This window comes from Suillus bovinus, assembly GCF_016758785.1.
Source record: "Suillus bovinus strain UH-Sbo-P2 chromosome Unknown EDB93scaffold_68, whole genome shotgun sequence".
NCBI classification, from domain to species: domain Eukaryota; kingdom Fungi; phylum Basidiomycota; class Agaricomycetes; order Boletales; family Suillaceae; genus Suillus; species Suillus bovinus.
The window spans coordinates 1-66,162 of record NW_024542124.1 but is presented as its reverse complement, the minus strand read 5'-3'; the positions used below and the strand labels follow the sequence as shown (position 1 = coordinate 66,162).

General features: G+C 47.1%; 18 protein-coding genes across 18 annotated transcripts; 9 read left to right on the top strand and 9 right to left on the bottom strand.

Moving 5' to 3' along the window:
• Positions 1–1,246: 1,246 nt before the first annotated feature.
• Positions 1,247–2,837, bottom strand: EDB93DRAFT_1254064 (uncharacterized protein; the record flags this gene model as incomplete). Its single annotated transcript, XM_041453558.1, has 5 exons — positions 1,247–2,015; positions 2,072–2,223; positions 2,283–2,431; positions 2,494–2,666; positions 2,716–2,837. The coding sequence occupies 5 exons, from the start codon at positions 2,835–2,837 to the stop codon at positions 1,247–1,249; spliced, it is 1,365 nt and encodes a 454-aa protein (XP_041303909.1).
• Positions 2,838–3,227: 390 nt separating this feature from the next.
• On the top strand, positions 3,228–6,067 carry EDB93DRAFT_1169873 (uncharacterized protein). Its single transcript, XM_041450305.1, has one exon. The coding sequence runs from the start codon at positions 3,356–3,358 to the stop codon at positions 5,945–5,947; it is 2,592 nt and encodes an 863-aa protein (XP_041303908.1). The 5' UTR covers positions 3,228–3,355; the 3' UTR covers positions 5,948–6,067.
• Positions 6,068–6,333: 266 nt separating this feature from the next.
• Positions 6,334–8,187, top strand: EDB93DRAFT_790708 (uncharacterized protein). Its single transcript, XM_041457482.1, has 3 exons — positions 6,334–7,381; positions 7,450–7,658; positions 7,713–8,187. Exons 1-3 carry the CDS (start codon positions 6,504–6,506, stop codon positions 7,982–7,984), a joined length of 1,359 nt encoding a protein of 452 aa, XP_041303907.1. The 5' UTR covers positions 6,334–6,503; the 3' UTR covers positions 7,985–8,187.
• A 202-nt stretch (positions 8,188–8,389) lies between these two features.
• EDB93DRAFT_1254061 (uncharacterized protein) lies at positions 8,390–9,768 on the bottom strand (the record flags this gene model as incomplete). The annotated part of the gene is made up of 4 exons (XM_041453557.1): positions 8,390–9,098; positions 9,150–9,221; positions 9,277–9,307; positions 9,399–9,768. The coding sequence occupies 4 exons, from the start codon at positions 9,766–9,768 to the stop codon at positions 8,390–8,392; spliced, it is 1,182 nt and encodes a 393-aa protein (XP_041303906.1).
• A 4,931-nt stretch (positions 9,769–14,699) lies between these two features.
• EDB93DRAFT_1169815 (Thiolase, N-terminal domain-containing protein) lies at positions 14,700–16,230 on the bottom strand (the record flags this gene model as incomplete). Its single annotated transcript, XM_041450304.1, has 5 exons — positions 14,700–14,922; positions 14,979–15,305; positions 15,357–15,743; positions 15,793–16,081; positions 16,138–16,230. 5 exons carry the CDS (start codon positions 16,225–16,227, stop codon positions 14,798–14,800), a joined length of 1,218 nt encoding a protein of 405 aa, XP_041303905.1. The 3' UTR covers positions 14,700–14,797.
• Positions 16,231–20,213: 3,983 nt separating this feature from the next.
• Positions 20,214–20,894, top strand: EDB93DRAFT_1106948 (uncharacterized protein; the record flags this gene model as incomplete). The annotated part of the gene is made up of 4 exons (XM_041447668.1): positions 20,214–20,460; positions 20,509–20,581; positions 20,760–20,812; positions 20,863–20,894. 4 exons carry the CDS (start codon positions 20,214–20,216, stop codon positions 20,892–20,894), a joined length of 405 nt encoding a protein of 134 aa, XP_041303904.1.
• A 3,126-nt stretch (positions 20,895–24,020) lies between these two features.
• Positions 24,021–24,329, top strand: EDB93DRAFT_1091910 (uncharacterized protein; the record flags this gene model as incomplete). The annotated part of the gene is made up of 1 exon (XM_041446396.1): positions 24,021–24,329. One exon carries the CDS (start codon positions 24,021–24,023, stop codon positions 24,327–24,329), a length of 309 nt encoding a protein of 102 aa, XP_041303903.1.
• A 4,829-nt stretch (positions 24,330–29,158) lies between these two features.
• EDB93DRAFT_1169804 (Thiolase, N-terminal domain-containing protein) lies at positions 29,159–30,817 on the bottom strand. The gene is given in 7 exon segments (XM_041450303.1): positions 29,159–29,182; positions 29,202–29,204; positions 29,220–29,369; positions 29,423–29,752; positions 29,805–30,191; positions 30,241–30,529; positions 30,581–30,817. The coding sequence occupies 5 exon segments, from the start codon at positions 30,668–30,670 to the stop codon at positions 29,245–29,247; spliced, it is 1,221 nt and encodes a 406-aa protein (XP_041303902.1). The 5' UTR covers positions 30,671–30,817; the 3' UTR covers positions 29,159–29,182; positions 29,202–29,204; positions 29,220–29,244.
• A 3,784-nt stretch (positions 30,818–34,601) lies between these two features.
• Positions 34,602–36,607, top strand: EDB93DRAFT_1106945 (monooxygenase; the record flags this gene model as incomplete). The annotated part of the gene is made up of 11 exons (XM_041447667.1): positions 34,602–34,761; positions 34,814–34,818; positions 34,871–34,929; positions 34,978–35,296; positions 35,348–35,483; positions 35,534–35,603; positions 35,656–35,871; positions 35,928–36,044; positions 36,104–36,330; positions 36,381–36,415; positions 36,548–36,607. 11 exons carry the CDS (start codon positions 34,602–34,604, stop codon positions 36,605–36,607), a joined length of 1,404 nt encoding a protein of 467 aa, XP_041303901.1.
• Positions 36,608–37,442: 835 nt separating this feature from the next.
• EDB93DRAFT_1091897 (uncharacterized protein) lies at positions 37,443–38,553 on the bottom strand (the record flags this gene model as incomplete). The annotated part of the gene is made up of 3 exons (XM_041446393.1): positions 37,443–37,841; positions 37,898–38,459; positions 38,516–38,553. 3 exons carry the CDS (start codon positions 38,551–38,553, stop codon positions 37,443–37,445), a joined length of 999 nt encoding a protein of 332 aa, XP_041303900.1.
• A 3,151-nt stretch (positions 38,554–41,704) lies between these two features.
• Positions 41,705–44,043, top strand: EDB93DRAFT_1242425 (amidase signature domain-containing protein; the record flags this gene model as incomplete). Its single annotated transcript, XM_041452010.1, has 14 exons — positions 41,705–41,798; positions 41,850–41,941; positions 41,995–42,116; positions 42,168–42,235; positions 42,282–42,604; positions 42,660–42,774; positions 42,826–43,085; positions 43,140–43,228; positions 43,282–43,333; positions 43,388–43,407; positions 43,465–43,556; positions 43,606–43,789; positions 43,847–43,928; positions 43,999–44,043. 14 exons carry the CDS (start codon positions 41,705–41,707, stop codon positions 44,041–44,043), a joined length of 1,638 nt encoding a protein of 545 aa, XP_041303899.1.
• A 1,412-nt stretch (positions 44,044–45,455) lies between these two features.
• EDB93DRAFT_1211335 (arginine biosynthesis bifunctional protein ARG7) lies at positions 45,456–47,744 on the bottom strand. The gene is made up of 4 exons (XM_041451048.1): positions 46,339–47,744; positions 46,197–46,288; positions 45,892–46,138; positions 45,456–45,841 (listed from the first exon to the last, which is right to left on the bottom strand). The coding sequence occupies exons 1-4, from the start codon at positions 47,356–47,358 to the stop codon at positions 45,806–45,808; spliced, it is 1,395 nt and encodes a 464-aa protein (XP_041303898.1). The 5' UTR covers positions 47,359–47,744; the 3' UTR covers positions 45,456–45,805.
• A 279-nt stretch (positions 47,745–48,023) lies between these two features.
• Positions 48,024–48,564, top strand: EDB93DRAFT_1091873 (ribosomal protein L35Ae-domain-containing protein; the record flags this gene model as incomplete). The annotated part of the gene is made up of 4 exons (XM_041446391.1): positions 48,024–48,209; positions 48,265–48,329; positions 48,393–48,486; positions 48,541–48,564. 4 exons carry the CDS (start codon positions 48,024–48,026, stop codon positions 48,562–48,564), a joined length of 369 nt encoding a protein of 122 aa, XP_041303897.1.
• Positions 48,565–51,138: 2,574 nt separating this feature from the next.
• Positions 51,139–51,872, bottom strand: EDB93DRAFT_789740 (uncharacterized protein). The gene is made up of 3 exons (XM_041457481.1): positions 51,741–51,872; positions 51,363–51,683; positions 51,139–51,296 (listed from the first exon to the last, which is right to left on the bottom strand). The coding sequence occupies exons 2-3, from the start codon at positions 51,614–51,616 to the stop codon at positions 51,242–51,244; spliced, it is 309 nt and encodes a 102-aa protein (XP_041303896.1). The 5' UTR covers positions 51,617–51,683; positions 51,741–51,872; the 3' UTR covers positions 51,139–51,241.
• A 912-nt stretch (positions 51,873–52,784) lies between these two features.
• EDB93DRAFT_1091860 (uncharacterized protein) lies at positions 52,785–56,896 on the bottom strand (the record flags this gene model as incomplete). The annotated part of the gene is made up of 19 exons (XM_041446390.1): positions 52,785–53,131; positions 53,195–53,378; positions 53,433–53,514; positions 53,565–53,595; positions 53,647–53,809; positions 53,922–53,962; positions 54,016–54,149; positions 54,203–54,264; positions 54,321–54,354; positions 54,404–55,125; positions 55,181–55,216; positions 55,273–55,402; positions 55,454–55,685; positions 55,736–55,843; positions 55,892–55,925; positions 55,976–56,359; positions 56,461–56,540; positions 56,592–56,633; positions 56,683–56,896. The coding sequence occupies 19 exons, from the start codon at positions 56,894–56,896 to the stop codon at positions 52,785–52,787; spliced, it is 3,060 nt and encodes a 1,019-aa protein (XP_041303895.1).
• Positions 56,897–57,917: 1,021 nt separating this feature from the next.
• On the top strand, positions 57,918–60,413 carry EDB93DRAFT_1169725 (Endonuclease/exonuclease/phosphatase). Its single transcript, XM_041450302.1, has 6 exons — positions 57,918–58,063; positions 58,127–58,158; positions 58,209–58,276; positions 58,337–58,972; positions 59,026–59,968; positions 60,022–60,413. The coding sequence occupies exons 1-6, from the start codon at positions 58,040–58,042 to the stop codon at positions 60,155–60,157; spliced, it is 1,839 nt and encodes a 612-aa protein (XP_041303894.1). The 5' UTR covers positions 57,918–58,039; the 3' UTR covers positions 60,158–60,413.
• A 66-nt stretch (positions 60,414–60,479) lies between these two features.
• EDB93DRAFT_1169724 (kinesin-domain-containing protein) lies at positions 60,480–63,104 on the bottom strand. The gene is made up of 7 exons (XM_041450301.1): positions 61,825–63,104; positions 61,629–61,772; positions 61,462–61,575; positions 60,954–61,409; positions 60,849–60,896; positions 60,724–60,795; positions 60,480–60,676 (listed from the first exon to the last, which is right to left on the bottom strand). The coding sequence occupies exons 1-7, from the start codon at positions 63,073–63,075 to the stop codon at positions 60,623–60,625; spliced, it is 2,139 nt and encodes a 712-aa protein (XP_041303893.1). The 5' UTR covers positions 63,076–63,104; the 3' UTR covers positions 60,480–60,622.
• Positions 63,105–63,253: 149 nt separating this feature from the next.
• EDB93DRAFT_1169719 (mitochondrial ribosomal death-associated protein 3-domain-containing protein) lies at positions 63,254–65,384 on the top strand. The gene is made up of 10 exons (XM_041450300.1): positions 63,254–63,371; positions 63,429–63,502; positions 63,554–63,643; positions 63,695–63,796; positions 63,849–63,960; positions 64,009–64,101; positions 64,155–64,434; positions 64,495–64,639; positions 64,695–64,935; positions 64,988–65,384. Exons 2-10 carry the CDS (start codon positions 63,470–63,472, stop codon positions 65,083–65,085), a joined length of 1,194 nt encoding a protein of 397 aa, XP_041303892.1. The 5' UTR covers positions 63,254–63,371; positions 63,429–63,469; the 3' UTR covers positions 65,086–65,384.
• The last annotated feature ends 778 nt before the right edge of the window (positions 65,385–66,162 follow it).

Genomic DNA, 66,162 nt, shown 5'->3' with positions numbered 1-66,162 from the left:
ACAATATAGACATGAGAGGCTCTGATTCCTGTGACGCGAGAGCCCCAAGAGCATATAGAGATCACCCTGCTCGAGGCAAGCGAGGATCGCTGGAGGTGTGCAATAATGAAAGGAGGGTAGTTTCAGGCAGCACGAGCACCATGCAAGCCACGCCAGGAGGTGCTGGATGAAATGAACGAGGCATGTTATTAATAGAACGGTGGGAGGGCGCACCTCAGAGGTAAGTTTCCCACAACATAAAAACCCTACCTCAAAGGTCTATATTGATACCGAGAAATAATGCCTGAGGTGCATTGTTCCTGATGTCTGTAGCTTGATGCTTCATGAAGCATCAAGCTACAGACATGAAGCATCAAGTTACAGACATCAAGGAACTAGACACATTGTGCATCAAGGTGTGTGTCTTATCACATACCTTTAAGCTTCAATCTGACAGTATAGCCTGCAACGGCGGAAGATTAGAATGCGACCCACCAAGACTATGGGGGTCGACAGACTTATTAGCACCATGTCACCACCCCATGGCCGTGTGCCTGTTAATAACATGTTATTAACAACCGACTTTTCGTCGGTACCCTAGTGAGCACGCTCGTCTTGAATGCACATGATTGCATGTATTCCTCATGAACTCGAAGACATGCAGATATGAAAAGTACCCTCTCTAATTGCCTCCAATTACATCCGTCTGCATCATTGTCGAGGGGTCAGCTTGGGACTCGATTACTGGTATGTAGCTTCGACATGGTCGCAACACCGATGTACACTTCAAAATGGTAGTCTTAGAAGTCATGGTTGCACGATCCGCGGAGCATTATCAATCCGAAAAACTGCGGCGGCACAATTAGGCCCTCGGGGTAGCTCTGAGGTACATATGACGACAGGAGCATTCTGTGAACATCACGGCGTCCAGGGCGTCTATTAATATTGTGAAGCAGATGTTAACGGCGAGTACAACACTTTTGCAGCTTATCGTGACAGAAAATACCCTAACTTCCAGGATGGCATAATATGCAGCGCGACCCGTGGTTCCAATCACACTTTGAGTATTCGGATTCAGGGGGGAAAGCTTTTCACCTAGGTTGCTGCTACACGGAGAATCAGAGGATTTGCTCAAAAAATCCTCAACGTTCACTTTCTTCACTCGATACCCCAGATTGGACGGTCAAGTATACACTGACATAGTGAAACGCAAGTATAATTAAATAAAAAGTACATAAAAATGATCTCCCAATCAGAATCCTTAACCCTAACTCTTTGAAACAGCCTTGATCATCTCTGAACCAATTGCGCTCGCCTCCTCAAACCTGCTCTCGAAGAACGACGCTGTTTCCGAGAAGCGGCGTTTATACAACTCCATGTTCCCAAAGGACACACACTGACTCCAGCCACGTGCGGCGATGACGAATTCCAGATCGTCTGAGCGATGGGTGACATCGTACACGGCTGAATGAATAGCAGAGTCCAGCCGAGTGGTAGAACGAAAGAGGTATTCTGCGACACCGATCCATAACCTAAATATGGGGGTCGCTGCGAGGTCGAGATGGTCGAAAGACTGAATGTGGAGGTGGGCCCAGCTGTCGACCATGGCAAGGAGTGAGAGGTGGGAGTTTGATGGGGGTGCGGATGAGGGTGTTGGACTGCCGTTAAGTCTTGGACTACCGTTGAGCTTTGGATTACCGCCGATGGTGAACTGATCGAGGACATCTTCAGTTAGGAATATTGGTGCGCGCTCTGCGTTGACTGTGCCGAATACTTGTTCGCGTGCATTGTAGATACGGGTGCGGAGGCCTTGTTCATCACCTGCGAGCATGAGCTTGAAGATGTCTGACGCAGAGGAAGCGTATTGTTCGATCTGAATGCGGGCGGAGGGGTTGAGAATGGCGAGGCCTGCATAAACGTGCCACTTGTTCGCGTAAATGCGGAGCATGATGTTTACTTTGACAGTTTCAATTCCTCCGACGTATTGGCCCTGTTCCCAGGGATATGCGCGCTGGCTGGCCCAGGCTGTGCCCATGCTGTGGTGTGAGTTAGAAGTGAAGTGATAGAAGATTAGCGGAATGATCACTCGTACGTGAGGAAGGCAGCGTGTGTGACCGCCTGTACATTGGCGGTAACGAGGTCGTGGTCTTCGTATGTGAGATATACGAAGCGTGAACCGAAGCAGCGGAATATGTTTTCGACTAGGTGAAGAGAGGAGTCTGGAGCGCGGTGCTGTATGAGAACCTGTCAAAGATAAGATGATGAGGAGTCATTGACGATAAGGTAAGCGGAAGAGAAATTACCAGGGGTTGTCCTTCTGGGGAAACAGAAGGGCCGTGGAGAGAATGAAGGGACACGATATGGACGTCTGGAGGGAGATACTTTTCAAATGCATCTTTCTCGGGCGTTTTGACAGAGGTTTGGCCAGAGACGATTGCTCCGACTTTAGTTGCTATGTATGAGTTCCCACGAGGTTAGGAGGAGGATATAATTTAGGTGTATGGGAAGACGTACAAGGGCCATACTGTGAGACGACACGGTCGATGTACTCGGCCTCCACGGAGTACATTATGAAGTCTGAGATTCTAGAAACCGCGTGTCCATCCCGATGTACTGTTATGCCAGGAACGTCTGCGTATTGAAGTTTCAAGGATTCGAATTTATCGGGAATGTCACAGACGCTGATTCTATAGATATCGATGAGATGGAGAAATGATGACAAGTAAATGAAAGGACTTTTTCCAGCCTGCTTTTGAGAGATGTTTCGCGTACATAGCGCCCATAGCGCCCATTCCGATCAAACCGATTGTGGGTTGTTCCTCTGCAGGGTCATTGGGGGAGACGTCGATACGAACCATGATGATGAAGGGGGAGTGTAAGGAGATGAAACGAATAATTGAGATTATAAGCAATGGCGATGCAATTGGACTTGGATACGAAGCTAGGGCACAAATATACTAGTGAATGCGCAGTGTTACTAGTACTGTTTCATCATGGTCTGAGCGTGGGAGAGCGTGAGCCATGGTACGATCTGAAGATAAATCCATGAGGGTCGATGGAAGATTTGATGAGGCTGATTGAAGCTGGCTATACCTTGGATCATAATAACGTTGAACGCAAGTATAGCACTGACCTTTTGCTTTTCCCACATTCTTAAATCACACTCCTTGTTTCTCCTGGGCCTACGGATCGCTCTCCCGTGACCTAATTCTAGCTTCGCGTACTTTCATTCAGGCGTCTAACTGCTCACTCTCTTCCCATATCATCATGTGCGTATTCCTTTGGACTTCCAGCCGCCGCTTTTGATCTTTATATATATGTCTAGGTTTGTCTAGTAACAGATCTTGATCGCTTTACTCCATTTTACGCATCTATCATGCTCCCTATCAACTCACCTCCACGAAAGCGCGCAGTTTCTCACTCTTCCTATCAACTCGGCCACCCGCACGTCCACGATCCTCTCCCGGCACCCATCTCATCCTCCACCCAACCAAGTACTCCTCCACACTCTTTGCGCAGGTCAGGCTCACGACACCCTTACGTCTCTCACAATACCCCAGATCGCATCGTTTCCTCCTTTGCATCTTTCCACAATCCTAGTCCCCACTCTAGTCCAGTCACGTCCCCGTCCTCCGCACATGCCAGCAGCAGCCGCTTTACAGACTCACGATCATCATTCACATCCGAATCTGCCAGCGCTACCGTTGATCCTCGCTCAGTATTCCAAGATAGCAGGGTGCCTGCAACGTCACATTCACGTTTCGGTATCCCTTCATCCCAGGCTCTAAGCGGTCGCTCTAGATCCAATACTGAGTCTGATCTTCTCCCTATACACGGTGGCACTCACAAACGTGCGTCTAAATATCCATCTTCTCCCCGTCCTCGTACCGTGCCCAATTCACCAAGTCTCGCTACCCTGGAGACCCCCGAATCCCCTGTTGCTATGGGCATCAAGTTCCTCCTCAGCAAACCTGCACTCCCGTCCCCTACCCGTCCATCGCCACAGTCAGACTCAGGCCTCTCCTCACCTACACGACTCCCAACCCCTCCCAAGTCCAGACCTCATCACCCTGAACTCGATGGCTCACTATTCCCTGGATGCTCGCATCCGGAGCATCCTGCGAGCGCAATCAATTCCTCTTTCACCGGCCCACCATCCATAAGCCAAGGCTCCCATTCCTTGTCTACCAATTCCATGCCTACACAGGGGAAGGTCCATAAGCAGCGGAATGTTCTTCGTAGGAAGCCGTCTGCAAAGGCCAAAGAAAGAATGCAACGAGACCTGGAAATAAAACAGAAATTGACATCTGCTTCCCCCTCACATTCTGTCCATGGTTCTGTGTCCCAAGAACCCTCGTTGACACCTGCAAATCCTGTTGCTCAGCCACACAAGCAACGACACGACAGATCATCTGTGCATCACATCGAAGGACCTTCTGAAGTTGACCTTCGATCGCCTTCTCCAGTCCCATACTATACTGTCTATGGCACGCAGTCCGAATTCAGGATCACTGCCGGAGGGCCGGAGGATAACAGGAATTGGTCGTTGCACGCTCATCTCCTTGCCGAACAGACGCCCCAAACGCACCACTCTGAGCCGAGTAGAAGTCTTACGAGGAAGGGAAGTCTCTCGAGAAGAATGTCGAGTAAATGGAAGAAAACAACGGGAGGAGGCGTTAAGGCTGACGAGTCTCCCTCGCGTGACCCTTTAAATAGCCGATCAAGTTTACAAGACAGCCGCTCTTTCTACTGTCTTAAAGACCGCGGACAGTTTAAAAATGAAGGAGAGCCTGCTAAGGGGCACGTCCGCTCATCGACCGACCTCCAGGGCAAGTCGGAGGGTTCTAAGATTTGGAAGCTCATGAAGCGGATCAGCACGGGCGGGCTTCGCGAGCGCTTCCATGTTGATACGGCAGCACCACCTGTTCCTGCCATTCCAAAAGAACTACTCGACACTCCTCCCCGGTCCCAGACCGTGCAAAGAGACGCGCAGGCTATGTCACAAAAATCTTACAGCGCATCTATGCCAAGGAGTATTGTTGGCTCAGGCCCACGGCCGAGTATGGCAACTTCCTCGTCTTCTCCTAATTCATCCGAAATGGCTTCGGCAAGTTTCTTTCATATGTCACACTCGAGGGGATCGTCTGTGTCCTCATATGGAGAAGAGACTATGCCGGGTTTTTCCAGCATGGGGGATCGTCATATTGTCTCCCCACGGGAGCTCCACCACATTTTGGATGATTACACAGAAGTGCAGGGCTCGATGTCGCATTCTGGCAGGCCCAGCAATTCTAGCGATGGAAGCCATTCTAGCGTTCGAAGCCCTTCTGGGCGAGCCACGCCGACTGCAGAAGGCAAGGCTGACGATCAGCACCAGGAAACCTGGTCACGTATCCATACATCCCCGATCACGAACTCCATTCATTCATTAACGTCTCTCAGAACTCGCAGGCTTGGCGAGAAGCCGTCTACACCCGCACACGCTCATTTACTTCCCGATGGAAATACCTCACTTTCTCCACCACCACGACTTGCTCGAGACGCGGCGCGCTCAAGCAGGTCCTCAGGGAGCGAACATTCTCATTCCCGATCCACATTTACTACTGCTACTACTGAAGGATCAAACTCACGAATATCTCTGCGGGCGCCTAGTGCCCTCAGCGACGCATCTACTACTAAGATGCGGACACGGTCAAGGTCATCGACTTCCACGTCCAAAGACTCATCGTCCTCGCAGCTCCGGTCTGCCGTTAACTACCGCGAACTCAATACTCCCCGCCGTCCGCCTCTCACAGAGTGCGAGAAGGCTAAGATTTGGGATGATCTCCTCGAGCGCAGTGCGCAAGCGGGAGGAACGCTCCACCTCGGTGGTGGTGCTGAACTTGAGTCAGATAATTTACGTTTTTCAGGCTACTCTGAGCTTTCACGATGCACCGATATGATACCCAACGACACATCTGCTATGTAATAGTTCTAATTTAATTGAGCTAATTATAATAGGTCTGGAGGTCGTTCAACGTTCCTTGTTTCGTAGTAGCAATACCCTGTTGTCTGTATATTTGTTCAATTTAAACGATGTTGATTGTCATCAATGACCCTCAATCTCTCTCGCGCCTATGACCAAGAATGCAACAGCGACGCTAGGCACATCGTTCACACCCACAGACAATCTCTAGAATCAGAAAACAATATGATGAATTGCTCCCACAGATAATGCCAAACAATCAAGGGGTTTCTGCGTACGACAGTGACACCACTGGAGCCCTGTAACCGCCATTAATTTCATAACTGTCACAGTGAGTTTCGAAAAAAAAAAAACGATTCAATTGCATAGTGTCCCCCGCTATTGTATCGATTTCCTTTTCAGACAATGGGCGCGCTGATTTCGCGAGCGCATGACAACGCGTTGTTGACAGCTATTGACGCGGACGCGACGTACGTCAATGTCACATGGCCTCTAGCTCACTCTCAAGCGGGCATCCAATTGTTGCATTCGTTCTTCTCGACGCCCTACTCTTTTAACTATGGGTTCGACGCTCAGCCATACATCGCTCCAATGGGCCATCATAGCTGGCATCGCAGGAGCTGCAACGTATCGCTACCTCACACACTCCAACCCTGGCGCGCCTAGTACTAGTACTACCTCTGAACGCCCAACCGCTAGTAAAAAAGGCACGAAAAGCAAGAAGAAGAAACAAACACCGAAACATGCCGGCGTCTCAAACCCGTCTGAGAAGTCCGTCAGCAACACTGTGACCTCCACCGCCACCACCGCCACTAGTAACCCCACCGCCACCGCAACGCCTGCGCATGGCAATCCTGTGCCTGAACCTACTGTCGTTCCATTTCCGCATGTTATTCCCGGCGAATTTGATGCCGTACTCTCGAGCTCGGACGACCAAACTGTACAGGTGAAAAGGAACAAGAAGACGAAAGCGAAGACGAAGACGAAGAAGGAGAAGCAGAAGCAGAAAGTAGTGGGGACAGCTGAAATTGCACATGAACGACTGTCATCTTCCTTGGCAGCGCAGTCAGACGGTGATGTTCCCAAAGCATCCATTGACATGCCTAGCAAAGTCTCTTCTCCCAAACAGGACCAGGAACTGCGCACGTCTCAAATACGGTCTTCTTCTCCGTCATTTGATACTGATTCTTCATGGATGCGGATAGACACCCGTCAGACAGCACGAGGCGCTAAGACCGCTAGATCAGACAATCAAATACTTGCGATAACAACGGATATGACCAGCAGTGACGTGGGTCCATCAACCGGCCATTCTGGAATTGCCGAATGTACGGATGAGGATGAATCTGCTAGTCTAGACGCAGGTACTCCTGGAGATAAGCCCCGGACGCTAGCTGAAAGGCTTTTGCCTAAACCTAGGAAAACAGCCGTCGATGAGTAAGTCAGACGTTGGTTCTTTCATCACCATGTGCTGATTGGTCCACCTCGTGATGTTATTCGTGAAGCATGCTTGAGCGCCCGAGTTATCCTAATTTAGCGCGTGTGATGCGTGTCCAGCCCCGGGCCGATGAAATGCCGGCGCCTGGATTTTCTTGGAAGGATTACGAGGATGTGGATATAGATGAGGATGTGCATGCCAGCAGTGGCACGGTAAATAACGCAGACGCGGAGGACGATAACCAATGGGGCACGGTCAAGGGCAAGGGTCGCTCAAGTAATTTATTCCTGCTTTTTTTTAACTTCATTATGAACCTAACACTGGCTGTAGAAGTGTCACGACCCTCGACCACGCCTTTGCAAGTTGTACAGCAAGCTCCAGGGGCGTTAACCAAGAAACAACGACAGAATGCGAAAAGAAATCAGATGCTGAAAGAGGCGAAAGCCGACGCAGAGGTAGAGCGACAGGCGAAACTCGCCGAACGTAAGCGTGCTTTAGAGCGTCAGCAGATCATCAATCAATCACGCCACGGAGGGGGCAAGCAAACTAGCGGTGGCATGCAAGCTACCGTGGATAGCCGGGGAAAGTTAGTTTGGGATTAAGATAATCGCGCCCTGCACCAGTTTCGAAAATACTATATGCAATCACCGTGATCTGCGCTAGAAAGATTTACTGACATGTTTATGATAGGCTTAGTAGACTCGTGGTATTACTAGAATACAAGATCTCGTAATTGTGTCGTGAAAGATGCTCAGAAAAAACGAGGCTGGTGGGGTATGCGATCGCCAAATTAAAGCGAAAAAGTCATGTCCGGCGTACCGGGAATGGAATCTGCGGAAGGTATTTCTCATACAAGGTTGACGCGTGGTGTGGAGTGTGAGCAAAATGAATAGAACTGAATGCCACCAATGATGATCAGAATTAACCTATGAGCCGACGAAATGCCGGAAGAGTCTATCGCTCTACAGGACCTTGCCTTCGGTCTCTGTTATCCCCCCCTTCCCGCCCTATGGAAGGATCACCATAACGTCTCGATGACGATAGATGGTGCGACCCTGGTGACATCGACGGGCCTTCCATTGTAACGCCTGCTGAGCCGGGCATCGCAGCATGTTCCATCGCTTGAGGATGGCGCAAAGAAGTTCCACTGGGCCTTTCCAACTTTTTAGAACCGGGCGCAGACGCTCGCCCAGTATTCTGAACGTCTGCGCGTGGAAGTTTTTTGGCTGAGTGTCAGCATTGTAAGGAGATGTGATGGAAGCTAAAGAAAGCGGAGACTGTCTGACAATAGTGGGTGATTTGGCATCCGAGGGATGGCGGAGATGAGATGGGCCTGCACTTTGTGAGACTGTGTTCGAGGGGGATGAAATGGAAGGTCCGTGACCAATTCCAGACCCCGCAATATGAGGTGAGGAAGAGCCGGCGTAAGATTGTGATTTTGTCGGGTCTTGAGTGAAAGAAGATGACGAAGGAACGTATAATGGTTGTCCCGCGGACGAATGGGTTGAGTGGTATGAAGTTACGTTGTCCGTTGACGACGCCCCTGAAATATCAGCAGGGATTGAATACATGGGCACGTTGGCAGGGCCGCCGGGTGGGGGGAAAAGACGCGCGACCACGGATTCAAGGTGATCAAGTCTAGCCTTCAATTCGTCGTATTCGGCCTTGGACCTGGTTTTGAGTTCATCAAAATCAGTGCGAAGGACGTATTTGTCCCTGAGACATTTATAAGGGGAGGAGTTTGTGAAGAGGCAAGATGGAGCTTACACCGGCTCTAAAGTTCGCCATTGACATTTTGACTGTTCGCCACGTCTAGTACATGGTCCACAGGGCTGAGCTCTGTAAATGTGAAGTCAAACGAGCACGGGGACATGGGGACATTACGAAGGCGAACCTGTCGCATTTAATCTTTCTTCGTTTGCATTCTTTAGAGATCGCGTGATGTGGATAAAAAGAGTAAGATGGATCGATAACGATGAGCAATATAATTTTTAAATGAAAATAAATAAAGCTTACCATTACAGCTCAGAGCTTGTCTTCGCCTTTTCTTTTTAGCAGGACCTTGTTGCTCTACCTCACCTTCGGGCTCAGAGTCCAAGATTTCGGCACGACCGTACAGGGCATGTTGTGAGGGAGGTTGAAGAATTTCGGAGGAGCCAGCCGGGGCTGAATAAGAGGTTGGGAGTGGATAAGTGTAAGTAGTCGGGTCGGTAGGGGGCAAATGTTGTTGAGCCATGCCGGAAGGAGGAAGATAGGGGTGGAGTTGACGAATAGAAGGTAGGGATTGTTGCTGGTATGGAGCGATAGGACGGGATTGTGGGGAATTGGAGGAGGCCATTAAACGTGGAGGGGGGGGTGGTTCTGGTAGTTGCCTATTGGTGTCCATGATTTTTAGGACAGAATGAGTGGGGGAGATCGACAGGGCATTTAATACGAACCGGAAAGAAGAGGGAGAATGATTTTAAAGCTTGACTAAAAGTGGCTGTTCTGTTATATAATCTTGGGTGTTTGAAGACTTGCGCCAAACGATCGGTGTGTAGCCTGTGATCGCTGAGCTGCTCAGGTTCGTAACCAACAAACTCCAACAAACCTTGTCCGCTAGTCTCCGATATCCTCGGCTGTTAACCGGTCCACTGACCTTGGCTTAGTCCCGGAACCTTTGAAGATAACGACTAACTACAAGGCACAAATTCACTTCCGGTGATTTGCTACTGACAGTGTGGAATTAAGCTTTAGTGCATTTTGATTTCGGTTCTTCCCGCGTGTCCGCCTATGTCCGGACTACACCTCTTTCATGTCCGTTCTCACTTGCCCTCGTCCACCGGATCACCCCCCCACCCATCTCTTATCAATCCGACAATCATATCTTCGTCCGCTGACTGCCTCGCGGTTACCCACATGATACCTCATATTTGGCAACAGGTGCGTCATACACGAGGCTAGAGGTTCAAACCTCTCATCCTTGGGCCATCATTTTGCGCCCATAACTTACATTTGGTAACAATCGCTCCTCTTGCATAATATCCGAATGAACGCTTACCATCGTGTGTATCGTAAGTTGGACACCATCGATACCGCAACCTATAGTTCCTAACACTTTTCCCTCGCGTTTCAAAAAAGACCCATGTCTTCGAATGCGTGGCTTATTGACCGAATCGCGTACTACTTGCTAATAGCTATTTACAGTTGACGTGTGGTCATTCTCATGGTAACTAGTACTTCGTCGTGTTTAGAATGTCTCAGTGAGATTCCTGCCACAGTGATATTATTATCCTCCCTCGCATCATCTCATTTTCCGCCAAAGCCTATCAATTTAACAGGAAGCCAACAGGAAGCCGACCGGACAATTTCAACCCGCTAACTCCAGAGCGCCTCTTCCGTAATCTCCGTCATCATACTCCCGACGCTAGTAGGTTTCCATCAGGATATTCTATTCTCGTTACAGAAAACAATTGCTGCGGTGTCGTGGGGCAAAACTTTCCCCACAGACGTTAACGACGTAAATACGAACAAGCAAACACCTAACGCCGCTTTTGCCTTGACTGCAGATCGTCCCGTCCCTATTGACATCATATTGCTGACAGCATGTGTACGACTTCGCTTAAGGAGATACTCCAATGAGAAGCCTCCCATCCACCTTTTCTATTCGCTCGTCAAACCAGGTTCACTGGCTGCATGTGCCTTAACGCCGCAAATGTAGCAATCAACCCTCCCTTGTAAAACTGCACGTGTTCCACAGCCCCTGGGCCCAATTAGCCTCGATGAAAGTGGTTGAGTCTGTGCCAATTCCATGTCAGTGTGGATGGTAATTTCACCTCGTGTAAAGCGCGCAGAAACAGCATGGGCCATCAAACAGAACTCGCAGAGTTGCCTCGCTACTTTATCTCCTTCACGACCAGCGCAGCTGATTTGCATTCAGTTAATTCTCCGATCGGCCCGGATGTATTCAATTGTTCATGCACTATAGTAACTTGCTGTACGGTGATAAACCGAATACACACGTTCATCATACCATATCGTCAATCTGACGACATTCCGTCGCGTTATGCGAGTTTCTTCGCTTGACCCAACTGGGGATCAGCTAATGAAAGACAAAGTTCAAGTTTTCACGTCATTCATAGGTAAACAACACCCTGATCAAAATGAAAACACATTATCACCTAATCGCAGCAAGCAAGCTATCGACGCCACTCCTCGCGTTGTCATTTGGATAAAGTAGTCGTCATTAAGACATATGATGTCTCCAAGCATGCGTAACGAGTCGTCCAGTTCATGAATCCTGTCGCCGGCGATCAACCGCTGCGGACTGCCTTCATCACACAGTTCATCCTCCAACCACCCCATATCCGCAACATGAGTTCGTTTCTTTAAAGTTGCGAACCACAGTCCCTGCAGAAAAATAGCTCCATCATGAAGAAAATATGAAGGGTTTATGCGGCATTCAAATAACCGGATGCCCATGCGAAAAAAAATAGAGTTAAGATTTATATCACCGACCCTGCCAGTTGATAGTGCCTCCGTTAATCGAAGTCTGAGCTAGTCCATGGAATGCCTTTCAAATCACTGTTCGGTTATTGAAAGGACAGAAAGCGACTTTACTGACGACCGTCGGCTGAGGAATCATCTCCATCCGAGGTAGGCCATTCCGCGGCGGCCACATAGGCTTCGCGGCGTTCTTGCTCATAACGCCACAGCCAGGGTAGGCATAAACCCGTATACCGCCTCAAGCGATAAAGCTTGGCGTGCCACGCCCCACTCTGCCGAGCCAGCCACCATTCGCTTTTCGTCATTACCAGCCTGCATTCAATAAACGTTCAGAGAACCTGCTAAAGTCGGTGCTCGGATTGTCTCTGCTGCCGATAAGAGGACGGTCTGGATAAGCCTTTGTGAGATAGGCATTTACCGTGAAGCCATGCTCCGAGAGCATCCGAGTAATAGAACAACCTCATTCGTGACGTCCAAATCAATGGCGACAAGCAGAATCATCGCCGCAGATGAGGAAATAAATATGTTTCCATTTCCGTTATGCAATTGCACGATATGACCGCGCAAGTGTAAGCCGCAATGTTCGGACCAACGGAGTCCGACGGTGATGTCGGTCAACTTGAAACTGGGGAGCCTATCGATTAAATAATTATTCTCGCAAGCGTGTCAAAAAAAGCTGCGGGAATTACCTGACAAGCGAGGAGCTCCGGGTGGGCGATCTGTATTTGATCCGGAAAGTGCGCATGAAGGAGTGCATGAAATTCCCCTCCATATCACTCAGGCTGAAGACGGGAATAGTGCGTGCTGAGTGATAGAGGACCATTCCTGGAAGGCGCACCCACGGACATGTTTAGGTCCTCTCGATCAATCCGACAGCTTGGTATACGAATTTGCTCGACATCACCTGTCCTGCCCTGGAAGGAACTACCCAAAGCATTTGTACCCTGAATGCTTGGTATAGTAAAGTGAGCGAATACATTGCCAATGTCTTCCTGAATGCGGACCCATGATCACCCATAAAGGTAATACCAAAAAAATGGAACCCACTTATCGCAAGAGAGGGCAAATTAATCTAACCTCTCAGAATCTCTTCGAGGTCCACGCCCACCCATGACCGCCGAGATTTGGGCGTACGACAAACCAGGGTATTTGGTTATTGTCGTGACCAGCTGACAAGTTAGATAACCAGAATCCAGGCCTGAACACGTAGCCCGTGCGCCACGATCTACTCGTGGAGGTTTTTCGCAAAAGAATCCAAGGCGTTTGAGCGGTAGTAATGTTTGAACGCATACACACAACCCATTCGGTTACATCCAGGTCGTTCTGGAAAAAGGGGAGATTTCCGAGTGACAAAATGACAGGACGTCACTTGATCATGGCCAAAAATGCACACGTAGTACCTTAGCATTCCTGCATAATTAAAATGGAACGATTGTCTTCCATACATATGGCCTGATTACGGGAGAATAGCATTGCCGTCAGCCAAACTACAAAGTGCGCAGTATCAGCAGCAATGACGCGCGCTGATGATGAAGAACAACTTGAAACACCGCATAGATTTACTGCCGCAGCAAAAACTAAAAGATGATGGAGACAAACCTGTCGTAGTACCCAACATCCAACGGCAAGTCTTGTGCTCAAATTGCAATCAAGTGCCATGGTAAAGCCAAACCCTGCATGGGTCGCGTGAACGTGACGAGACCAGAAAATTAATCTCTCAAATCTTACTGTGAAAAAAATAAATGTATGACTTACTACACGCCGCCCACAATCGAACAGGGATATTGAGCCTTCTCGATGACCACAGTGTGATAACTATTCACTTCTTGCACAGTTCTTGGACATGACTAAAATGTACGCAACGTTTTGTCACCTTGCGAGTGGAATCCGAAAAAACTTGAGGCCAGTGCCGCAGGATCAACGTGGATTACCTCCATAATAAGCCACGGAACAAAGCTCGTAATAGAAGTTGGAAGCCTTTGTTGGCGTCAAATCGAGTAGGTGGAGTCCAGTAAGAGTTGGACTGTGATGAAGAAGTAGGTCATCGAATATCCGAGCGGCGAGCGATGAATTGAACAGTTTTAGTGGGTCCCAGCCTCACGGGTGTAGCCTTGACCACGCGAAGGTGTAGGCGCTGTTACTCTGTGACATGATCGAGCAAACGTCGAAGTTAGGTTGTATTGAAGATCATCTTGTAGGTTTTTGTAGAATGAGTAAAAAGGTGAAGCATGGTCCTTGTCCATGATCGGCTTAATTCGATTATACAGGCGGCCAGCCAGTGTACACAAGTATGTAACACAAGTAAAAATAAATTTGTGAAGTATGTGCCAGGCGCTGATTGACCGTCCAATCAGTGACAATAAACAAGTGATAAACGGCATGCCCAGCTCCTGCATCCACCCTTCTGCTCGACAGTGAGTAGTAACGAAGTGGTACGTCCATCATCCGAACTGTAAGACGCCATCTTCAACTTCGAGGTGACTGTGAAGAAAAAAAACAACAACAAATTTGCAATATATAAGCATCTGGGCAGTATGGTCCGTGCGCGGGAACACGAGAGGTATTTAATGTGAGCCTCACCTAGACACTTTTCTCCATCGAAAGTTCACCTGGCGGGTTGATATTTGGGTTTCTCCTTGGTTTTAGAACTATTCTTACTGGAGAATCTTGAACCTATACAGCTCAGGGAGAAAGAATCCTTTCACCAAGTTCGTCCTGACGTTTCAGAGGTTAGTGGCGACCCGTATGGAAGGGAAATCTGTACATAGGTAGCGCCGGCTAGCACTAGTAATTATCTTTGTATCCAAATTGCAGAAGACGTACATCCAAATGGCTACTGTCTGTCTACTGAGGAAAGCGACTTTCAAGTCGGATAAACGGTCTCATGAGAGATCGAAAGGCAATATGTAATACTACGTATTATAACAGTTTCAGTGTTCGCTGACGAGCACACCTGCCATGCCTATTCCTGAGCCAGAACACATGCTGGTGACGAACACTCGCTCATTACGTTGTTTCGCGATGTTGAGACCAGTAGCAATTTGACGTGCTCCCGCTGTGACGAAGATACATCAAGACATAATGGATACGCAAAAGTTACGAGACACGTACTACATCCGAGAGGGTGTCCGATCCCGATCGCACCCCCATTGACATTCACTTTGTCAAGTGACAAGCCAAGCTTCTGGATGTTGTACACAGCCTGTGATGCGAAAGCTTCGTTGATTTCGTAGAAGTCGACATCGTCCTTGGAGAGTCCCGTTCTCTCCAGTAGTTTAGGGATGGCATATGCTGGACCAACGCCCATAACACGCGGTGGCACGCCCACGACTGCTGAAGTGACGTATTTGCCGACAATGGGAAGACCCAACCGCTTGGCAACGGAGCGTCGAGCAAGGACTACAGCAGCTGCACCATCGCATACTTGCGAGGCATTTCCTGTATCACATTTAAATGGCAAAATCCAAAGGGATATCACAAAGAACCCACCAGCGTGTGTTGCACCATTCTCCACGAATATGGGTTGAAGTTTTGACAAAGTCTCTGCGGTGACACCATCCCGAATACCTTCGTCCACGTCAACGATAATTTCAGAAACCTTTTCAGTTTTCGGATCGGTTATCTTGACCTTCAGAGGGACGATCTCATCCTTAAACTTTCCGGCTTTGTGGGCGGCGGCAGCCTTTTGATAAGATATAGCTGCATACTTGTCCTGTACCTCGCGAGAAATGTTGAACTCAGAGGCAAGGTTCTCAGCGGTCATACCCATGGGAAGCAAACATTCCTCTGCTTCTGGGTTGGTGAGAACCTCAGCTGACCAGCCATCGGCTAACCATCCACCGCCATATGCAAACGTCATGGATTCAACTCCAGAACCTAGAGGACTCCTCAGTAAGAATTGATAAGATACAGGATCGTTGCTTACCAATACCGATGTCGATTTGTCCAGAGATGATTTCATTTGCAATCTGATCGACAGCTGTAAGACCAGACGAACATTGACGATTCACAGTGTTGATTGGAGTTGTGTTTGGAATTCCTGCATGAAGGGCAGCCATGCGAGCAACATTGGCGCCACCGCCGGGAGGTAGGACGTTTCCGACAGCAATGTCCCCAATAAGGGCGGGATCGACCATGGCTCTAGTATAGGCGGCTCTCAAAACGCCGGACAGCATCTCCTCTGGGCGAGTATCTTTGAAGCCACCTTTCCTGGCCTATGAGCAGTCAGTCGTACCTCATGTCTGGGTCTCGATCGTAACAGTAATGATACCTTGGCGAGAGCAGACCGCACAGCGGCTACAATAACAATGTCGTTATCATTCTTAGCAAGTAGCCTTGCTCTAGCGCTAGATGAAACCATTGTGGAGTCGAGATTCATGTTGATACTTGATGTGGAAGAAGCCTGGAGTTGACCTGGAGGGTAACTTGGTCCCCGACTCCTAGTTGGGTTTTATCAGACGCAAACATGTCCTCGTTTCTGCCAAAGGACGTTTCGTGGGCATATCTTGACGTACTTCATCTGAAGCGCTGACATGAGACAAATGTCTCATGTCCTTGTCAACGTATCTTGATGAGCGCGGTGTGTGCAGAAAAGGAGTGCGTATTGAAGGCGGCAGTGATCCCATTGCCATAGATGTTGCAGAAATGAGCTGATTGGACGACCCCACGCGACTTAAACACGCGTTGGGAGAAGATCTGGTACCACTCAGTCGCTCAAATAACGAATGATCGTTTACAGGTGTGTTGCAAATGACTTTAGAGTCTCATCAAACTTTGTATTGACGTGTGACTTTTGTCACGCTTGATTCAATCATTCTGTTTCATGTGACCGAGAGCTCTGGCGCATCTGGCTGTTACAAGTTATTTACAAACAGCGAGCTCGCAAAAAATTCTCGTACATCGCTAAAGTCATTTACACTTACCCACACCCATGGCTCGAGAGCATGCTTGAGTATGAAGGGTAAAAAACCTACGGCGGGTAACCCGTGACTCGCATATTCATATAAGGTTAGGCGTCATGCGGAATTCTCGAACATCACGTGATGTGACAGCAGTGTGACAATCTCATAATCAGTTTGCCAGAGTGGCAAGAGCATTCGGAGCTACAATCATCATAGAATTTGGGGTGTATTGTTGGATATTAAACCCTTCGCTATGGCCACTCAGTACTGTTCACTTATCTAAGCACCTACAGTGTTATGGTTGACTATGTGTATCAGGATTCATTTTCCTAATGCGAATTTTTTCTTGTTGTATTACATTGTTTGTATTATTATTTTTCCCACACCCCGCTACATCTCTTTGTTATCATCATCAGTGCTCAGTGTGCTCGTTGTCGTCAAGCTCGTCCTCACCGTCATTGAGCTCATTTTCATCACCAATGCACTCATTATCACTGTCAGCATCTTTTGTATCATTAATTTTCCCATAGCTCACACTGGGCCACACCGCTCCAACTCTTTGGTCCTGTCATCATCAGTGCTCATGCAATGTCAGCATGCTCGTCGTTGTCAAGCTCATTGGCATTTCGACCTCAATTCTATAACGGCCCATTCTGGTAAGTTTGTACACACAATATATTTATGTCATTGAACTAACTGATGTATGTATTTACCTCACAGCTGTACTTAACGGTTACTGTTACGACTTGGATGGTATCTGTTGACGACGCTCAAACAGAGCATGTGTCGTCAACGGTCGAGGACGTCCTTGGGCTAGCCCAAGGTTAGGGGTCTTACTTGGCGAGGCTTCGGCAAGTAAGATTTGACGCCTATGTCCAAATCGGGTAGCTTATGTCAAGCGGATGCTAGACGATAAGCGGTATCTGCCAAGGCTTACGACACCCGAAGGTTAATCGTAAGATCGTCGTTAATTAGAAGGACAGAAGTCCGACTAGTTAACAGGGGCTTTGCTCGTCGACGAAGTCGATGAGTAAAGATCGAGACTAAGGACTTATCCGCGAAGAGCAGATAAGAAGATAGAATATAGACTGCTGGCTAGGCAGAAAGGATCCCTCTGGTGAGAGTAGGAGGTCAAGAACCAAGTAGATTCAAGTTAGGGAATATGGTACATGGTAGCGAGTTTATATAGAGGATAGGAAGTGTATTAGTGGATGATAACTCGTACTACCAAAAGAGGCAATTGGTAAAGGGTAAGACTATAAAAGGGAAGCACGTTCGAGGTGAGACACGAGTGAACATGAACGTGCTGATAAGAAAGTGAGTCAAAGATCAAAATAAGAAGTGAAACGCGCAGGGGCACGATCGTGCAACTGCGGAGCTAAGTATAAGTACACATGCACGACTGCGCACCGAGTCATAGATCAAAAAAGGGAACTGGGCAGAGGGACGCAGCATGCGTCATATCATAGGTTACCGTCCAGACATTAAGGGCAAAGGGACTGTCCGCAGGATCAGTCAGGTGGTGGAACAGAGCATGGATATGCTTCGTCAGCAAAAGGATCTGGCCAGATGTACTGGCTTTGCTGCAGCGACAGGTAGAGGGCGAAGGGGAATGCGAGAATGACCAGTATGATGAGAGTAAGGTTGGGGTAAGGGTGTGATGCGAGGGCTGATACGAGGAGGATCAGGAGAAAAATAGTAGGGGCCCAAGCATCAAGATATTCTTGTAACAGTTACATGTCTCGGGGCCATCAGGCAGGCCACATATGATACCAGACAGCTATAAAATCCCTTGTTCTTGTGCTATACCAGGTGTGTGCATCCTGAATATACCCTCCACCATCCATTGCATGGAGTCTCATGACACTGACAAGGTTCTAAGTGAAGATTTGTACGATGAAGGTACCTCTGGCCTCATCCGCAACCCTGAGGGCAAAAACCAACATCACCACTGTCGTGAGTCGTGTCACTAGGTCTACTAACATTACACTAATCTACATATCACGATAGCTTCAAGGAACAACAAATTAATCCAGCAGATTCTTACCCAGTATTGTTACAAGAACATCTAGATGCTTGGGCCCCTACCATTTTTCTCCTCATCCTCCTCGTATCAGCCCTCGCGTCATACCCTTATCCCAACCTCACCCTCGTCATCCTTGTCATTCTCGCATTCCCTTTCGCCCTCTACCTGTCGCTCCAGCAGAGCCAGTACATTTGGCCGGATCCTTTTGCTGACGAAGCATACCCATGCTCCGTCCCTCCACCTGACTGATCCTGTGGACAGTCCCCTTTCCCTTACCGTCCGGATGGTAACCTATGATATGATGCATGACGCATCCCCTTTGACCTTTTCCCTTTCTTGATCTCTGACTCAGTGCACAGTTGCACATGCAACTTATACTTAGATCCGCAGTTGCACGATCGTGCCCCTGCGCGTTTTACTTCTTATTTCGACCTCTGACTCACTTTCTTATTTAGGACGTTCTACCTCGCCCGTGTCTCAACGCGAACGTGCTTTCCTTTTATGGTTACACCCTTTACCGTTTGCCTCTCTTGGTAGTACGAGTTATCACCCACTAATACGTCTCCTGTCCTCTATATAAACTCGCTACCATGTACCATATTCCCTAACTTGAATCTACTTGGTTCTTGACCTCCTACTCTCACCAGAGTGATCCTTTCTGCCTAGCCAGCAGTCTATATTCTATCTTCTTATCTGCTCTTCGCGGATAAGTCCTTAGTCTCGATCTTTACTCATCGACTTCGTCGATGAGCAAAGCCCCTGTTAACTAGTCGGACTTCCGTCCTTCTAATTAACGACGATCTTACAATTAACCTTCGGGTGTCGTAAGCCTTGGCAGATACAGCTCATCGTCTAGCACCTGCTTGACATAAGCTACCCGATTTGGACATAGGTGTCAAATCTTACTTGCCGAAGCCTCGCCAAGTAAGACCCCTAACCTTGGGCTAGCCCAAGGACGTCCTCGACCATTGACGACACATGCTCTGTTTGAGCGTCGCCAACAGATACCATCCAAGTCATAACAAGTATCACCATGACAACATCACAAATAGAACAAAGATCAGCCGCCTTCTCAAGTCAGAGCATGGCATAACAATGAGGTGAATCTGATGCTGTGTGTTCTGGGAGGTGCTCATACTCTATCAATAGTGAAGCAACTGTTGCTTGACGCCAGAAACAACTTGGGCTTTTAGGAAGTAGCCAATTGACTGGCTCACTTCCTGATTCGACCAAGCAGCAGTTGGTGCTTGATCAACTTGCCCATGATCCACTTCACCGCCGTGGTCCACATTTAGTCCGAGAAGCCATTGTGGCTGATACAGGATATCTATTGACTTGGTAACATTGATCATTGTAATACTTTCATTTAGTCCAACTGATTTTGAGGAAGGAAATATGTGACAAGTGAAATGAGGCAACATGAACCCAATGGATTTTTCCAACGGAAACCTTCAGCAAAGAAAGTTTCTTGACAGTCACTGGTCTCACTTGGCCCTCATCATCAATGGAGCGGTGATAGACACGATAAGTTTAGTAAAATTGGTTTTCCAATATGGTCAGTACAAGACCAGTGGTCAGGGAAGTGGCTTGGGATGTGGGTGGTGCCTAACAATTGGCTCAAAACATCAATTGCCTACTTGTACTTGTCTCTTCTACAAGATTGGTGGTAAGTCCCATATATGTTTGTGAGCAGTGTACCTCATTGCATACCTAGGGATGCCATTGCAAACCACAACAGATTGCAGAAGCAAGACGACAGAGGTATATGGATTTGCATCTGCTTTAAGGTAAGTGCTGCTAGTCAGTGCGAGTATCATGCTAAGCATACTATTCTATAGGGAATTGTTTTCTCTGAACTTGTCTGTTGACGAGCTTCCAGCCCATCAATTTTTAAAGAGCATTCATAACATTACAATTGAGTGAGGCTGGTTTTGTGTACACATTCAATAGGGAGACAATGTAAAGATATTCTGAGAAGCTGGTGAAGAAATCTACAACGATATGGATCCACACCATCAGTAAGTTGGTGTTTTGTACTATTTTTGACTTGCTCTCATCTATGCTTCAGTGATCTCGTTCAATGGCTATGACCAACATTGATTCAGCAAGAGCTCAATACACTCAAGCATCGTCTTAACATGCACACAGTTCGATATGATCACAATAAACAACTACCATTGGGCGTCTCACTGAATGTCACAATGTCACTTCATGAAGATTACAATGCCCAGAACTTTTTGCAGTCTGGATTGTGCTATTGTCAAGCATCTCATGGAAGAGATTGGTGGTGAGGATCTCATTCGTTTTGTTGACTCTGAGTATAGTGCAAGTGCACAATTAATCTTCAATAATCTTGGATTTGCTAAGCTAACTTTTGAGAATGTATGGCTCGTCTTTTCTGCAATGCTACCATTAATCTAGTCAATATGTTTGTGCTTCAATAACATATACTGCTACATATCAAAAATTAGAATGTGAATGTGATTTTGAAATGAAAGTTGTACGAGTTGAACAAAAAACATTAAGAGAAATATAAGAGGCTCGACCTGAATTTGAGTGAGAATAGGGTATAGGACCAATTGTAAAAACTGATATGCAGTGGACCTTTGTCTTTGGGTGTACTCTTGATATCAAGGCTAAGAGCCTTGCAGAATTTGTTACATGTATGTTTCTTCAAAAAATTGGTAATTGCTGACTGTTTGTGGTCCCAACCCTGAGTCACCTTGAACACTGTATGATATTATAAAATATGTGGCCACAGCCACTGGAGATCTTCTACTCATGTATGGCACTGTGGATCAAAAAACACGATAGTCTGATCTGAAGTGATAATTCCTGCAAGTCACTTAGGAAAATGAGATAATACAATTGTGGTGCAAACTCATCTTAAATGTCTGATATGACAATCGTATACATAAAATCAACAGCTACATGGTGAGCATAGGCATCAACAGCACTTCCAAGCGAGTCACAATTGATTCCCACTTCTGTGCTCCCAGAAAATTTGATTTTTTGGCACAAGGTACCACTCAGAAGAAGTGGAAGGGCCATGAAGGTACTAAAGACAAGGCTGCAGGAATCCTCTTCTCCATCTCTCAGAGGATCTGCAATTTTTTCTTTAATAATCCTTCCCAAGAATGCTGTGGCCCCTGCAATGTTCCACCTTATTTCTGTATATCATTAGCCTTCAATCAAATTCTACTATACAATAAGCTCACTAGGAATATTATGAGCACCACAATCCTGAGCTCACCTGTGTTACAACTTGGATGGTATCTGTTGGCGACACTCAAACAGAGCATGTGTCATCAACGGTCGAGGACGTCCTTGGGCTAGCCCAAGGTTAGGGGTCTTACTTGGCGAGGCTTCGGCAAGTAAGATTTGACACCTATGTCCAAATCGGGTAGCTTATGTCAAGCGGGTGCTAGACGATAAGCGGTATCTGCCAAGGCTTACGGCACCCGAAGGTTAATTGTAAGATCGTCGTTAATTAGAAGGACGGAAGTCCGACTAGTTAACAGGGGCTTTGCTCATCGACGAAGTCGATGAGTAAAGATCGAGACTAAGGACTTATCCGCGAAGAGCAGATAAGAAGATAGAATATAGACTGCTGGCTAGGCAGAAAGGATCACTCTTGTGAGAGTAGGAGGTCAAGAACCAAGTAGATTCAAGTTAAGGAATATGGTACATGGTAGCGAGTTTATATAGAGGACAGGAAGCGTATTAGTGGGTGATAACTCGTACTACCAAGAAGAGTAAGTGGTAAAGGGTAAGATCATAAAAGGAAAACATGTTCGAGGTGAGACACGAGTGAACCTGAACGTGCAGATAAGAAAGTCAGTCAAAGATCGAAATAAGAAGTAAAACGCGCAGGGGCACGATCGTGCAACTGCGGAACTAAATATACATGTGCATGTGCGACTGCGCACCGAGTCATAGATCAAGAAAGGGAAAAGGGTAAAGGGGATGCGTCGTGCATCGTATCATAGGTTACTGTCCGGATGGTAAGGGTAATGGGACTGTCCACAGGATCAGTCAGGTGGTGGGACGGAGCATGGGTATGCTTCGTCAGCAAAGGGATCTGGCCAGATGTACTGGCTTTGCTGCAATGACAGGTAGAGGGCGAAGGGGAATGCGAGGATGACCAATATGACAAGAGTAAGGTCAGGGTAAGGGTGTGATGTGAGGGCTGATACAAGGAGGATCAGGAGAAAAATGGTAGGGACCCAAGCATCAAGATGTTCTTGTAACAACAAGCTCAACGATGGTGAGGACGAGCTTGTCGATGATGAGCACGCTGAGTGCTGATGATGATGACAAAGAGATGTAGCAGGGTGTGGGGAAAATAATAATACAAACAATGTAATACAACAAGAAAAAATTTGCATTAAGAAAATGAATCCTGATACACATAGTCAACCGTAAGTGTACAACCACTGGTTGACACAGCAAGTGTCAACTGCCCTCTAGTGATGTATTACTCTCTACTAACAGTACCCTTATAGTAAGTTTCAAACATGAGGTAGTTGCTTGCTACAAACTCACTGATCTCGGTCCCATTGCCTTATCACTGAGTATAAGGTGATATGCATACCATTTCCTTCTCCTATGAAACCTATATTGACTCTATCCTCACCAAGTATAATTTCACAGATCTTAAACCATGCTTGATTCCCATGGATCCAAACCTCCCATGCTTGCAATCCCAGAGTCCCAAGATTCCTACTGAATCCTCCTGAATAAAAAATATTTCCTATCATGAGGCTGTCAACACATGGCCAGATATTGCATTCACAGTCTCTACTATTGCCCAATATGATGCTAACCCTGGCATGGCACACTGGGAGGCTGTCAAAAAGATTTATTGGTACTTTTCAGGTACCAAAAGAATGGCACTCACTATCAGTCAAGGCAAACCTGGCCTTGAAGACTATGCAGATGCAGATGGTGCCTCGCAAGAGCACAGACATATCATCTCTGGTTATGCATTTTTGCTGGATGGTGGAGCTGTGTCCTGGAGCTTGAAGAAGCAGGAGCTAGTGACACTATCCATGATGGAGGCCAAGTATGTTGATAGAAAGTTGGGTCTCAGTCGGACCATAGACATAAGACAGTATTATCTAATGAAGCAGGTAAGGAATACATGCGCTGGGCACCTACTATATATACTGTATGTGAGAGTATACAGACCATGCTACCGAGTAAGGAAAGGACCAATTACTAAGTATGGAAGATGGTGAACAATTCAATTACAATATATGTGACTCACTAAACCATCAACTTCATTGCATAGGAAAGATTGACTTCCCACACTGCCTATTCTGCCCAGAAAAAGATGAGACCATGCACCATTACCTCCTCAACTGCCCTCAGTATACCCGAGAGAGACACATTCTAAACAACACCCTACGCCGCCAAGCCTCATCCATAGCCTTCCTACTCGCCTCTAAGAAAGCAATAGACCCCCTCCGAAGATTCATCAATAGCACCGGTAGATTTAAAATGACCTTTGGTGAGATTCCATTAACCAAATAAAAGTTCAACTCATGCACATGTACAAAATATAGAAACATATCTCATCATAATAACGAAACCTCAAGAATAACAACTGTAACAACAACTGTACCAACAAACCCACTCTATGCCTAGAGGGAACCAACTGTCGCAGGATGACCAGTCAAAACATAGAAAGTGAAATGCAATAACCCTTTACCTTCCATTTTTTTTTAAAAAAAAAACATATGTAACTGCCATGCACATGGAAAAAGAAGCTATTTAGCTCTATCACCTCATCTCTGAAGTTCTTGTTCCTGAACTAGATGGAAACCTACTGTCAGTTCCACAATTGACAACTAAAGGTTTCAAGGTGAGTTTCAATCAACACACTTGTATGATCACACAAGATGGGTCCATAATGGTACTAGCAATACAGCAAAATATACTGAAAGGATGGACTTGAAAGAGTGAAAGAGCCTATATAGTTGAAGGGCCAAATCAGTTGCTAGATGCCACAGAACCACTTAGAGCACTTACAGCATGCTCATACTCATCAAAAGCATCCATGGAGACCTAGCATTATTGTCTTGTGCATATAAATCCGAATTCTGTGAGGAAAGTGTATGCGAAGGATATGATCCAATGGCATGGAAGTTTCAGGATCAACAACTTGTGATACAAATGTATGCAAGGCATACCTTAAGGGCAAATAGTTGTGGAAACCTATCCCAGATGAGTCTAGGATCCAAAATCCCTGAGTCCTGCATAAAATGTACTCCAATATTTGTGGATCAGTGAAAACAGCCATGTGAACAGGACATCATTATTTCATAACATTCATCAACACCATTCACATAATGTCATTGTCAAATTGCTAAAGACAAAGGATGAAGTGCTGGGACTCACGAAAACATATATTAAATGTGCAGAGGTCAAGACCAGCATATGAGCGAACATCTTTCAAAGTGATGGAGGTGGAGAATATGAGTCTAGTGAATTTCTGAAGTACCTCGAATCAAAGGGTATGCATCATGAAAAGACAAATGCTTACACTCCTCAAGAAAACGGTGTAGCAGAATGGATGAACTGCACACTAGTTGAAAGCACATGAGCCATGTTGAATGATGCTGCATTGCCAAAGTCATTTTGGGGCAATGCTATTCTATGTGCAATGCACATCCTCAATATGGTGCCTACACATACATTGACAGAAGGTACAACTCCATATGAAGCCTATACAGGAAACAAACTGTCAGTTGCACACATAAGAGTTTTTGGGTGCAAAAGTGCATGTGCACATACCAAATGATGAACAACATAAGAAACTTGATCCCAAATCAATCAAGTGCATCTATTTGGGATATGTGGAGCATTGAAAAGCTTATGTATGTATACAAAGGTCAAATGGGCATATTATAGAGTCAAGAGATGTTGTATTCAATGAAGGAGACAGTGAAGGATCAAACCAGATAAAGATAACTGTGGATAATAAGGAGGTTTGTGATATTAGCCAACAGGATACTCAAATACAGGAAAACACCTCACCACCTGATTTGGACTCAAGGTGAAGGGAACAACCTGTTAAAAACTGGAATAGTTCTCTTGGATAGACAGATCTAAAAGGGTTTGGCTTCAGCTCATGTGCTGTGCCCCTTTCCCGAGTACAGGCCCTAGATTTCAGGGTGGGATGTCCAATGGAAATACAGACACTGGAAGGTACAGTCTGGGTCTCGGAAGACGCATCCAACGGAAACCAAACAGAGTGTGTCTACACTAACTAGTCTACTACTACTGTATAGTTTCAACACTAGGTTCGTCACACATCACAGCCTCTGTTGAATCAAACCTATTTGGTGTGACTGTTACAAGAACATCTAGACGCTTGGGCCCCTACCATTTTTCTCCTAATCCTCCTCGTATCAGCCCTCGCGTCATACCCTTACCCCGACCTTACCCTTGTCATCCTTGTCATCCTCGCATTCCCTTTCGCTCTCTACCTGTCACTGCAGCAAAGCCAGTACATTTGGCTGGACCCTTTCACTGACGAAGCATACCCATGCTCCGTTCCACCACCTGACTGATCCTGTGGATAGTCCCCTTTACCCTTACCGTCCGGACGGTAACCTATGATATGATGCACGACGCATCCCCTTTGCCCTGTTCCCTTTCTTGATCTCTGACTCAGTGCGCAGTCGCACATGCGACTTATACTTAGATCCGCAGCTGCATGATCGTGCCCCTGCGCGTTTCACTTCTTATTTCGATCTTTGACTCACTCTCTTATCTAGCATGTTCTACCTCGACCGAACGTGCCTTCCTGTTATGGTTCTACCCTTTATCGATTGCCTCTCCAGGTAGTACGAGTTATCACCTACTAATATGTCTCCTGTCATCTATATAAACTCGCTACCATGTACCATATTCCCTAACTTGAATCTACTTGGTTCTTGACCTCTTACTCTCACCAGAGTGATCCTTTCTGCCTCGCCAGCAGTCTATATTCTATCTTCTTATCTGCTCATCGCAGATAAGCCTATAGTCTCGACCTTTGCTCATCGACTTCGTCGACAAGCAAAGCCCCTGTTAACTAGTTGGACTTCTGTCCTTCTAATTAACAACGATCCTTACGATTAACCTTCGGGTGTCGTAAGCCTAGGCCAATATAGCTTATCGTCTCGCACCCGCGTGACATAAGCTACCCGATTTGGACATAGGCGTCAAATCGTACTTGCCGAAGACCCGCCAAGTACAACCCCTAACCTTGGGCTAGCCCAAGGACGTCCTCGACCGTTGACGACACAAGCTCTGTTTGAGCGTCGCCAACAGATACCATCCAAGTCGTAACAGTGACCATCATGCAAATTTTTGGAAGGTGAAGCTAAATTGTGATATGTGGTAAAAATGGAAAAAAAAAACATACATATTACTCTAATGGGTCCAGAAGTCATTGTACATCTTGTTTGTGATCCGTCTATGCTTTCCACACTCCTGTTCAGCATTCCTAACACTGCCCTCTATACCTAGATCAGTACTATCTTCACCGACATTATAGATTTCCGAGTGGTTCATAGAGGACAGACCACTGTCCATGGCATGCATGCCCCCTGATGCAAGGTGATCAATAAGCACCTCAGTCAGGAACACGGGCAAGTACCAGGCATGACGAGAATGTGATGGTGTTCGAGTCGAGTTTGCAATCAAGTGAAGCAGGAAAATTAATGTCAAGGAGTTGTGTGATGGACAGAGTTTGTGAAGGGATGGTTGATTGAATGGGAGCTGGAATGGCCAACAAGTGTTTGATTTCGCGCTTTACAGAGGGAGGAAGAGTCATCCGCTCAAAGACACGGCCACATGAAAGCCACTCAGAGGCGATGAACACATTAGTTTCAGATTGAATGACTAGAGAGAAATGGAGCTTACAGATTTGACATGCAGCCTTTTAAGACTGTCTCCACCCATCCCCACAGGATGCGCAGCTCGACGAAATGATGTCGACTAAGTTGAAGTAACTTGTAGGAGCACAGAAGTCCGTGCTGGTCGCCAGAGTTGCAGACAGCGATGGCGAGTTGCCAGTGGCAGTCACGATGTAATGAACCTAATTAGGGATGGTCACAGGTCACACTGAGGTGTGAAGCTATGAAGCTAAGCGTGACATGGTCATGCGCAGATGGGCTTGAAGGTAGTGTCGAAACTATACAGTATGCAAACATCGTTCAGAGTAGGTACAGACTGGGAGGGAAAATCACTCAGATGTTATTCAAAGTAGTGAGGGGGGTGTGGAATGTGTGATCAGACAGAGTCCGATGTGGGGTACAATGAGGGGGATGGCTTGGACAATATCCGGAGCCAGAGGAGCAGTGAGGAGGGATCACTTAGACAATGTACGAAGCGAAAGCAAGAAGAGTAAGGCTATCTGGACAATGTCCAAGATAGAAGGAAGATGATGAGGGGACTAAGTCTGGAGTATCTGGAAATAGGGGTAGGAGCAGAGGTGGATTAGTCCTTTGGAGACAGAACTCCTAGGAAACTCAGATTTGCAACAAGAGATGAAGCTCAGGTCTATGGAGAAAGGAAACTTGGTTATTGAGTAACAATTGATAATCTAACTAAAGTACTACAGGTATTTTACTAGTTTATAAATATTTCGGAAAGTGCTGTACTACTAGTAAGCAGAGTGTAGAACTATGTTCTGGTAGTAGTAAAATGTTAGTACATACAAGAATTCTGCTACCAATGCAGAAGCTGATGATCCACTTGCATTCTTTGACCTCAACAGGATGGACAAGGACTAAATATCCTTAGTATTGCCCCTTGAAATTGTTATATGCTTGCTCTTGACTTATATTTTCAATGAAAACTAATTTCTTTCTTATATATGAGTCAATTGTAGTAAGCAATGATGAATCTGAAAGCATGGAAAATCAAAATCTTGACAACATGAATGCTAACTTGAAGTTCTGCATAATCTGCAAAAACATCATCTAATGATGAAAAAGTTACAGAGAGGGGTGTAAAAGATTCTTAATAATCAGTATATTTAGGAAGAATTTTTGGTAACTATTGAAGTTATATCTAAACATAGCTCAGCGGGTTTGTGCAGGAGGTTTTCCCTGATGTGGAGTCTTAAGTCTACATAAACTGGCCAATCTCTTGACTCTGTAGAAACTTAGCCTAGCTTTTACCAAGTGTTCTAGCAAGTCTAGAATTCTATTTTGAATCCCAATGTTGAACAGGTTAACAGTTACTCACCTCTTTGTATCAGTATTTGTGTCAAATCTATAAAAACTAGAAGTGGCTGAAGACAACCAACCTCATGCACTGAAGACCGTGACTAGAGCCGGAACACAGTGTTAACCTTCAAGTTGGATAACAGCCTCATGAGAGATCGAAAGTCTGTAAGTACATGACACACAAAACATACATACTTTGTATGATAATACTATTACTATGGGTTTCAATGTTCGCTGACGAGCACAGCTGCCATGCCCATTCCTGAGCCAATACACATACTGGTGACGAACACTCGCTCATTACGTTGTTTCGCGATGTTGAGACCAGTAGCAATTTGACGTGCTCCCGCTGTGACGAAGATACATCAAGACATAATGGATACGCAAAAGTTATGAGACACGTACTGCATCCCAGTGGATGTCCGATTGCGATTGCACCCCCGTTGATATTGACTTTGTCAAACGACAAGCCAACCTTCTGAATGCTGTACACAGCTTGTGATGCGAAAGCTTCGTTGATTTCGTAGAAGTCGACATCGTCCTTGGAGAGTCCTGTTTTCTCCAGGACTTTAGGAATGGCATATGCTGGGCCAACGCCCATGATACGCGGTGGCACGCCCACAACTGCTGAAGTAACGTATTTGCCGACGATGGGAAGACCTAACCGCTTGGCAACGGAGCGGCGAGCAAGGACTACAGCAGCTGCGCCATCAGATACCTGTGAAGCACTTCCTGTATCACGTTGAGATGTAACAGTCTAAAGGAAGTATCTCAAAGAACCTACCAGCGTGTGTCGAACCGTTCTTCGTGAATGCGGGCTTAAGTTTTGACAAACTTTCTGCGGTGACACCATCACGAATACCATCGTCCGCGTCAACGACAATCTCAGAAACCTTTTCGGTTTTCGGATCGGTTATCTTGACCTTCAGAGGGACAATCTCATCCTTAAACTTTCCAGCCCTTTGAGCGGCAGCAGCCTTTTGATAGGACTCAGCTGAAAACTTGTCCTGTACCTCGCGAGAAATGCCAAAGTCAGAGGCAACGTTCTCAGAGGTCAGACCCATAGGAATCAAACAGTCCTCTGCTTCCTGGTTGGTGAGGACCTCATCTGACCAACCATGAGGTAAGGATCCAGCGCCATATCCAAACGTCATGGATTCAACTCCAGAACCTAGAGGACTCCTCAGTAACAAACGATGAAGTGCCGAATCGTTGCTTACCAATACCGATGTCGATTTGTCCAGCAATTATTTCGTTGGCAATCTGATTGACAGCTGCAAGACCTGACGAGCATTGACGATTTACGGTGTTTATTGGAGTTGTGTTTGGAATTCCTGCATGAAGGGCAGCCATGCGAGCAGCACTGGCGCCACCACCGGGAGGTAGGACGTTTCCGACAGCGATGTCTTCAATAAGGACGGGATTAACCATGGCTCTAGTATAGGCGGCTTTCAAAACACCGGACAGGATCTCCTCTGGATGAGTATCTTTGAAGCCACCTTTCCTGCCCTATAAGTAAGTCGTACCTCATGTCTGGGTCTTTCATAACAGTAATGATACCTTAGTGAGAGCAGACCGCACCGCGGCTACAATAACGACGTCGTTATCATTCTTAGCAAGAAGCTTTGCTCTAGCGCTTGATGAAGCCATCGTACGTGGAGAGATTAATGTTGATGCTTGATGTGACTGGAGCAAGAGCAGGTTATAATACCGTTGGGCGCCGCAAGCATGTGTTTAATTAGACTCCGGCTTAGTCACCCAAGTCCGGGTTACACACTTTACACGTGTTTCTTTTCAACGGTTCTTCAATATTATAATCACCTGCTAGCCACGATCATGAGCCATTGACTGGACATTCTATATGCTGCTCCACCATCACAAGGTTCAGGACATCTGTTAAGTTCCACCTAAGCACCCACGACATATGCCTTCCAGATCCAGTCCATGATGGGCCAGACAGACACGACATATCCTCGCATCATCGTGTTAGCCACTTACCAGCAGCATGCTATCTGCAGATATGTCTGGGCTATGGAGCAGACACCATCGGCGGTGGTTTTTGGACGGTACAGTCACCTTGAATACGTGTAGGTTTGTGAGAGTCAGAATGCCAGTCACTGATCTGTAGAGACGATCGGTATGTAGCACGAGTCGGTTACAAAAAAAAATTGTTTGTACTAATTTGCCCGAATATGTCCTACTCTAGCTTTTCACTCGATCCACTCACCTCACCCATATCGGATCCGCAGTGCGAAAACGAGACGCTATTACCCGCCTAGCCATCGCTTATAACGCTCACATAATGAAGATGACTCACTTTGCGACCAACACTCGCTCGGTCACTTCATAAAACTGCGGTGGCGACCTTCTGATGGCTCACGCTTGACGGTCCCGCAGTCATGGACGCTCCATTTCCTTTATTTGCGGTGACCTGTGTCCAGACAGCCGCAGATATCGGGAAAATAAAATATGCTGTGGTCGAAATTTGAAGAATATTATTGACCTTGTAGGAAAGGTGAAGTTGATCGGAGCTCTTCAGCATCAAAAATTGATTGCTACACTTGTCAACGCTTCGGCGCTTAGAGTCAACTTTCCCCAAACTGTAACTTTTCCCCGATCCTCTCACCAATATCCGTTCCTTTCAAGAACAGATAGTGGTGAGAGGATCGGAGAACAGAATCCTTTGGCTCATCAACAAGCCCGATGGCAGTGTCTCTAGTGTTTTTATCCCGCGGGTATGCTCAAGCTAGAGGTCCGAATTAACACCCATGGCCGGAATCGTTGCAAGTTGATCTTCAGCAGGAGCGGCTTTTGGGATGCCAGCAGAAATAAATTGCAGTTCCAAGGGGTCTGATTGCCATTAGGACCAGGAACCATGCACAACTGTTTGTGTTAACTTGTTAGGTATCGGGGCTGCCGGGAGTTTATCACGGCGGGGAATCTTTGTTTGTTTATATGCGGATCCTTACTTGGAATTAGGTCGTTCCCTCTAGTCTTTGTCTGCATCCGCACGCAAAACGACAAGTTGCCGGAACGACCTGCTACTGTTCGCAGCGGATCAACATCGACCGGTGAGCGAACTTGAGTGTTGAAACGTAGTCTCACAGAGACGTCACCTGCGTGTCGAGGCGAAGGTCGCTCTTTCGCGACAAATTGGGCCCTTACAGCTGGTGGATAAAGCGACTCTTCCCAACACAACCAAGGACGAGCAGTGTAATATTTGGACGGTTTCGAAAGAGCAGCAGTGAGGTTTCCTCATATGCTCACGTATACGCCCAACTTGTTCGAGAGCCCTCACTTTACCCTGCCACGTGAATTAGAGTATTTTGATGTTTACGAGAATCTAACACAGGAGAAGTGCTAACTTTCAGCAACCAGACTCTTTCCGGGGTGCGTCATTCGGGTATTCATGCTTGCATTATGATTCGATAAGCAACATTGGTCCGTTCATATCCGTCTCGTCATTCTGATCCTTCAACAAACGCCTCTTCTATCCCTCGGGTGAGCATTGTCGAGACAGCATGGTATCAATGGCATTCGTGCGGGACTTGTTGACGGACAGGTTAGTCATTCGTTCAGTCAAAGGATTCCTGGCCAAGACAGGTGAAACAGTACATGTAGTGGCTTGATGCGTATAATTGTTTACACTTGTTGCATCTTGGTCATGCCGACGATCGGTTTCATGGCCAACGAGTCCTTCGGTTCTCCTACAATTATTACCCTCAAGATGTCGTCTGCAAACTTGGGAATGGTGTGCTAGGTGTGGGAACTGTCCGTTTTCCATACTTATGCTATTGCGGCACCAAGGAGAAACTGAGACTCGTCGTTCGTAGGCTCGCTGATCACAAATCGGTCGAAGATGGAGGCGTCCATATTCCTGGATCTACCAAGGGGCAATGCTTTCCAAATGGGTAGAAACACAATGCGGCTTTTTGCACTCGTTCCATAGTCGAACGCAATGTATCCGACTCACGCTCACCGGACCGTCGCAAACCTGAAACATAATTCATATCAAGAAAGATATAGAAATTATATAACCCACCGCGTATGAGAGCGATTGCTATTCCCGCTGTTATATAGGCCCAGCCCGAGTGGTGCATACAAGAATATGGTTCTCGCCCTTTGCGATTCATATTGTGTCCGGCTGTGAAAAATACTTATTCCCTCTGGATGATTTTTAGACGCTTGACGACAGCTTTGAAGTGGATCGACTTACAACACCCGTCGTGCCACACCTTGTGAAGGTCCTCGATGGTGGCTGAATAAGAATTCAAGCGTCGGAGTCCTTCGGAATGCATCATGCCTGGTTCCGGGCGGGAGCACTGTGATCAGTAGCTAGTACTTGGCAGGCCACCTCAAATATGAGAGTGAGAGTGAAGCCTAGTTCCTGCATGGTAATAAATACATACCGAGTGTTTGGGCTATCTCAAGCATAATCACAGCAGGGCTAGAAATACTTAAGATAGGGTACCGGTTTGATGTTATCCACCGGACTCCGTAGTGAATGGAGAAAATAGCAGATGGGAGTTGATCAAGCACTAGCGCAACACCTGAGAAATAGGCCTCCTGCTTCTCCATGGTCTTCTTCTCGGGGGCTTAATGCCTCACGATGCTGCCTCTCAACTCCACTTGTATCGAACATCGTAAGTGAGCATGATCTTCATCAGTATACATGGCATTCTTGAATTTTTGAGTGTCATTGCGTGAAAAAGCAGCTTGATCCGAAACTGTTGTGCTGGGCTTTTCTCGTGCGTGTTTTCGCCAAGATCCCAACATACCCTCATCGATATCGGCATCGCAGCAAGGTCCCATTCTTCAGCCGTGGATGTTGCAATTAGTCCCCCAACAGCAAACTCCTCTGTAAATCTCATCGCTACAAGTAGATCTTTCAAGTGCGATAACTTCCCCACATTGTACATTGCAATCACTGTTTGATTCTTGGCTTTATTAGAGCATCTTTTTTCCGAAGGGCCAGAATGTACTTGACGCGCTATTTGATGTTGAATATTATGGTGAGATTTAAAAGATCATGATATCGAGAGTTAACGTTAGCTGCACATAGAAGGAGTGCGAGTGCGTCACATATGATATCGTCCATTCTATTAATCACACTTCGCTGGCGGGCATTGCCATGGGAATAGTTTACCGGAAGTTTCCGCTATCATTCTTCCTACTACCACTGAAGTCTGGACTGGATATGACTCCGATATTTGCTCGTGCACCTTTCCAGATAGACTAAGGGAATTTCGAATTAATTCAGGCATCCTGGACCCCATGGAGAATGATCTGGTCATTTCAAGTTTGTACTCTCAGTTCAATGCCATATCGGACACCTGTTCTCATTCCAAATCACTGACTCGACGCAACGTTACTTTTGAATATTGCTAGTGAACGGTGTGCAGGTGACTTATTTGTGCTGTCGCAGGTAATCGCTACGGCGGACACAAGGTGAGTCACCGGTCACCACCAGTCAGCGCTAGTCATCGCCCGACCATCGCATTGTGCATTTATCCAACTTCAGTATGGTGTGCCTGATTGTCTTATAAGTAGTACGATATCACTCCTGCGCTAATCAACTATTATGGCGGAGCATCCTCCTCCTAGCGATGACATTCGTGACACGGGAATCGATGTTATTGTCGTCGGCGCTGGCTTTGCAGGTATTGCTTGTGCAGTCGAATGCAAAAGAAAGGGTCACCGTGTGATGATCCTCGAGAAAGTGCATGAATTGAAGCAACTAGGTCAGTGACTATCGTGCATATCGTTTTGTTCTTATCTGATAGCGCGATAAAGGCGACGTGAGTGTCGTTAGGGTGATGATTCCCAGCTCGAGGGCTGACAAACCGCTAGATGCTGAGTCTTGGCGTAAATGCTAGTCGCATCCTGGCCAGATGGGGTCTCCATGAAAAGTACAGAAAAAATCTTTTTTTCTGATAAAGTAATTGAAAATGCGACAGATTGTGGGGCGTCGCTGATTCCGCAGGCGAAATCCACATCCATGATTACCTCGGAGACCTCGTTCAAGTGCAAAAAATGTCCTATCCGCTCTTCGGAGCGTTTCCTTACAATGGTCATCGAGCGGTTATCCACGAAGTCCTGTTTGAGCATGCGAAGTCCTTGGGCATCGAGATTCGCATGGGACATCAGGCCGTCGAATATTGGGAGGACGAAGCGAATGGAAAGGCTGGTGTCAAAATCCAGACAGGTGAAACGTTTGATGCCGATGTCATTGTTGCTGCAGATGGTGTGAAGAGTTTGGCGAGAAAATTCGTTATTGTAAGTTTGAATTTTACGCCGCCGGTCAACTTACCGGTCAAATTGATGAAGGGGTACTGCGACAACCCAAAACCTTCTGGATATGCTATTTACCGAGCGTGGTTTGATGCTGAAGAACATGGTATTACGACAGACCCATTGACAGACTTTCTGAGCGTTCATGGAAATCAAGTTCACGCGTGGATTGGTGAGTAGTATTTGTCCACATTTTTTTTCTTGATCACTCACTGCTCGTAGGTGGAGATATGCACTTTTTGGCTATTTCCTCTCAAGGAGGGAAAACTATCTGTTTCTTTCTCACTCACAAGTGTGCAAATCGCCCTTCTCGTGATATTCATAGCTAAATATTAAAATTTTAGAGATAACGCAGCTGTTGATGGCGATTGGTCATCCCCGGGTAAGATAGAAGACGTACTTGATCTTTTGAAAGACCGCGACCCGCGGTGCGCCGCGATTGTCTCCAAAGCTCCCTCGTGCATCGACTGGAAGCTTCTTGTACACGACCCCCTTCCTACTTGGGTCAGCAAATCTGGTCGGGTAGTATTGATTGGCGATGCGGCTCACCCATTTTTACCGTAAGGAAGTATGGCTGATTGATGCGGATTCCGTTCGCTCACCATGTGGTTGGCAGAACAAGCGTGCAAGGCGCATCTCAAGCCATTGAGGATGGTGTAACTCTAGCAGTTAGTCTGAACCTTGCTGGCAAAGACAACGTTCGATTGGGAACGAGGACATGGGAATGCATGCGGTATGTGAGATAATTTGAACCCAAAAAAGATGGACAAACTTCTGGATCACATTGTACAGGTACCAACGGGTGCATGATGCACAGATGTTGGGTGTGACTACGCGTAATCTATGGCATGGGGCGAAAGCTGGCGACTCCGGGAACAAATTCGAACTTCCCATGCCAGAGTGGTTGATGGCGTTCGACGCTGAGGCGCACGCATATGCCGCTTACGACGGAATAGCGCGAACTATAGTTGAAGAGGGTTATCGTCTGCCATCTCTTGAAGAGGTGAAAGAAAGCCCTGGTCTGTAGTAAGAAGCTTAGTCACGAATATCCGTTCTTGAATGATGACAGGATATCTTGGACGGATCGCTTGTGGCGCCGGTCGAGTGAGTTTTTTTTGCAAGGATTAATTCACATGCGAAGAAGATATTTCCAAGGCCGTCGTGTGTCCACCATCTGACAGGATTGCATCACCCCTTTTTAATGAAAAGTGCCTGGTTTAACTTGTCGATTGATAGGCGAATTTAAAGGGACTGCTCTACCTCGATGAAAATTTAATAAGGATATATATCACGTGAAGACCTCCACGGATCAAAAGTAAATCTGGGTGATTGGGCTGCCCATGTCGAACTCGGAGTTTCCCTTCTTTCCAACGTTGAGCGAAGTTCCGGCGCTATGTTCTTGCGGGCCCGTACAAGGACCTCGAAGCACTCGAAACGAGCTTGGGCGAAGCGGATGCCCGGTTTTCCATATCCTCGGAGCGACAGGGATCTGCAACGACTCGTTGAAAGCTACTCTCCCGTGGGTTATGTTCAAGGGAGATTTCCGACATACGTGTCTGGTCAACGTTAGGCCGACGGCAACCCGAGGTATCGGTGATTGCGCGCTCCGGGCCGTTGATGGCATGCCTGGAACGGAGGCTTCCGAGTTACTGCGATTGCAACGCATGACATGTGTATATATTTGGTTTACAGCTAGCGCTGGCTGAGTAACAAACTATCGATTGCGCTGCGGATATCTGACAGGCTTTGTCATGCAACTGATCGATCAACGGGATCAACTGATCGCGTTCCACCTGACCAAAAACGGAAACTCGATAGTGCGGAAGCAAATGATAAAATTGATCGACGGGTATGGCATAGCAGTACAACAAAACTCCAAAAAATCGTAGACGTACATGTACTATAGGTGTTTTGCAATTTTTATATACGAAAACAATACGAATACTGCGAATGGTATCTGAACTCAAATAATTACGACGAATGCGGTGAGCTGATGGCACGTTCTAGCCATTAATGCAAGAAAACGGACTAGTCGAGTAGCGAATAAGCAGGCATAGAAGCATCAACTTTTAGGTTATTCGTTTTCCTCCACGGAGCTCCGGGCCATTACGGGATAAACGTTCCTCCTTCTTCATGCCACCGCTTCATGAACGCTTGACGAACGCATATCTACGTGGTGCAAGCGCGGAGGTGACCGTTGACGCGCACTTTCATGTCCACGGTCTGCTGACCCACCGGAGTAGGAGGTCCGTGCGCCTGGAGCATCTATCCAAGATTGGATCTCCGGCAACGTGTTCGGGTGCTGTGACCTCCTTGAGTCAGGTACAGACTGAAGAGGGGCAATGGAAGGGTGTGAAAAATGGTAAGGCGCCAAAGGGGGAACGTGAGTGGAGATTGGTGGTAGATGCGTTGATTGTGGGGGAGTCCTTGGCCGCATTGCCGTCGTCGCTAATGCGCCCCTGCGATGAGGAAACTGATCCGGTCTCGACCGACCATGAGTGCGCTCAAACAAGCCACATTTATTGCACAGCTGTGACAGAACGGAATTTAGCTCTCATACCGATCAACGCACACATGCAAACTTACAACTTTTCCAGGATTCAAGTTAGAACGGCGCCACGTCGATGTGTCTGTGGTACAGCAATTGAAACACCTTCTACGGACACGGTCACTTAATTTCGTAGCAGCATCGTCCGTATATCCAATTGTGGCATGGTAACTTTGACCCGGAAGTGGATACGAAAGCTGTGGATTATCACGTCCACTGCTCGCAGCACTGTGAGCCAGTGCGGGGCTTGTATAGGAAGACACATGATATGGGTGAGAGTCATGCGAGTATCTGTGCTCAGGATGAGGGCGAGGGGTATAAGAATAACTGTGGGAGACCCTTCCCGAGTCTCGGACTGGGTCGTGGGGGTAGGGTCTAGACTGCCGAGCCATCTGATCTTGAGAATAATAGGCATCAGAGTAGGTTGAATGTGAATCAACCGAACGATCAGTGGGTGATCGGCGTGGCGCCGGTGAAGATACGGATGAACGGTCTAATGATGAAACGGATAGCGAAGGAGAATGGGACAAAGTTGCAATTGGCGGAGGAGATGGTCTCCTGTATGAATGATCATAGTCATAATCATAGTCGCGACGATGGCTAGTGATAAAAGGTTAGATAAATGGAAGGGAAAGGAAGTGATGAGGAGTACGTACGAGGACGGCATTGAGATTGAGTCAACGCGGTGGGGCATTTGGAGAGGAGGAAGAACTGGATAAGTGGGTGATGATGAATGGTGTTGGGAAGGGTCTGGCTCTGATTTATGCAGTGGCGAAGATGTCGAAACCTGATATCAAATCAACATCAAACTTGGCACGGCCATAGAAGTATATAAAGAACTAACACGGCGCTGATCTAAGCTGGGGTCTTTGAGTGTTAAATTTGGAGTTAAAGCTGTTTCCTGAGATCTTGATTCTGAAAGTGGATTAATATTGAAAGAGTCCTGTGCATGAGCGGGTGGTCGGATATCAGGAAGGCGATGGTGATGACGAGATTCCCTTAATATAATATTATACTTATAAATTTATTATACAAAGTATTCGAGTACTTGCCATTCGTCTTGCGGTAATACGGCAACGTGATCCGAATTAGAGAACATGGAAAAGAGGAAGCGGAGATCCTCTGGAGAAAGTAGAACCCAGTAAAACACTTTCATTTTACAACGAGTTTTACCTATAATTACTTTTAGTAATCGGACTTTAAATAAACGGCTCACGCGGCTCGCTCTCATGTAATCTTTCGATTAACGCGAATCCCCGCGACTCCCCTCGGATCATCTCACCAGCGTGCACCCCCGCCCCCTCCTCAATACAAATTCTCATCATGATTGATCAACCTTTCCTGCCAATTGTCTCCATCAACCCGCTCCCTGCGATCCAGTGTCGCCTTTGTTCTATATTTGCTTGCCGGGTTATCATCTTGATCGCCTACCCTATCACAACGACCCTGTCCATCAATCAGATTCCGAAGCTTTCATATTTTTTTTTTTGATTTGACTGACTCTAATTGGATTTCTCCTCCTACTCTACTAGTAGCTAGCGCCCACCCGATCCCGTCACTCCGCCACGTTTGCAACATCATGATAGCCAATCATCCGGCGTTTCATGGAAGACAAGACCTATACGTTCCCGTCAAGGTGGATCACAGCGCGCACTACAATCGTCTTTTAATATTGAGCACCAGTTCTCTCGGGCATTTTCTCCCGCTTTACAACAACCTTTCGTCGTCACGCTCAGTTAGGTATCATTTCTCTTTCGCATGAGAAATATTCATACTTACCACGCCATCATCTCTTTCCGACGGTCTGAAAAAAAAGGCTGCCATTTTAGATTGCGACAATGCAGCGGCTTTACTACGACTGATAAGCTAGACTGCCATAACGCCCTTGGCATAGGTTTGCGCCCCACGGACTGACAATCGAGAACTTGCGAGTTGTCGTACGCACAAGGCACGTCCCTGAACAAATAGCGGGAACAGTACTAGTATAAAAGTATTTCCAGGAACGCCACTGATGAGAATATGGTCTCATTTTTATTCTGTCCCAAGGTCTCAGCTTGTGGTCTTGTTATCTACTCGAGTTTCAGATCCCAATTGACAATGTTTCGAACTCGTGTATATCTATCGAAAATAAACATGAATCACCAATTGCAATTAGTACGGACGGCATTGTTCTATTTGTAGTTTTCTTTATTCGCCCCGCTGACATCTATCGGGTGGTCAGGGCTACATGTTTGCATGTGGATCGCAGTTGAGGCCTGAGGCCTGAGGCCTCAGCCCTAGACCGCGGATAGCTCCGGGAGCAAAATAACTCTCTGTGTATTGTACCCGGTCTTCCTGAAGCCATTTCTTCACACATGGCTCGAATCGTTTTGTTGACCGATACCGCCTTCATGATGGTGGAGGTTGATCAAGCCAGAGCAACACGTGCTGCGCCTAGTGGAATCGGTCGATCGAGGCTCGTACGCGCTTTCGAGTCATGATATTATCGTCATGATTGTTTATCAAGGGTATAAATAAACATCGCGCCTCTCCGCATCTCAATCTCTTGATCATCCATCATGCAAAGTGCGGCCACTCGCCCAATCTCCCAAAGAGGCATGACAAAGGCCACTGGTAGCAACGACTCTCGAGGCGATAGCCATCCTTGGATCCAAATGTTACAACGGCGTTATCCCATCGAAAGATTCTCAACGGATATTGGAGCTAGAGGGTATGCTGTGAGGGATGGCGTTGCTACCATCCGTATATGGAACGTGATGACAGACTCCGTTCCCCACATTGTAATGGAAGTGGTTCGACCAGAGCAGGAGTACTGCGGTGGGGCTGCTCCAATGATGAGTGAGCGCGGCGGTAACCCGACGTCCATAAGTACTAGTGAGCTGGGAGAGATCGATCAGATTGCCGCTGGTAGTTGTTATGAATCGTGATATCATACTGCACCGGTTATCAGAAATACGTTTGAAATATGATGCCCATCACTGATGAGCCCCTTTTGAGGTCCTTGTAACGTGCGCGTGAATCATGCTTATGGATCCGTGCTAGTACTGATGCGAGACCTAATCTGCAAATAGTCAGGAATGCCATCCTCAACTTCGTCCGAGTAATGCTTCGAGAAACGAAGACGTACCGAACTAGTAACGTTTCATCCTGTACGAAGTCGAGAAACACTGGAAGATGTGGAGTTCACCCATCTGCCACCCTTAGTAAAAGCCTCACCGCTATGGACTGCCGGCCGCCGGCAGACGGACCGACGAAAACCTACGCAAATATTCCACGCAACCGAATAATTCGTCACATTGCCGACTCGGAAACTTTCGTGCTCGTTCCAAAACATTAACTCGGTTATGTAAACGTCCTCTGATCTACAACTCTTTCAACTCATCACTTCTGCAACTCTCCCGTATTGTGACCTGGCACTATGCGGAATCCCGCGGAGGCGCGCTGCCTTCAAAAACATGTACACAGATTTGTTGTCTCAAGGAGTTCCTTCCTTTCCTCTCATTTCTCTTTCCAGAATTTCAAGCAACGGCTTCGGCATACCGTACGTCAAGCTTTCAACATAGCCTTAGGTACCTGGTCACGAGGAAAGGAACGTGCTCATTGTACTGGAGATAAGATCACGTAACACTTATTTGGGTCTTAATACCATGCGACACCCGATGCATGAGTGGTCAAGTGTTTCATATGCCTCATGTGCGTGCAGAATAATACTCACCTTATCACTTATGCCGTATGCTGACAACAACGTCATTCCACGACATGCCCTCAAGCTCAATCACAATATATATGATGCTGCTACTTCACAAGTAAATGTCTGCGTGCGCAAATAATTCTTCAGTATCGCTATGTTTGCGACAAAGCTCAGCTTTGTCCTCTCGACCTTGCTGTCGGTTGGTTCCGGAGTAGCCTATGTCACATATGGAACCAGTCCCAGGAATGGTATGCCAAGACTCTTGACCTTCTATCTCGAAATCTGACTAGTCGCCTTAGGCCAACCCCTGCCGGACTTATTATACGCAACAATTGACGATCTCCAATCTGGTTTGGCGGCTGGCACCTTCACCAGTGTAGACCTTGTAAACGTATGGGAATTTGTTCGTTTCTTTCCATCCATATCCATCTTCTTTTTTCAAAGGCATACGTGGCTCGTATAGACGAGGTCAATCCTGTTTTGCATGCAGTCATCGAGACCAACCCAGATGCTCTTTCAATAGCAGCATCTCTAGACGCCGAAAGAGCGGCTGGATCATCCAGAGGGTATTTTTATTTATTCTGATCCCCATATTCCTCGCCCTGATCGTATTGTAGAGTTTTACACGGAATTCCGATATGCATCAAGGACAACATCGCAACACTTGATAAGATGAATAACACCGGTCAGTAAACAATGCGGAATCTGTTGCGTCGCTCAATACATATCAGCCGGCTCGTTTGCCCTGCTCGGTGCGATTCCACCGAGCGATTCCACGGTTGCAGCAAAGCTCAAAGCTGCCGGCGCAATCATCATCGGAAAGTGCAATCTCTCTCAATGGGCCAATTACCGCTCATCGAACTCGACAAATGGATGGACGTCTCGTGGCGGCCAGACTATGGGTGCCTACTACCCGATGCAAGACCCATCTGGATCCAGCAGTGGTCCTGGGGTCGTCTCATCCATCGGTTTGGCTGCTGCTGCTGTGGGGACGGAGACGTCTGGATCTATCATCTCCCCTTCAAGCAGAAATAGTTTGACTGGAATCAAGCCTGTATGTTCCCATACCTGCCTTGATCTATGGATCCATACATACTGTATTATTTCAGTCTGTCGGGTTGACCAGCAGATACCTCGTTGTCCCTATCTCACAGACTCAAGATACTATCGGCCCCCTGACGCGAACAATGATGGATGCAGCATACATCCTGTCCGTTATTGCAGGCGCGTTCGTTCCTGATGCATGTCACACTACTGGTCTAAAGATTTCAACAGGCCAAGATTCTCACGACAACTATACGTCTGCTATTCCATTCGAAACTATTCCCGATTATGCAGCCGGGTGCAATAGCGAAGGTCTACAAGGTGCCAAGATTGGCATCCCGCGCAATGCCATAACGGTGTCTCCAACCAATGGTCCAGAAATTACAGCATTTAACGCATCCATCAGTGTCTTCAAGGAACTTGGTGCTACGATAGTGGATAATGCTGATTTCCCAGACCTTGCCGGATACTTGAACTTTACTGGGGCGGGCGTGAGGACCTCACGCGATTGTTACTTCTGATAACTGATAATGGTCCTCATTCAGTATACCACGGATCCGGTCGTCGGTGCTGACTTTGTCGCTGACGTAGCAAACTACTTCAACGAAATGACGACCAACCCCAACCGTATCACGTGTGTTGTTAGACTCTTGATCACCTTCCGTTTATTTATATGATACCTCACAGAAACCTCCAAGAGCTCATGAACTTTACGGAGACCTATCCTCCAGAGGACTACGTGCGTTGGGGGACTCATTGATGTATTATCATTAACTAAGTTTATGTTGGACAGCCCGATCGCAACATCGCAACGTGAGTTGATCCATCATGATGGGATCTAATTTTTTTTACCTCTTCGAATCGCATCAGGTGGGTCGGTGCTGCAAGTCTTAATATCACCATGGGAGATGCCGATTACTATACCGCGCTGCTTAAACAATATTATTATGGATCCAATGCCAGTGAGTTTCAGCGCTTGATATCATCTACATTGCCTGACAACATAGCCAGCAATCCTTGGCGCTTTAGAAGCATATGATCTTGATGCCTTGATCATTCCAAGCTCGATGTCACCGGGATATGCAGCCATCGCCGGGTATCCCATCGTCACCGTCCCGCTTGGCTACTACCCTGCCACTACGAATGTGACCTATAACTCACGTGGCACGCTGGTGTCTTTGGGGCCGAACTTCCCGTAGGGCGTGGTGTTCTTTACCTGCATATCGAATATTTATTTCTTTATTTTATTTAGCTTTGGTCTGTCCTTCTTTGGTAGACGATTCAGTGAGGCCACGCTGGTCAAGTATGCATGTGCTTTCGAAGCTGCTACCAACGTACGTCCTGTATTGCATTCTTTGCACTTGAAACTGATCAATAGTCTCTTGTTAGTACCGCCAATTGCAGAACCCCTACATCATCCCCAACATTCAGCTCGTCGACGTAATGTAAACGTCCACGTCTGATATTCTCAGGCGATAGAGATGGTTTCTACCGTCCCGCGAAGATACTGCTGTGAAATTATTGACGTAATGGAAGAATAAACCTCCCGAATATATCACATTGATTTTTATATGATCATGATACGCCTACAGCTGCAATGCGGGGGATGAGTTGGATTGGAATATCGGACCGAATGGAAACATCATATCGTTATTCCCAAATCATTCAGAATCAATCGCACCTCGTGCTATATCGAATCTGCCGCATCGCATAGAAGTACAATGCATACAGCAATGTCATTGTTTGCAATTCCGTTTCAGAATTGTCGCCGTCGGATATTTCTGGGCGGGGTTTGTTCGGATGCATCGTATCGATGAGATAAATCAGAGGTCGATGCGATCGCTGTGCGGGGTGTAACATGTCATGCCTCGCAATCTGAATACGGCAAAACTAGCAGTCCCGGCCCTGTACACTGAGTCGAGGCTGATTGGTCTTTCAACATTATGGAATTCGGACACACGCGGTGCTGTACAAGTTTTCTATTAGGTGTAATCAAGGCCGATCCACGGGTGTGCATCACTAGTTTTTTTCTTTCTAATTGTTCATGCACAGGAAGTTGTGTCATAGTATAAGTAATCCAGTGTCTTAATTAAGATAAGTACAAACTGAGCGACTGCTGTGGACAGTATTAATGATCTTGGGGCGCTTCACTCCATTACTTTCCTAAAGTGCTGAAGCAGCGTAAAATCATGTAGTCGAAACGCTATAATATAATTTGCAAATCATCCGGCCCGTTTGGTATGTCCTTGGGGGGGAATACAAGAGCATGCGAATCGGCATCGACGATACGATGTATGAACCTATGGGAGATGAGTCCTAGTCAACCGCGGACTCGGATAATCGACGCAGTCCAGATCTCATGCACATGGACTTGGCTAACTCTCAGTCGAATCTGACCGATGCATTTTTCACTCCATGCAGGACGGTGTTAAATATTAATATACAGGATATCGAGGAAAAAATCAAGGGGGTTCCTGAGTCATACGAGTACTGTTAGTTCAGGTTAGTTTCTTCTGCTCAGATACAGGACTCACAGCATTTGCGAGGAACATGTGTCATGTGCGCATGGAAACCTTGTTCATGTACTTCCTGTGGGCTGCACCCAATACAACTCGACTCATCGCGATACACGATTTTCATCGATCATCATGCCGGCATGAGAAAAACGTAATTTGCTACAAGGTGCTCTGTAGCACACTCTGTAGTACAATTTACCCGAATGATGATCTCTGATATCATTGGTTTCAACCTATAGATCCCAAACGCACTGCAGAATCAACCATCAGCATCTTGACCAATCCGTTGAACACTATAGGCTGTCTAGCCCACTCCGCATTTGCAGTATTCACAAACATAAGGGTGTCATGATTTTTGAAGACAAGCTCCCTCGAGTTCTTGTGGACGCCGTCACGAAGGTGGCCATCAACTTCCGCCGAGTAAGTCGGGGAAAATGGAGACATCCCGCTGTGTCGAAGTTCTACCGGACGCGACATAGCATGCGCCAGAACAAATAGGACAGGACCAGCGTGATCTTCATGCCTGAAATTTTCTCGTTAGATCCCTGTTCTCATCGCGCGGCGACAATCAAATGCACGGCCACACTAGTGTCGACAGTATATCCGAAATCAAATCAACAACTGCAGATCCCACACCCCAGTAGCCACGAGAAAACATTGATATCAAACGTATCGAACAAACACAGCGGACTCCTTCAACTTCTATAGTCTCCATTGATCCGTACATACTCCTACGATCACAAATCAGCGCATGTCTAGAGGGAAAACGCACAAAACTTACATAGCTGAAGTCACACGTCCAATATTGGGCGCTCTCACTGCCCAGGCCGAGATCCACCTTGATTTCGAAATCTTCTTGGCTTAAGATCTCCTTCGCGCGCACCTCATCCACTAGCTCTGGCTCGCCGTGCACCAAGACTGGAAGTGGAGTACTACCATCTGCAGGAACAAAGGTGACGTTCACACGGTAGGGGTCGATAGGCGTGGATAAAGGAACAGAGCCAGTTGCTGCAAGGATACGGCCCCAACTGAAGTAGGTTTTATCCAAATCAGTGGCGAATCACAATCAAGGGTGAACTGGCGTACTTGGCATCCTCGCCATACAATGCGGTCTTCACCAGTGCTGATGTACTTATCTTCGATGCGACACGATGTGCATCAGTAAATGTCGGTGCTCCCTGCACGGATTAGGCTTATGGAACAAATAGACAACGATAGGACGACAGACCTCTACGGACACCGTGACAAATTTAGTTGCACCTTCACCATCACGAACCACAAGCTGAGCCAGCTCAGCGGCGAAGGATGTAAGTTCGTTACGGAAGGCTGGGAACAGAGGATCATCCTCCTCCATCTCCTTCGTCTCTCCAGTAGCAGCTCCGTTTGCGAGGACAATGATCGTATCATTCGTGGACATCTCTCCATCCACACTGATAGAATTGAAGGAACGATCGACTGCATACGTGAGCGCAGATTGTAGGGCTTGCGGAGAAACTGCGGCATCCGTCAAGATACAACCCAGTAGCGTAGCATGAAGTTGGCCAGGGCCAGTGGAGGGACCCATGTTAGGATGAATCATGCCAGCGCCCTTGTCCATCCCAGCCATACGGAACGTCTGTCCGCCCAGGCTGAAAGTCCGAGCACGAAGTTTAGGGAATGTATCAGTGGTCATGAAGGCTTTCGCCGCACGCTCCCAGGCTGCGAAATCTGAACCAAGACTCGAAGGTACAAGAGACGAAATTCCGGAGAGAATCTTGGAAATGGGAAGATTTTGGCCGATCACACCTGTCGACATTACGACTGTATCGTGGATATCTTCGCTAGTCTCTGACTTGGGGAGAAGAGCATCGGTAGCCTTGACCATGGCCCAAGCATCCTCCAAGCCCTGCTTGCCAGTTACTGCGTTGGCACATCCACTATTAGTCACGATGGCACGGGCACGACCAGCACTTTTCTCAAGCACGTCCTGGCTAACGAGCACCGGGGCAGCCTTGAATGCGTTACGAGTGAAACATGCTGCTGCAGAAGCAGGTTTTGAAGAGGTCGAAAGTATAACTGTTAGATCAAGTACAGATGAATTCTTTTTCACGCCGCAATGTACACCAGTAAGGCTGTAGCCAAGTGGAAAGGAAGTATCCGGAATTTGGACATGGTGGCGTGCTTTGGAAGGTGCAGGTTTGGCTACGAAAGTTGGAGACGAAGATGTAGAAGAAAAGCGCCGCCAAACTGAAGGGCCAACCCGATTCATTTGGCAATCAAACTGACTTTGAGCTCACTGAAGCCTTGGAAGAAGAGTATGTAGGGTACTTGAAAGTTGTGTTAGGGTTATCAGTCTTGACTGCTGTCAGCCTGAGTAATAGGATTAAGGGCCGGGCCCAGGCCGCACAAGGAAACCAGCACTCGTGAGGATAAGAAGTCGCCATCTTATTATTATTATTGTTGAGTTCAGACATGAACGGCGAAGCGAAGACACATGTCAAGGATGTAGTTTCATTGTGTGATAAACCGCAACGCCATCGTAGAACAAGTTCTACAGTCAGCTGCTTATACAAAACGAAAGCTTTTATGTCCCATCGCTCCGTTACTCAACAACATCTGATGAAGACATTGTCAAGTGCAGCACTAGATGTCTGCAACGATGACTAGCGAACTCAAAACATTTGACGACTCTTTATACTCTGCGAAAAGTGACATGGTCACGTGTTACGTGTTACTACACTGTGACGTTGTCACGCTGCCTTCCATTCATCCTCAAGTTCAGCGACCTCGACACGGCGGAAGATCTCTAGACGGTAAAATGGGCTCAACAAGGTCAGTGTCCACTTCGCTTGCTTCGCTGTCTCGTATTTGCGTACTTTGGTGGTGAAGATCTCAGTGGATGGCTTGGAACAGGGTGGATGGCTTAGATATGATATGGATGAAGTGGTTCTCGGTACAAGGTCAAGACTGTACTCATGCTTCCTCTTGATACACAGACTCTACTCCAAGGGACGCGTCCTCGGCCACAAGCGTGCTAAGCGCAACACTCGCCCCAACACCTCCCTAATCCAGATCGAGGGTGTCACAACGAAGGAGGATGCCCAGTTTTACCTCGGCAAGGTACGCTTTCATTCTCCTTTTCTACACTCAAAAATAGACTCAGTTGTGTGTACAGCGTGTAGCATACGTCTACAAAGCTAAGAGGGAGATACAGGGCTCGAAGGTTCGTGTAATTTGGGGGTACGTCCATCCGTTATTGCAATAGTAGTATAGTTGGTCTGATAACTATGTTTGTACTCGCAGTCGTGTCACCCGTCCACACGGCAACTCCGGCGTTGTGAAATCAAAATTCAGATCTAACCTTCCTCCACGCGCATTCGGTGAAAATGTCCGCATTGTGCGTTTCTTCGTTTCTTCCTTTTCCGACTTTTATATATTGACTCAAATGTAGATGCTGTACCCCTCGACAGTCTGATTGTACCACCTTCCTGCTTCGCATCTTACGTATTCATATTGCGTATGACATGTCATATGAGCCGCATGCACACTATAAAACGCATCCAAAGACACGTCTGATTGGAAATTTAAGTCGAAAACTGTTCCTAACCAGCCCTTTTACATTTCTACAGCATGAAACATTGTCAAACATGCAAATGTCCGTAGGTTCATTTGTAGGATCGGATAGCCTCTACCACTCCCTCACGGCAATCCAGCTTGTTGTTCAAACGCCGTTTTCCAAAAGAAGATTACCTGTATATGTATGACAACTAGCTGATGATGATGTCTGCATTGCAGCCAGGAAGTCATCCGTGCCCAGTAGCGGTATTAGCAGATCCGCCGAGCACATACAACTGAGCCGATAGCTTCACATGCTGAGCAATGACGACCGTTGTTGGCGTTCGGCCTCTGCAGTGATTATGATCACAAAACATCGCTCATTCTTTACAGGAACTGGAGCTGGTGTCTAGGATTTGTGCAGTGGCAGTGTATACTCGTGCGGTTCGCCCATCCAGTCAGAGGGAATGCAAAGTCACGATCGCAGCACAATGAGTCATCTGTTGGCATAAAATGCCTGGCCCCAGGAGACAAACACCGCACTCGCAGAAACGCCAATTTCCGACACCCGGCAGGCACCATAGGCGAATCAGGCTGAGGCGAGCTGCTTGAAGACTTTGCGATAGACCACGTCACTAATATTGCCGATCAGTTCAAAGAAGGGCCAGTCGCTGCTGCAGGCGCAAGACACCAGCTTGGTGCACTCCGTTTGAGAAAGCTCGCAAACACTTAATTTGACATGTATGTCCCAATCGACGTTGGCGTATTCCAGTATGTATTGTCATGTCGCAATGGGAATTTAATTGTACTTGATTCAAGATGGCCTCCGGGGTTCAAGAATGGTATCCGTTAATGAAGGACATCCCCACATCTGAGTCGAGTAAATATAATTGACCCAGGTGGTCTATTTGTCTCTCAATAATGAGAGACAGTGCCCTGTGGCTGCAGCGGGGTTGAGGGGGTCCGGAAGAACGCCTAAGCGACTGTTGTCTAGCAAATCCATCACCTCCGGGTTTTATTAAACCTACACGGTGTTAGAGGGTGTTGATGGCAGAAAACGCGCACGGAGAAACGGCTGCACTTAAAGAACGGAGTATCGAGGAACGCCGTCAAGTCCAATAAAGTCCTTAATTCACCGTTTCAACGGACTCTGAAATAAGGCCATGAATAAATATTTGGGGAAGCGATCCCAAGAATATTGGCAATGTGGGGAGTTTATTTAGAGCAGCATTCATCAGAGTGCTACTCAGCTCTCGTGATTTGGATAGCGGTGAGCTGCTGAGCACAACCTGCTTTGCATTTATACAAGGGCAGTGCTCAATGATACTTCGTGAAGTTTGACACTGATTAGTGCCTGATTCGTGCACTCGATTCCATCAGATTGATCTCGCAGCTAGACTAACCCGATCACGTTCATATAGGTGGTCACCGAAGTACAACGTCCCGTATTCTACGGAGAATTGCAGTGCTGACAATGTCATCCAACGCTGTTCGCCGAAATTAAAACATCATTTTGCTGCAAATTTCCAATGGGGCATTTGAGGAAGATAGGACACAGAACACCGTTGCGAGGTCGAGACATAATCATCTCCCCAATCAAGGTGGGCTGGCTCGGATCTTGATACGAACGTAGGGCGCCTCGCCAGAGGTTTCATACTATTTCAAATTCTAGTGCTCTGGGTAGTGCCTTGTGCATTGTTGTGATGAACGGGACGGATATGGCATGGACGGCTAGGATCTCTATGGTAGGACTCAGTGGATCCTGTGGTCTCCAGACAGGCTGCATTGAGTTGTAGTACGGACATTCCCACCCGTTCTTCAGAAATTCAGCCCACGTAGAACATGTTCATGATTGAGCTGTCCGGCAGCTGGCTATGGATGATTGTTTATCCCGTGATCAAACTCATCACATTTTTGAGTGGTTACTAGTGGTTTGCAACTGCCTGAACGCCAGAGGAATTTTGAACGAGCAGACAGAAGCGGCAGGCAGAAAACAACACAAAATGTTACTATTTTATCATTAATGAGACGCCATCTTACGGGGTAATAATATTGATGCACATAACTGTTGTCAATGCTCTGGGGAGCCATTAGGGAGTTGTATGATTCGTGTTAGCCAATGTGTGGCAACAGGTCTCGCTGGATGATTTGAAAAGTCCATTCGGGGTGCTTTGCTTCGAACTCTGCTGTTGATTGATCACGAAAGATTTTAGAATAGTGATTATTCCCTTCTGTCGTGACTTCCGCTTCAGAAGGAACACTGTTAGAATAACCAGGTATTATGCCTAATGATAGATTGATGTTTTGCCTGTAAAATCCTTAAGGTCATGTCGTCTTGTCGACTTGTGAGCGCTTGAGCTCCCATAAGTGACAAATCTGCAACGATTTGCATGTATATTAAGAGCCAATTGTACGGCGTTCAGGTTGCGGCGCGGTGCGGGGGTGAGTGAAAGATACTGCACTGTTCATAGGCGTAGATGGAGTCAGTGACAGCGCTCAACGATCACAAACAGTGTTTGCGATAGTTGTGCATGGCAGCGTTGCAGTCGCTTCACATGGCCGGAAGGAAAGGTAAAGTCATAGAATCCGGGCAGCCGTTAACTTGAAGCGACCAAGCTTGCACTCAAGATGCTATTTCGAAAGTATGATGATCTGCGAATTTATTAACGTGAAACCTGCAGTATATATATATAGTATATATATATTCATAGACCGTACTTTGTTTTCTCTTGGACAAATCCCCCGCCAAAGATGGACCGCAAGTGAGCTGCGCGAACGAACGTGTCGATATGAATGATTGAGAGCTCCTGAGTGTCCGGCTTTGAGTCAAGAAAGGATGATTTGACCATCCACAAAGGATCGGGCTCGCCAAATGCAAGTTTAAACCAGAGTATCAGAGCACAGTACGGAAGTCTTTGAATGATGGCCATAACGGAAGAGAAAAAGGCATAGCACACGTGTGACTTTTCCATCGTATCAAAAATGTAAGCACCTCCGAGTTGATGTCAATGGAATGGTTTAATATTAAGTACTTAAACACTAATACAGTGTATGTTAGTATCTAGTTATGGTAGCGAGACAATGAAACGAACATACATTTAGTCTCGATGGAACAGACTGACCCAGGAGGGAAGAAGTGGTACGAAGGAAATGACCATATACAATAGGGCGTATAGAGCCATAGCGTGGGGTAGCTGAGATCCTCGATCCGGGCTAGGATCATTACTACTGGTAGTGAGTTAAAGGTTTTGAAGTCAAATGAAAATCATATAAACGTACTCGAGGACAAAAAAGGGTTGAGAGCAAGTACTACAGGATCGCTGTGCGAGCAGTAGCCTTCATACCTACCCACAAGAATGAGAAACCCATGATTAGAATAAGTACCTCGAGGTAAAATAAGAGAAGCTCACCAGAAGTCCTCGATATAGCTGCGAACAACGAAAGGGCCCCGGGTGGGAGGTAAGATCCGGAAGCCATAGTGAAGAAACAATTTGATTAGCAATGCACGAAACTCACCTCATCTTGCTTTCTCTTGAGCCCACTCATTCAATCTCCTCTGTAGAGCAGGACCTTCTCTATCTAAGAAAATTCGAACATCATGTTGAGTGGCAGCACTTCCTTGTCATCCTGGAGACCTTGAAGAGCAGTCAAGTAGCGTTTGCAAGTGTCATCGAGAGATGGAACTGGGAGCTCCGACAGGGTATGCTGGTTCGAAAACGTGCGTCCAGGGGGCGAAGTAGTTGGGCAAGAGGTTGAGGTTGGGGTCGGAGTCGGAGTTGCCATACCGTGACGCGCAGAGAGAGGGAGAGTAGTAGACACCGCACGAATTAGTCACTTGTAGTTTCTTGAGTGACAGATTAGGATGTAGATATATGCCATTCAGTGAGAATTAAGTGACTAGTCAGAACCCTGTTTCATGTTGTACAATCAAACAATACTTGCCTTGTATTTTGTAGTTAGTATCGTCAAGAGGGTCCGACAAGGAAGAATAGTTGCGTGATTACGTCGGTGTTGTATTAAAACCATGCCGTCCTAAATAAGATACTAACAGAGACTATATATAAAACCTGGGTGAACACGCAAACATGCAGACCCACACACATCTATTGCATAACGCCCATACTAAATCTTAACAATGTTCTAACCAGGCCCTATCGAGAATGTAGTCCGTATGGTCGGCGCTCTTTCTCGACGGCTGGATCCAGGCGCAGGCGGCGGGCTCAGGATGGGCGAAGACCCATACTGATCAGAAGTTGTCACACCAGCATCAGTGCGCCGCTCGAGATAGGATGCGTCATCGGAACAACGGTCTCCCGCTGGCGTAGTCCATATCCGTACCGTACCGTCGTGGCTCCCCGTAGCAAACATAAAGGGTTCGTCGGTGGAGTGATTCCACGCAACACATGTCAGATCCCCGCCAAATGTTTGAGGTCTAATGTAGTGGAGCAAAGCTGCACTGTCGCGATCCCAAATATGGATATCGCCCGCTGTGTCCGAGTATTCATAAGCATAGTTTTTTAGATGAAGCCAGCAGGTTAGGGGAAACGTACCTTTCCCTGCGCATAACACTAGCTGGTCCTCCTTGCCACCAAAGTAGCTAGACCCCGCCATATCCACCTGAGCTTTGGGCAGATACGTATGACGGAGAAGTAGCCTAGCGACTTGTGCATATGGGTTGTGTTCGCGACCTCTAGCATCCCGTACTAGTTCCATCTTCCACAACTGCGGAGGCGTCTGCAAATATGATTGAGTGATCAGAGGATGTAAAGACATTACGGCTTTCAGTACCTTGCGCTCAAAGGAAACCAGCACGTTTCCACCTCTTTTAGATATTGTAATGTCACGCACATCGTTCACGACGGGTGTCTGGCTTTTGAACTCCATCAGTAAAAAATGTTCGAAAAGATGAAGCTAACTCACCTTTCGAACGCCTTAGTCTCCATATTGAAAACTGCGGTATATGAAGTCAACCGGATGGCCTATGGACATGCACAACGCTCACCTATTATGCGTTTTTCAACCCTAGTGGTGCGGCTTGGATGCAACCCATTAGGTGCTGCAAGAAGTGGACCTACACCTAGTAACCGCTGACCATCCGGAGTCACAGCTATATTGTGCAACTGAATGCGACCAAAGTGATACGAATCAAGAACCTTAAAAATATACTCAGTGGGGATTTTGCTGACACAGAGCGATTTAATCACCCTTCCTTGAGTGTCCTGAAGAAAGAATTCACGATTTATTAGTGCGTACACGAGTGATGACAGTTGCACTAACCAGTTTGAAAACATCGCTACCTTCGACGGAGAAGAATTGCGCTGTTGTAAAGCATCAGCAACGTTCAATCAGACAGGACGATAAAACTACTTACTCTCGCTGTTAGGCAGCCATGCAATAGATGATACAGAGTGCGGTCGGTCGATTGTCCTCTTACAGAGTCCGTCCTCCGTCCAGACCTTAATTCCGCGAGTTAATCTCGTCAAGAGAATGGTACCAGTCGCAGACCTGTCCCAATCACACTTTAACATTTAAAAATGGTGAAACACTGCGTTACATACCATGCGACTTGGCCGATAAAGCCTCGCACGTGTACCAGAACAGCCTGAGTTGAAAACGATTCCTGGGCAAGGTTAATGTAAACAATGTTTGTAAAAGCGTGACACCTCGTATGCTTACTCCGACACGAAAAATGATAGAAGACCGATCCCAACTTGACACAACATATCAGCCTGAGAAGCTACAAATAAATTATGACACACCTTGACGTAGCGAGATATTTTCCGTTTGGGGAGAACTGTAGATGCCGAACAAGGGCAGTATGTATCGAGAGGTCCTGTACGGGTTCCAGGGTTTTCAGTTTTGGGATCAATGTGGAAACTCTCTGTCCTCGAATTGTATTCAACCCGAAGGACGAGAATCGGGTGGGAGACATTCCCGCAGAGGAAACTCGGTCAAAAGAAGGCGTCCGTGGCGGCATGAAGGGTCGTAGATACAACGGGACTTGCCCCGATTGGGCTTGCTGCATCATGATGACCGAACGAACAGCTCCTTTGAAGCGCTGACGGGCAATGGATCGACGGGAAGCCTCGCTCTCCTCACTCGCAGGAACATCCAAAGAATTGGGACGCTCGGTGTATTCCGAGCACACGGATACAGCTGGCTCGTGGTGGTGAGGAAGTTCAAGCATCTGCGGGCCTTCCTGTGTGGTGGGAAGAGTATGGTGCTTATGTCTGAACCGGGTAATCGCGTCGGTTACCTTCTTGAAAGACACTCGCCTTATCAGGCCACGTATCGCCAAGATGCGTTGATTGCAGTAGTGGATGATCTTCCGCAATTCCACAACAGCAGAAAGGAGGAGCATGCGGTGGGTTGTTTCATTTATTACATCCTCCAGCCACACATGACCGCGGTGCTGAACGAATATCCACCGTTCGGAGGCGAACCAAGCGGAGACGGCAGCCAGGCCGAAGGAAGTGACAGCCTGGGAACTTGAGTAAGGACGCAATTCAGGAGCACAGAATTATCAATAGACTTACTGTAAAAACAGTGGTGATCGTGGATGTGACAAATCCCTGATCAAAATATGACGTCTTAGACATGCGTCCATGAGTAGAATAAGACCCCATACCTGATCCGTAGCGTATGTGAAAAGCATCAAGCCCGCGGAAAAGCATGCCACAGACATGACGAGAAAGACTAAAGGCGATCGCTTAATCCATATCAAGACCCACCAAGGTACCCTATGTCCCGGAGAGCGACTGAATGACCAGCATTAGACACGGGAACAGGCAGGATGATGATAGACTTACTACATAGCTTGCTTCCAGGTGAGACCAAGGAGACTGTTCACTGCGGCTGCTATACTGAAAACCAACGAGGAGAACCAAAACGCATTGACAGACTTTTCTAGCACTCCATCTGTCAACTGGTATGAGAATTGTAAGGTCGTTGCTGTCACAGCTGAGAAGAACGTCGCGACTGTCGACAAGTTTAGCAGGTTTGCTGCTGCGTGTTGCTGAGCGAACCTAATCGTTGGTACGCCTGGAAGAGAACGTGAGTTTGAAAGTGCTAAGGGTAGATTGGATGTATACCGATTTCAATAAACATCGATAGATTGACCGTGATGTTGTCAATGTGCTCCCCAATTTCCGACGTCAAATCATGGATATAGCGCTGCACTGCTGGATACCTAAATTGACCTGAAAGTAGTTGAGAAGAATGCCCAATGCGAGCCCATGTAGACACACAACCTTTGTACTCCTGAAGACACGAAGCCCAATACTAAAAAAATACCGTTAACGGCAAGCAACGTAGCCAGCCATAGAGTTCACCTTCAGATCAACTTCAAAAGCACGCATTGACGTATTGACCGCCTCGTCTGTAAACTCCGGAAACTCGTTCAGGCAGTTCAGGAACGTTACGACATCTTCTGCGAAACTAGCGAATTGACCAGGGAAACCTTCGGGATCAAGACCGTCATCGTGAATGGGCCTGAGCGGGGGTTGTTGACCTCTCCATGTACGTCGTCGGTCCATCAAGTTAGGGTTAACTAATGTTTCCCGGGGTTGACGCGAAATTTTCCGAGGGAACAGCGTAGCTGCGTTCTCGCGAAACAGAAACAATAATTTTGTGAGGCGTTCCCGTAGTCTAAAAGCCGAGGATAATATTCCAACAGAACTGCCGAGTTGGCGGGCAGCATTAGCGAAGTTGCGGAGCTACACGGGAGATGAGCGTTAGAACATGAGAGTTGCACCTGTTCACACCTCTTTGTCAAGATTATCCATTCGCCTGTACAGAGTAGTCAGTGCAAGGAGACGAAACAACAATGTGAGTCTTGCTTCTCAAATTTATTAAACAATTCCGATCCTGCGACTTGCAGTTTTTCATCCACAGTAGCTGAAAAATAACTAAGACCACGATTGAGTAATGCGCTTGACGACCACTCACGGACGTCTCGGTCATCTTCGAAATTAGAGGGAAGGTTGGCATCTAAAATATATAATTAGTAGTGTATGATGGTTAGTGGGGAACGACTAACCGTTGTCTGAAGATGCCTCATTGCTAAGCTCGCCCAGGACATCCAAAAGACTAATGATGGTCTGTTTTCGTCTGGGGTCCGTAAACACTTCGCTTCGAGCGTAGGGACTTGAGGTCGTGTCATGGAAAGAGCGAGAAGCATGTGCTGCTCCAGTGCCTTGAACATAAGTGAGAATGATCAAAATTGCTCTACTGGAGGACGTACCGCGAAACATAGAGAGAAAACACTACTGTGTTTGCTGCAGCGATCGTCCCTGGGTATTATAGGTGCAAGGATCGGATCCTAGTTTTGATGTTGAAATGGGGCACTAAAGTAAGGCTCTGAAATACGCTTCAGACGGCAGAACGGCCTAGGCGAGCACCGCATGTAGAAGTCGTGATTTGGAGGCAAATTGCGAAATTCATACGCTGGATATCTCAGTGAGGAATTATTGAGATGACGGCATGTTATCGCTAGACTCACTGCACTCAGCGATTCGGAGCGTGATGGCCTCGAGGACGAATGCGAAGCAGCGGTGACCCTAACGTGGAGCTGCGTTGATCGATAGCAGAGTGCCGTCAAAGCTGATAGGAAGATAATAAGTGAATCTACGGTGAATCATTCTCAAAATACATAAGCACGGGACAGAATAATGGGCCAAAAAATTAGCGAGACAATATAAACGGGTTTCGAGCCCAACTTGTAGACGTAAAACGGTATGATCGGTACGATGGATCAGACGTGCGGAAGCAACGTGTTTGCAAGTAAGTGAATTATCAAAGGATGACCATAGATGGATGACTAGGGAAAGCTTGTGGCCGCGGAGGTGAAACTTTGGTTAAATGGATTAACACATTCGAGGTGAACTGAAGAGGTAGCCTGCTGGAATCGTGATATGGCTGTTAGACATGCAATGGTCAATGGTCAGTCAGAAACACACTTTCAGGTCCTTATCGTAGCTTCAAGTACGGCTCCATCTCCTGCACGGAGAACTCCGTAAAATGATGTTATGATCAGACTTCTCAGGCTGCTATGGAGTGAGGTATCAAAAGGGCTCCGTGACTTGGTCCACATCTGGTGAAAGACTTGCCTGAACTATTTTGACTGATTTCTCAGTCGAGAAGTAAGAGATTATTCAAAGATTTCTGCCATGGGGCAACTGCCGGTATCATCTTCGACGAAATGCATGGCAGGAGCCTGCTGCATCGCACTGCACCGCGTACATCGTCGTACCATATGGACTTCATTGGGTGACATGTGACAAAGCATGTGACGTTGACCAGCCTGTTACTCTTTCCGCGGCCTCACTCCCCACTCAACGAGTATTAGATCCAGTCAAACTCATCCGTAGTAGAGGACCTTAACGTACTCATGAACTATGCGGATCCTTTCATGGAACATTGTAAGAAAAGAGTTGTATCCTTTCACGAAAGAATCTACTCTGACATTCCGCTTTACCCGACAGAATGGTGTCAGGACTCTTCCTCAATATCACCCGTCAGTTATCCATGATTTCCACCTGGTTACCAAGGGCCTAAAAAGAATAGATGGAATACCTTCACTTCATTTCAAGGAATTCTGGAGCATCTCAAGGCAGATATAATCTGCTTTCAAGGTGCGGTCGTTCATTCATATCACTTTTCCCTGTCAGATGCCCAAACCTAATCTATCCAAGAAATGAAAACCTCGCGTTCCAGCCTGTTACGCTGTGTTGCTTTACCAGACGATTTTGAAGCTTTCTTCTCTTTTCCACAGAATAAAGGAGGGTATAGTGGTGTCGCGGTTTACGCCAACTCCCGCACTGTCACTCCACTCCGGGCAGAGGAGGGTCTCTCCGGCATTTTGCAACCTAAGCCACCTCTGACGTCGGATGAACGGATATCTCGTTCATATCCCTGCGCACATGAAATCGAACTAATGCCGGACGAGCATGGATCAACCCCAAGTGATCTCGCTGCCTTAGATGCTGAAGGCCGTGCCCTGATCGTAGACTTTGGCCTATTCGTATTGATTAACGTCTATTGTCCAAACGAAACTTCTGATGCTCGACTTCCTTTCAAAATAAATTTCCATGTCATGTTGCAAGATCGAGTCCAAAAGCTCATGAATGAAGGCCGTGAAGTTGTAGTCGTCGGTGACATCAATATCTGCGCATCACCATTGGACCATTGCGACGGACATCTTGCTAGTAACACTGCAAGTTTCTATGACCATCCTGCTCGTGCGTGGTTTCATAGGTGGTCGAGTCCTATTGGCTGCATGACGGATACCGTGCGGACATTCTGGCCTGACAGAAAGGGAATGTACACATGTAAGACGCAAGTCTTGTCAATCTCTTCCCATCGTTTATATGCCCTATGTTAGGTTGGAACATGAAAATTTCAGCTCGGGAGACCAACTATGGTACCCGGGTTGACTACATTCTTGTTACACCTGGCATGCTTCCCTGGATCAAGCACGGAGACATTCAGCCGTCGCTCAAAGGTTCTGATCACTGTCCAATATATATTGATCTTCATGACGAAATAACAACCGATGCTGGTGAACGATTATTCCTCCGTGACGTCTTGCCAATCAACGGAACTCGGGAAGACCTGCCTCGGCTCGCAGCACGACGATGGGAAGAGTATTCCGGGAAGCAGATGCTACTGTCCATGTTTTTTGGGAAAGGGAACAAGCTGCCTTCACCCAACAATTCTCCAATTTCATCGCTTTCGCCCACTCCAGACACACAGCCGTCCGGAGGTTATTCTAATGCTGTACAGCCCGATCACACGCAGCCTGCCGTTGTTATTCCTCCTACAAATCTCTCGCTAAGTTCTCGTGACTCGGCGTGCACATCCACGACTCAGCTCCTTGCACCATCGCCACAGTCCAATCCCGTTTCGTCACACCGAACTGCTCCCCCAGCTAATTCTGCCAAACGCAAATTATCGGACAATGCAGCCAAGAAAGTGCCAAAGAAATTAAAAGGTGGTCAAAGCAAACTCTCCTCGTTCTTTGCGCAGCCATCCGTCTCGCAGCCTTGCAGTCAGGAAATTTCCTCAGGCGACATTGCCGATCACCGAGACTACATAGATTCCGACCATCAGCTCGCACTTGAGCTTTCCGCTGTGTTTGAAAATCCGCTATCGCAGGGTTTGCTTGCCTCGGCGACGCCTTCGGCTTCGCAAAGTAAAGCAGCGTGGTCACAGTTGATGGCTCCCATTCAACCACCAAATTGCCACGTACACGGTGAACCTGCGAAAGAGCACACCGTTAACAAGCCAGGTTCAAACAAGGGGAAAACTTTTTTCCTCTGTTCGCGGTCTGTCCTATTAGTACTCTTCATCTCGCCTCTATCTAATTCCTTTCATTTAGACCAGTCGGCCCGGGGTACGATAAAGGTAAAAGTGAACGCCTCCGCGAAGAGGTGGATCACCGATATCGGTGTAAATTTTTCAAATGGAGCAGCGACGTCAGACGGGAAGCCAAGGACACATTTTCCACGTCATGAAATCAAAATCAGCCTCGAATAGTTGCATATACATACACACCTCGGGCCGCGGTAGCTCTTGTCCTTCATTAGGCATTTATTTTTGGGTTGTCACTGCGTGAGCATTAGACACGTGTTTGGTGCGTGCTTTACACGATATAACCACGATGAAGACATCCACCCACGAAAATAATTATACATTTTGTACCCCTGAGCACTGATCCGCGCGGATGATAAATGTCCATAGACTACAATAAATACTAATTCATTCATCATGCGTGCTGTTGCTCTGAGACCATTTTCCTTTTAGCGGACGGTAAATGCACTTCACGGCAACTATCACTTTTTTGACGTCAAGCGAGATGCATAAAATTTTTGCATACGACACGGCGGCTATATTATAGAATAACAAAATACGAAGCGCAATGATCCCGCCTGTACGAAAGCAGCGACGATGACGTGGGGCGGCAGACATTCGACCGACGGCTAACTTGACCCTCGGATCTGTTTCTTGGCAGTTCCAATCATGGTATTGTTTACCTGCAAAATGCTTAGAAGTCATTGCATGGCACAACGATGGGGCTCACCTTCGTCGCGAATCGCAAGGAGCAGAGAGACTCGTTCAGATGTGCCGCCAGCGGCGAGAGGTTCAAGATCATCTGCCACAGAATCACGTCGTACAAACATCTCCATAATTAGATCTCGCACCCACCAGAGTCTTGGAATTTCCGCTCAGTGAGTTTTGCAACAAATATGTCAGCTGAAAACCCAATCAGCGTCGATCAGAAGGCAATGGGCCAAGAAGCCCACAAATCACCTTTGAATTCCTATACGGAATGTGCTTCTCTCCTTTTTCACCTTTCTCGCCTAGTGCAGCGATGACGTCCCCAAGCGCACTCAAGCTCTTGTTGATGTTTTGCGTCTCTTTCAGTCGGTCTTTGTCCCCCGCAGCCCCACTTGAGTTAAGGCGCTCGCTACCAGCCAGGTCTACGAGATTGAGGCTGCCTTCACAGCTTTCACCGGTGTGGGTGTTTGTGCCAGAGATTCGGAGTGTAAAGACAGAGTGCGAACGCGATGAACGTTCGTTCATGAGGGTAGCTGCAACGGTGCGCCGGGAGTTAGCGACACGGAGGAGGGAGGTAACAGACGCTGGAGACGGCAGAGGCATAACGTTCACATCAGTGACACGAGTGCCGGACTTGTCGTGCTTGATCTCATGCTTCTTCTTGTCGAACTCACCCTTGCCAAGGAGGTCGTTGATTGTTTCGTTATACTGCACATTTTTTCTCAACGGGGTCCCTGCAGTACAACGACGAGACACGTACAATCTCCAGGAACTGGCCGTCCATCTTGTACTCCCATCCTTTGGACTTCAGGTCATCGGCAGCTTTGAACACCTGATTCACTGCGCGAGGTATCATACCTGTCGTGGCCTCGGTCTGGAAAATCAGTGGGTGAGATATATGAAGCCTACACGAAACAAGATGTATACCAATCCGCCTTCCATAGTGAAAGACTTGCCAGAACCTGTTTGGCCATAAGCAAATATGCAGACATTATAGCCGTCCACACAGCTCTGAGCGAGAAACGAAATCTCCTCAAATACTTCGGTCTGGGTTGATTCAGGTTCGAATACCTGAGGAAGAGCAACCTCAAAATTGTGCAAGAATTGTTAGAAGAGAACGAACCCGGTCAAAACCAAAGTTGTAAACTTCTTTGCGCTCAGAACCCATGGCGCTGGAGCTTGAAGAAGAAACAACGATCTCCTTGTGGTCCCTTTTGTCAGGAAATGTTATATCGGCTTCCCGTCCCTTTTCCTCGTTATCAGGTGGATTGCTGGTGAACGAACATGTGGGTGACAAGTCTGATGTGAGGACAGGGCGAACTCGACAGAACACCCGGATGTTTCCCTTGAGCTCCTGAACCATGTTGTGCAACTTCCGGCGTACCATCTCGCTTTCCCTGGCGTCTTGTTCGAGGTCCAATATTCGTCGATGCGCGGTTTCGAGCTCAAGCGTCCTGTCTGAGGAGGTAGTCATTAAAGCGTCAAGCTGCATCTGCATAGCAGCCTTCTGCGCCTGGAGAGCATTGATCTGCGCATTGAGAGTGATATGCGAGGTGGACTGATGTGATAGTGTTGCCTTGAGGTTTGACACGTCATTTCTCTCCCTCTCCAAGTCACTCTTCGCCAGCCTCAACTCATCTGCAAGCTCTCTTGCCTCTCGTGCTTTACTTTTCATTTCCATCTCGAGCCCCATAATCTCCTTAGCGTGCTTCATGCGCAACTTCTGGATTTCATCGCTTGCGCTCACCAATTCTCTCCGTTTATCTAGCTCAAGTGACTTGGCGTTGGCAAGTTCGAGGGATAGAGCACGATGGTTCGCTTCGAGCTCGGCTACTTTGGCGCGCTCTGCGTCCATGGTTTGGGCTAGCTTTTCGGCATTAGCGAGCTGTGTTGATTCAATAGAAGCGACCTGGCTTTGCAGATCACGGAACTCTTTTGTTTGTAATCCGCTTCCGCTAGCAACTCGCGATGCTGAAACGACGCGTCCAAAAGGACGTATAAGTCCTGATGACACGCCAACTTGTTTTGGTGGTGCACTAGTTGCGCGAGTTGTCCGCCGTGGTGCCGACGTTGATAATTTCGGTGGTTCGGGTCTCGTGAGGCGTTGTGGACCTGACGGCTGTTTCGCTGCAGGGCCTGTAGTTGTAGTTGGTCTGTTGAGCGCGCTTCGGCTGGCAGCTAGAGGACGAGCTGTGGCGCCATTACCAATTGCTGGGAGTTTGCGGGGTTGATCAAGAGCCTCCGTATCCAAATCGTCTTCTGCTTTGCGTTTGTAGCCTGACGTCGACATGGAGAAGCCTAGTGTAGTAGCGATAAAAGGGACTGGCGGGTCTGATGGGTCTGGAGAGGACCTCAGGCGCGGTAACCGCGACATTACGAAACGTTGAATCTGGACTCAAAAACACTTTTGGAAATCAAATTGACAAAGAACAACTTTTGGCGACGCGTCGAAGCACGTGATCTTCAATAACCCCTTCAAGGGGGGTGGCACTCGAATCGCAAACAAAATTCATATACCGCAAATTCATACTCGTCTTACAATGTTGACACTCTCGGTGCGCTGCCAGCGCGTCTCTTCCCAACTGCTTGCTTCGTCGTCCACAAGTCCACTCGTTCAGACGTGTAGCTATGCAACACAGCCAAAGAAAGGACAGATCGTGAAGCAGGCTTGTAAGTCCGCATTCAAGTTAATTAATATTGAACGTCTGAAATGCATGTGGGCTACAGCGCAGGGATTCAAGGGGAAGAAGAACGCTCCTTCGGGTCAGATGGAACATGCAAAGAAGGATAAGAAAATGATGGTCTGTTTTCGTTCTTCGAACATTGATCATAGCCCGACTTCAGTCCGTTAGGCCTTCCAACCATTGCCCATCTCACAACTTCCGCACCCATTGTTTGAGAGTGATCGTCCAGACACCCTTGCCTTGCAGTCATTTCATCCCGTACGTTTCAAGTTTCTTTTCCGTGTATGTCGAATTGATGCTTCCTGACAGGAAATGCTTACGAGGGTCGTCGAGTCTCAAGCACTCAAATTCCCCCTTAATGAGAGTGATCCCTTCCGTATCTTCGGGTTACCAAGAAATATCCTTGTCGAGGTTCGTGCAATGTCACATTAGCACCAGCTAAATTGATCAGTTTGCTCTTTAGTTCCGCCTGCTTTCTAAGCCCTGCTCTGTTATACGTTCTGTGACGATCGACGCAATTAACAAGTTAGACGCAGCAAGTGAGAAGAATAGCAAGGAGTCCAGGGTTGTTTTTAGTATGCTTCTTGTATACCCGTCACAGGTTTTCATTGACATCTTTTCAGCTGGACCCCAGGGCTGTGGAAAGAGTTTTCTTCTCCTGCAAGCCTTACAGTATTGCAATGCTCGCGATTGGCTAGTCCTCTACGTCCCTCGAGGTCTGTACTTTCCAGACTTCTATGACAAGGCTAATCCTTCACATCTCCCGCAGCCACTAATCTTGTAAACTCCACGACTGCCTACACCTACGATATGCGAACTCGAACATACCTTCAGCCAATCTTTGCTTATCAAACTCTTCAGCGCTTTCTCAAGGTCAATGCACCCCGGCTTGAACAGTTACCCACCCAGTCCGAGATAGAAATAGAACGTCGCCCTCCGGTGCCCCCTGGCACACCCCTCGTGGAACTCATTAATATTGGCCTCAAGGATCAGGGCCATGCTCCGACAGTGCTTGATGCTGTGCTAGCAGAAATTGGGAAGCAGACTATGTGAGTCATTTTGTCTTCTCCGTGTCTAAGACGAGCATAGTCTCAACGGATGGATCATAGTTTCCCGGTGCTTCTGGCGGTTGATGACTTCCAGGCATTATATTGCAAGTCGCACTATCGTGACCAACATTTTTCGGCTATCAAATCGTACCATCTTTCAATGCCACGCCTTCTGCTCGAGTACGCATCTGGACAGAAGTCATTTGTAAGTGGCTTTGAAAATCTTGGCGCCTCGTCAATTGAAACAGAATAAAAATCAGGCCCGCGGTGCAGTCTTTGGCGCGCTGTCGATGAGTAACACAACATTCCCGCTACCTCTGGAGCTCCGTGAAGCTCTTTCTCTCAAGTATGACCGTCCCTATGGACCATATGTCAAGCGACAGCCAGAGCTCGTAAAATACGCCTACGGCCTTGAGAAGCTGGCAGTACCCAGCAGCCTGAGCGTGCCCGAGGCAGCATCGGTTTTCGAGGTGTGGATGAAGGACCGGGCAGTGCCTTCAAGTGAGTCGTCTTCGTTCATTTGTTTTTTTGGGGGGTTGATAAATTGAAACAGAGCCCAACGATGAGTTGTTTCTGGCAAAATATAGCGAGGCTAGCGGGAATGCAAGAGCGTTTGTCTGGAAGGGATTGTTGTCGTCCATGTCAGCATAGTAAAAGTATACCTTCTATATGATTTGGGTGCGCACCCTCCATGGTTTGATGTTGTCTGTCATGAGGATATTCTGATTCAGTCAAGGAGGCACATTTACAGAGCCATGGTACTAGCAGCCTCACTTGAGGACCCTCGCACGATCTTATTGTGATTTGTTGATATACAGACCTGAACGCAATTTGAAAGGTTACACCTTTTGTTGTGCTAGCTATCGAATGGCAAGAAATATGTTATGCGGTGGGTCTTCGATATGATTCCATTTTAAGCTCGCACACATGCGCTCATCATGGGAAGGACCGCGACCATGCTTGAAACTATTATTGCCCTTGAGGACAGATTCCCAGTGGTCGATGCCTATGAAATCACTTGTAACCTTTCTTCCTCATCATGCACTGAGGTTACGTCAGCATTTAAGTGTACCGTGCCGTCCACCACTTTACACGATAGTGGAACACATCCTGAGTTCTCACTGATGTCACCCTAAACACATTCTAAGTCACAGATGTTACCTGCGATCTACGTGTTGTTGGGTGCGTGTCTGCAACATATCATGGCTCCCTCCCTCGCAAGCTCGGGGGGTCCCAGAAGTCCAGCTGCGTGTACAAAAGTCTCATTGGTATATATTATAGAGGATATTTGTAAATGGGTTAGGTACAATATGTGGTTTTGTTACCCCCAAGGGCCCCAAAACATATTAATGACTTGTGATCATGTGGGATTTCCGTTATCTATGTCTAAAAAACCATATATATAAGGTATTTTAGACCCATTGGACTCACTCACAAGCATATATTTACCTCTATGTATATCTCTATAATATAACTTATCTTGTATATTACTATTCATTCGACAGATCACTTATATGGTCAAAACAGAAATAGGTTTCAAACTTTGGAAAAAATATCTTTTCCTGGGCTGGTACATCATTTAGAGGCATCTTCCAGGAATCATATGAACCAAGAATTAAGAAAAACGGCGGTTGGAATATGGAGATATGGTCGAAATACTGACTTTTTTGCCCCTCCACCAAACCGCAATATTGGCGACCTCTATACACCCTGGGACCATCTCCAATC

Bases quoted from the DNA above. Each gene is read 5' to 3' on its own strand.
- EDB93DRAFT_1169804 (XM_041450303.1), bottom strand. From the start codon at position 30,670: ATGGCTTCATCAAGCGCTAGAGCAAAGCTTCTTGCTAAGAATGATAAC. The intron at 30,530-30,580 runs GTATCATTACTG...ACTTACTTATAG, and splicing joins TGCGGTCTGCTCTCACTAAG to GGCAGGAAAGGTGGCTTCAA. The intron at 29,370-29,422 runs CGTGTCTCATAA...TCTTCGTCACAG, and splicing joins ACATCCACTGGGATGCAGTA to CGGGAGCACGTCAAATTGCT.
- EDB93DRAFT_1169725 (XM_041450302.1), top strand. From the start codon at position 58,040: ATGCGGATCCTTTCATGGAACATT. The intron at 58,159-58,208 runs GTCAGTTATCCA...TAAAAAGAATAG, and splicing joins ACTCTTCCTCAATATCACCC to ATGGAATACCTTCACTTCAT. The intron at 58,277-58,336 runs GTGCGGTCGTTC...AATCTATCCAAG, and splicing joins AGATATAATCTGCTTTCAAG to AAATGAAAACCTCGCGTTCC.
- EDB93DRAFT_1211335 (XM_041451048.1), bottom strand. From the start codon at position 47,358: ATGAATCGGGTTGGCCCTTCAGTTTGGCGGCGCTTTTCTTCTACATCT. The intron at 46,289-46,338 runs GTCTGTCGTCCT...TAATCCGTGCAG, and splicing joins TTGTCACGGTGTCCGTAGAG to GGAGCACCGACATTTACTGA. The intron at 46,139-46,196 runs GTACGCCAGTTC...AACCTACTTCAG, and splicing joins TTGTATGGCGAGGATGCCAA to TTGGGGCCGTATCCTTGCAG.
- EDB93DRAFT_1169719 (XM_041450300.1), top strand. From the start codon at position 63,470: ATGGAACATGCAAAGAAGGATAAGAAAATGATG. The intron at 63,644-63,694 runs GTACGTTTCAAG...GCTTCCTGACAG, and splicing joins CCTTGCAGTCATTTCATCCC to GAAATGCTTACGAGGGTCGT. The intron at 64,102-64,154 runs GTCTGTACTTTC...CATCTCCCGCAG, and splicing joins AGTCCTCTACGTCCCTCGAG to CCACTAATCTTGTAAACTCC.
- EDB93DRAFT_1169724 (XM_041450301.1), bottom strand. From the start codon at position 63,075: ATGTCGCGGTTACCGCGCCTGAGGTCCTCTCCAGACCCATCAGACCCG. The intron at 61,576-61,628 runs GTATACATCTTG...CTGATTTTCCAG, and splicing joins TCACTATGGAAGGCGGATTG to ACCGAGGCCACGACAGGTAT. The intron at 60,897-60,953 runs GTGATTTGTGGG...TTGGGTTTTCAG, and splicing joins TTCCGTATAGGAATTCAAAG to CTGACATATTTGTTGCAAAA.
- EDB93DRAFT_790708 (XM_041457482.1), top strand. From the start codon at position 6,504: ATGGGTTCGACGCTCAGCCATACATCGCTCCAATGGGCCATCATAGCT. The intron at 7,382-7,449 runs GTAAGTCAGACG...TTATTCGTGAAG, and splicing joins AGGAAAACAGCCGTCGATGA to CATGCTTGAGCGCCCGAGTT. The intron at 7,659-7,712 runs GTAATTTATTCC...CACTGGCTGTAG, and splicing joins CAAGGGCAAGGGTCGCTCAA to AAGTGTCACGACCCTCGACC.
- EDB93DRAFT_1169873 (XM_041450305.1), top strand. From the start codon at position 3,356: ATGCTCCCTATCAACTCACCTCCACGAAAGCGCGCAGTTTCTCACTCT.
- EDB93DRAFT_789740 (XM_041457481.1), bottom strand. From the start codon at position 51,616: ATGGAAAAGTCACACGTGTGCTATGCCTTTTTCTCTTCCGTTATGGCC. The intron at 51,297-51,362 runs GTACGGTCTATG...ATAAATTCGCAG, and splicing joins TTTGTCCAAGAGAAAACAAA to ATCATCATACTTTCGAAATA.